Here is a 72,089-nt window from a genome sequence, read left to right as displayed (position 1 = left end):
TGATTTTTTATATGTACTTTTATATTATAAATATTTTTTATAGTTAAGTAATTTTCTGATTGATTTTTTGTTGTGGTTTCTATCAACCACATCTGAGCTTTTATTCGTTTGAATGGCATTTCAGTAGTTGAATGACGATTCAACAGGAAGTTTTCTAACTTCAATGCCGATATTTTCTTCTCTGTTTCTAAAGTCAGGAATCTTGACCAACTTCCACTCCCAAAGAGGGAGTCGAAGTGAGTCAAGGTTCAGTCAAGATATTTGCATTTTTTCAGTTTGTTTTTTATTGGAGCATAGGGCCCCATTGTAATTGCATTAGTGTTTTTTTCTGATTTTCCCGAGAAAGGTTGTCAGAGGAAGTTCCAGCTGTTGTCAACTGTGCCAAGTCGCTACTATCAAAGGGCCCAAGGGTACTTAAATCCTAAAACTGCTAAGCCTAAAGACTGAAGTATAGAAAAAAAATAAACCTGACAATCTTAAAAACATATAATCAGCCTTTCATGGAGTATATTCCTCCACAAATGGCACAAGTGAGAACCGACTCCAAAATGTCAGTGTCCCTACCCTACCCCATAGGGGATAGCACAACATGATTAGAGTGGCCCAAGTGTAAGCCAAACCTGCTTGCTAGGACTGAGAATATTACAAGAATAGACAGAATGCCAAGAGTCCTATCCCCAGAACCAAACTCCCTGAATCTGTGGTCAGCCCTAAAGACAGTTCCGCCTTGAGCTATCAATCTGATAACTCAGGCCAACATTATCAGGAAGTTGATGGTCCACTCATAGTTCCCACTCATTTAGCTTCGATATAAACTCAATCCCAGCAATGATATCTTTTCTCCTATTTAATATGGGCCACAAATTTTAGCAAAGTGGAAAATTCCACAAAAATTAATCCAAGCAAATATATAATCACATATGAGACTCTTTTTGGATCCAAACCTAGGAACAAATTCTGGGGTTCAAGAGCCCTCACTCACGTCGATATGGTCCTATTACTGAGAGGGGGGGATGAGAACCCGTCTCATGGACGAAATCCAGTTTTGGGATCGATTCACTAGCAACTGGGCGAACATGGGGTTGTCAGAGGTCACCGAGATTGGAAGGCTTAAACGAGGCCTTGTCACAGAAAACGGAGGTCACGACACATGTGACCGGTTCACCTTCTTGAACCCTGAGGGCAGATGCCAGCGCTCTTAACGCCATCTGAGAGGAGAGAAAAAATAAGCCACTGAGGTTATAAAAAGCAGGGCGCCAACAGCCTCGTTCTCAGAAACCCTAGACCCCTCTTGGAGCATATCCAACACACATTGCCCCTTGCTTGCTCTGTCTTGAGCTGACCCCCCATGTGGCCATCTTGTATTGCCCCCAGTAACTTAACTGCATCCCCATTAAACTCATCCTCTCCAATTCTGATGAATTTCGATGAGACTCTACATCACTCCTCTAAGGTAAAGTCCTGACCTGGAGGTTCTTTCAACAGCCAAGTATCTCGAGTCTTTGCTGAATTTTCATTTTCTTTTCCTATGTGATTGATAGCATCTGACTTATTATTTCCAGTGCAATTTTAACGTGAAGTGCATCTCGCATCAGAATCGTAATTATTCGGCACCTTATGTGAAACACTTGATTCGCCTCTAAAATCGCCAGATATTTCATGTAACCACTAGCATTCTCAACAGATGGTGTTACAACTATGGAAACAATTATTCAGGCTCCTTTAAGCCACTGTGTAAACAAATCTACAGTAGTCCCTCTTCTTGGGAGTGATAACCCCAGAAACACCAGCAGTTTGAGCAACTGATCACACGGCAGAACTGCTCTTATCTGCCTAGTTAGCTTATTTTTAGCTTATCTTTATGTGAATAAACTGTGATCAGAACAGTGTTAGGAAACAATAGGCTACGTGCATGCTGAGAGCATGTTCTTCAAACAATATGTTAACTACATTCACCTAAGAACCCATCACGCTCTTCTAGCTACTAATTACGTTCATCTAAGAGCATGTTCTTCGAACAATCTATTAATTACGTTCACCTAAGAACCCCTCACGCTCTTCGAGCTACTAGATACGTTCATCTAAGAGCACGTTCTTTGAACACCCTATTAATTACGTTCACCTAAAAAAACAAGCTCATTGAGTATTACTAGATACGTTCATTTGGCAGCAAGTCCTCCGAACAACTTGGATAAAGACCGTCTTTGAACTCAAGCACTATGTTCGTCCAGACACATGGCCCCTCTTTCTGTAATAAACTTCTTCAACACCTCAGCAACATGGCTTCCTTTACAGATGAAACTAAACCCTGCTGCTGGGATATCCCTGGGGCTCAAGGGACAAAAGTTGCTAGATTGGGCCGTTGAAGAATGAAGGGAGAACGAGTGAAAGGACACGGAGGAAAGAGAAGCCAGAAACGAAAGAGAGAGAAAGGACAGAGGCCAGGGAGGCAAGAGAAAGTAAAGGCAGAAAAGCCAAGGAAGAAAGTGAGAAAAAGGAAAGAGAAGACAAGGAGGAACGAGACAGGCAAGAAAGCTAGCTAGGGAGGGGCGAGAGAGGAAGGAAAGAGTAGATAAGGAGGAGAAAGATTGCGCCCATGACTCACCATGGCCGCCCAAGGGGTCCACAACCCTGCAACCACACCTCCCCAGGCCTCTATCACGGCCGCCAGCTCTAAGGATACCTAGAAACTGAATGACCCAGAGCCTGACACTGGCTGAACTATGGGAAGAGGTCTTCAGGAACTTCAAGCCCCAGCCAGCAGAGATCTCTATGCTCCTGCCAAAATGCCTGGAGGGAAAGGGCCTTGTTGCTTTCTGCTCTGTCCCATTACTAGACCATGGAAGCCTTGCAGAGGTCTGAAAGGCTATAATTAAGGCCTATGAGCTTACCCCCGAAAGATGGAGAAAACGTTGGAGTAGAGGACAATTCAAGGGGGTGGTCAAATGGTCAACTGGGCATGCCATAAGTCCCGAGCTCTCTAGGAGGAGGTTAGATTCTGCAATGCCACCTCTGCCAAAGAAATAACAGAAACTTTCCAGCTCAAGGACCTCCTACACTACACGGCCCCCAGCCCTCGCCACCTATCTCTGCGATAAGAGCCCTCTGACACTAAATGAGTGCCGCTGTTTGGCAGATCACTGGGACACTCATCATCTTGCAGCCATTTCCTAGGGGTGTGAGGTTTGGCCCTCTTCTCCTACCTCCGGTCACCTTCTGTCCAAGAAATGTGGGCAATTCTCAAAAGAAGCCCATGTGCGACTATTGTATAAGATCAGGGCACTCCATTGAACAGTGCCCGTTAGGTCCCCAAATGAGACCACTCCAAACAGAGCCACATCTGGCTCTGGGGTGAACAACAAAGGGCCTGCTAACTCCACTAGGACAGTGCAAAGCAAAGATCACTGCAAATATTATTGCACCGCATCTAAGGTTCAGGGGCTCTCCGCCCTATGGGCAAAATGCCCTAGTGAAACAAAATCACCCACCACTACTTTGGCAGTTACAAATCCTAAAACATCAGGTCCTCCAGCCAAAGGTCCCATATCTGTGGCATCTCCCCGAGGTAGCTACCCTGCCCGCCAGGTCACAGCATTTGATGACACTGGCATGCAAATCTCCATCATAAGAGAAGATACGGTCCTATATGGGGTCACCATTGACAGGCTTAAACTTATCACAATGGAGGGTACCAATCGAATGAAGATGACTCTCCCCACTATCAAAATTAAGGGTCACAAGACTCACATATCTAAAATCTGCACCCCAGTAGCTATTACCTTCCTGGAGGCTATGACTCCTCCTGGGACACAGGACCTCTGAACCCTTCCCACTTCATACAAAGCCCAGGGGTCCTAACCCTCCAAAACTTAACTGGAGCAATGAGAGTCCTCAAAGACTGCTTTAAACCTACTGCCAGTGCCAGTTGCATGCTCCTGAGCAGTGCAAGGCTCCCACTGCCCCAACCGCTGGAGCCCTGACTGTTCATTTCTGTGCCAGGTCTCGCCCTGAATACAGTGCCTGGGCACACCACAGATTTCCCTTCTGGAGATCCCGATCTTGCCTTAAATCCACTGCCAGTGCCACTTGCATGCCCTGAGGAGTGCCAAGTTCCATCCAACTCAAACTACGAGCCTTTAACACATCTCATTCCCGTGACAGGCCCTGCCCCAGTGCCAGTGCCAAGGCACACCCTGCATCTCCCTTCTGGAGATCCCAAACTTGACGCAAATTCTGTCAGTGCCACCTGAGTGTCCTGGACATTGTCACATTCTGCCCATCTTGGGCATCGAAGATATTCACAGTTTAATTCCTGTGCCTGGGCCTGCCTTACTACCAGTTCCAGAGCATGCTACAGATCTTCCTTCTGAGGACCTAGTCCGATTGCTCTTTGCCCTGTGGCTTCGGGTGCACTACCAGTGCCGGTGTGGGAGCCAATCCACAGTGCTTGGGTCCCGTCCTGATTCCTCTGACCACAGCGGAAGCTCATCCAAAGGTGCAGCCTCGCAACCCATGCCTGAGCTGGTCATGGTGACCTGCAAGCCTCTCACGCCCACCACGACCTCCTCCTCTCTTTCCCAGTCTCCTGCAGACACGACTATGAGTAAGGATTCTGCCAGTCTCAACTGGCCAATGAACTCAAGGAACTGCGACGACTAGTAGTACAGCTTGAAATGAATGTCCCTGCTTTGTCTATTAAAGATGCTGGTACAGGTGGCACTTCAAAGTCTTCCTTGGACTCGGTTCCATGAGTCCCCCCTACCAAGTCCAACCATCGACCTAAAAGAGGTCCACGGAGGGAGGATCATGGGCAAAAAGATTCCAGGTTACCCCAAAAAGAGAGCCATTGAGCCTCCTTGCACTAGTGCCTCTGGCACAGTGCCTCAAATCCCTATCTTATGAAGAACTCTTTTTGACACTTATCCAGAAGTGGGATGTCAGGTTCCTTCCACTGTTTATTTTCCTCATAACTTTGTGATTTAATTTTTTCTTGTAATATTTCCTGAATTTAATATTTGTATTTTCTGGTAACATTGCCCATTCATGAATCCCTAGGCAAAAGCTTTATAATGGCACCTCACTTTTACTTTGCGCCTCCTATCTCACAATGCAGAGTGCAATTGCCAGACCTCTTTGATACTCTGTCCTTTGCCTTCCTTTTATGCCCAGAAAGTTAGGATGGTACATTTTTAAAGGAATATAATAGAGTCACTAGGCTCTGACCACATGAGTGCCACTCTGGCACAGTGCCATTACCATCAACATTGGCAGATGCTCCTGCCAGAGGAGGTGCGCCCTCTGACTGCCATTTGATACCCTTTGGGGCTGAAGAACGAACCTAGCCATTTTACATAAGCCAAGGAATATAATTCTGGTACATTGATCATAACTTCCTTTAACAGCCATTACTTACCTTTGATCTGTCATTTATTTCCCTTGTACTGTAAATCCTGAGTCTCCAACTCACAAAATATGTGCATTATTGCACCTAGTTGTATATCATGCATTTAGCTATGTGTCCCAAGCAAATCTCGGCCCTGCGGTCGCAGTGCTATGTCTGGAGACAATGCCACCATGTAAAAGTATCATGGCATCACCTAACATAAGCCCACGAATCTTTCATTGTAATGCCTCCTCAAGGCACACTAATAGCATGACTTTGAACTGTCCAAGTAACCTTATTAATTAAGTGCATGACTAACCTTAGGTTTTAATGCCACATTAATTCAATTATTATTTTCCATGTTGTTACCTAGATTCATCTATGAGTTCACACATTACCTTAACTTTTGAATTTGCTATAATGCTGCTTTAAAGTAATAACATGAGAGGTATAAGAAACTTACTTGCAGCGTAATGTATCTACGTTAATGTAAAGCTTAAAGTTCAGTGAAATGTACTTTGTATCTGATGAACTTGCAGAATTGATGAATTTTCTAGAATGTAATATTACCACAAAAGGGAAGTATAGAAAAAGATTAGACTGTTCAGTTGAGTTAACTTAGTTTTGACATTTCCACCCAATCCAATGTGCAAAATTGTCAACTTTATGGGGGAGTTATAAATCGTGGTAAACCACTTAAGGTACTGAACTCACCTCCAAACTGTCCTATAAAGTGCAAAACTTAGTGTCATTGTTTATACTGATAACTAACTGAGGAAGGGCATAAGTAAATCAGCCCCTTCATAAATGCTCGCCATGCCTCCCTTTGATACACTATCCTAATCTTTCCTAGACCTAGTGACTGCTTGATAAACCTCCTTTCGAGTGAAGGCGAATGGAGACGAGAACCCTGCCTCATGGACGAACCAGCTCTGGGATGGATTCCAGGAGAAAAGCAAAGTCTCCCAGAACAACTGGCAAACATGGCTGCCAGAGGTCACCGAGATTGAAGGCCCACAAGGCCTTGACAGAAAACAGAGGGTCATGACATGTGAACGAGTCACCATCTGAACCCTGAGGGCAGATGCCAGTTCTCCTAGCGCCATCTGAGAGAAAAGAAAAATAAGCCAATGAGGTTATAAAAAGCAGGGTGCCAACAGCCTCGTTATCAGAAACCCTAGACCCCTCTCGGCAGTATATCCAATACACATTGCCCCTGTCAAGGTTCCGTCTTGAGCCGAGCCCACGTGGCCATCTTGCCGCCCCCATAACTTACTCTGCATTCCCATTAAACTCATCCTCCAATTCTGATGAATTTCAACAAGGCCCCTGCATCACTCCTTCTAAGGCAAAGTCCTGATCTTGAGGCCTCGACAGCCTAAGCATCTTGATCTTTTGCCGAATTTCATTTCCTTCCTAAGTGCGATTTCTCACAGATCTGACTTGGTTATTTCAGTGCGTGTACTCTAATCGCAAGCATCTTGCACCTGAATCGAGTTACCCTGGAGCCATACATGTGCAACACTCGATCTGCCCAAAATCGCGATATTTCCCCATGTAACCGCTTTCTTGCATTCTCACCGTGATGGTGTTGTCAGCTGTGAAAGAACTGTTTTGTCTTGTGCCCTTTTGCCACTGCAAACAACAAATCCACAGTGTCCTTCTTTCAAGAGGATAACCCTGAACTCCAGTGTTTGAGCAACTGATCACACGGCAGAACTTCGTTTTATCTACCTATCATTCCCCATTCTTCTGATTTAAGTGTTTTAATGTAAATATATTCCATTTAAAGTAACCTAAGTGTTTATCTGCAACATTCCCTTGTTGAAGTACGTCCCTCAGCCAACTGGTTTTCTTTATCAGTTATTACCTGACCTAGCAATTGAAGTCAGAACATATAATTTTTATGGTAATTTCCCTGTCCAGCAACTGGACCCTAGAAGAAGATCCCTAAGCCAGGAATAAAGTAAGTCGGTCAGAGCAACGACCTAAAAAAAAAAATATATATATATATAGATATATATATATATATATATATATATATATATATACATATACATTATATGTGTATATTAATATATATATATATATATATATATATATATATATATATATATATATATATATATATATATATATATATATATATATATATATATATATAATATCTTGATATTGTACTTAGTAACTATTTGGAACCTATAAAATAAGTGCTGATGCCAATTCTAAGCTCAGATAAATTATGCAAATTTGGCGCACAGTTAATAACGTCCATTTATATAAACACCAGACCTTCCGAGAAGTCGTATCGGGCCTGTGCACACTACTAGTCATGAGGCCGAAGGCCAACAAATAGTAAGTGCTTTACAGCTTGCGACGCCCACGCTGAAAATGATTAGAAGCGTAATTTGTATGAATTTGTCACTCTTTGTGAGGAGTAGGCGTCCAAAGTACAAGAAAATGTTCGCTTTCATAGTCACCATTGACTGACTGTCATTTGCGCTTCATACTGTGCTGAGGCTGTTACTAAGATTTATGACCCCAAATTGCTCTTTCATCACTTGTCCAAGTGAACTGGCGAAACCACATTATGCGTACGGGGTCACTCATCCCAGTGCTGATATAAAACCCAGTGTTCTCTTAAAGTTACACTACCATAAGATGAGGCCAGGCCTGATGTTGCTCAACTTTTACTTGCCCACGCCATCAGCCTTCATATATAAAATCAATAACCAGCAACACCACACGCAACCAATACTTTATCACTAATGTCACTGCACTGACTGCTCATCGTAGAGGCCACCAAGGTACTGAATGGTTGATTTACCTGCAATTCCCAAACCTGATAAAACCAATATTCAGTGAAGTTCCATATGATCCATGCATGCATTCATGTGCAAATGAACAAACACACAAATTACACATGCCAAGTAATCTTCCAAAAATAAGTCCTATACGAGAAAAGAGAAAATACAAGAATATATAAAATCCAACATTTATAATGATAAAAAGAAAAGAACAAAAAATACATAAACCATCCTCTCTCTCTCTCTCTCTCTCTCTCTCTCTCTCTCAGTAATCTTTCAGAAGAGTTAGCTTCCGTTCCTAAGTTACAAATAACCAAGAAAACAGTTGGGACATAAACAACGGAAATAATGCTGAGGAGCCCATCAGCATAATGACCTGCTCACCATTTAAGCACCATCCGTCGTGACCTCGTAAAAGCATTAACAGCACGACGCACACTAATCTCTTTTTCAACGGGAGTCTTCAATTAAGAACAGGAATTTGCAATCGATTGATTAACTTGACATTACTGGCTATACAAATGTCAGCCTAAGGCAAATTAACTTGTCTAAATTCTATTTGATCGCACAAATCCTTTTAAATAAGCCAAATGAATCGTATGATCGATTTGATTCATTACCGTTTTGTTTATATGGCTTCCATCAGTTTAATGTGATTTTTATTGTAATCATTCACACAAACACTTAACATAAACGCTTCACGCTGGTATTTCGCAATACCAACAAAAGTCGAAGTGTAGCGTAATGAAGCACCTGTATTTTCAACCTTCACTATCGTCTACAACACACGAAAGCATAACACAGCACTATTATTATTTTTATTTTTACCAGTGAAAACCAATCAGATTCACTCTACGTTTTGTTTTGGGTTACTGGTCGTTTTTCGATGATTGAAATCGTGACTTGCTTAACGGAATGGTTTTTGATACCATAAACTGGAGATGTGAAAGCCTACTGGGACGACATTGATGATTTGGGAACCGGTTACTTGCTTCATAGCAAATATTTTACATAAATTCATGGGAGGAACTAAGAAAATGCAAAATGAAACAGTAATGTTTCGGAAGACTCCAGTCAGCAGCCATTTTTGCACGAAAAACCACTTGGGTTTTCAAGCAAAAATGGCTAGGAAATGATAGGGCACTTGAAGAACCCAAAAATACAAAGCTAACTTAACCTTTTATATTATATAGGGGTGTTGACTGGTTACAATTTTGCCGTATTAGCTATGGGGGAGGCCGGGCGGGGGGTCGGTATTGTCTTACCTTATAAGTCGTAATCTGATTAATTTTCTCTGTTATTAAGCATTTGCGAAGGTTATGTATTAAGAAGAAAATTTTTGTTTTGATGTGTTTTACCCAAGAAAATATATATAAATTATAACGTGGGAGGTGGCCCCAGTCTTCCGAAAAATAACTAATGAAATTGGCAGCCATAGAGAGATTAGGAGCCGGCTCCATATTGCCATGAAAGTTAGGCTAGCCTCAATAAATGCCATAAATGACCTAATTACGGGTAATTAAACAATCCTAATTTCGAAATGACATAGAGGGGTCTATTGTAGCCATTTTATTTACCCAAACGTCAAAAGATTCTCCAAAATTTCACCGACCTTACCCGGTGTCTTTGGCAGAGACTGCCATAAAACAAGGTTACTTTTGTTCTATTCTCGCTTTTTGACAACGCCTAACCACAAATAACCGTAATTATGACTCAGTTACCGTAATCATGACCTACCTCGGGGAAAATGGAATCGGTCTTCAATATTAAATGAGGAAAAAACGTCAAAAGAAGCCACTTGGAAGAACGTCGGGACGTCAATAGTAGTGACTGACGAATTGTAAAAGATGGAAAAAGTTTCCAGTTGGGGATTTTCTTTTCTAATTTCATTTTATTTTTTAATCGTTTAGTCCATTTTTTTTACTATATTTTATAAAAGCGTGTACATATATTTGTTATTTTTTCGTCATTTTCTGCGCATTATTCATTAATTTTGATTTTCGCTTTGTTTGAATGATCGAGTTACAGTCGTCTTCTTTCGAAAATAATCGCGAGAATTTTCAAGAAGACGAAAAACCAGACCCTTTTCTTGTATGGGATTCTTGGTAGGCTATATTGGTAAAATCACACTTACAACCTTTAAACTACAGTCATACACAAAAGATAAAGGATTCTGAAGAGTATTTTTAACACACTATACCAACATTTACACGCAAGAAAGGGGTCTGATTTTATCCAAATCTCTTTAGGAAGGTGATTGTACTTCGTGTTATTCAATATCATTAACTAAAACAAGCGAGGATCACCAGAATAAAATTTACTAACATAATGAGAAGAGTTACTGTGCTTGAAGGGGAATGGCTTCACGTAGAAACACCTAACATAGCTCCCACTAATAATCATAATAACAATATATATATCTAAGACTCGAACGACTTGACTTTTAAGAAACAGTTCGTCCGAAAGTTTTCAACACCTCTCAAGCATCAGATTCCCTTACTATCATTTCGTCTTTACAGAATAAATAGCTGTTCAAATGAACTATAACAAAATGGACACAGAACAAATGCGCGGAAAAATAACGCTTCCACTTAAATAACGAAGGCTTTTACTGTAGAGTCAGAGTAGTGAAAGGAAACGCGCATAGAATTCTCCTGATAACGAAAGGGTTCAGAGCTTAGGCCGATGTGACGGAAACGCGTATATAATAATTCTCCTTTTGCGCTTCTTTTTCCATCTGAAATTCCCGACTCTTTTGCCTAAATGAAGAACTACGAATTTCACGTCTTCGTTTTCACTGAAATTTTTAAGAATTTGTTTATATCAAAGTAAAGTTTCTTCGAGTTGCACAGAATTTAGTCATATTACAAATGCGGATACGTACGTACGTGTCTGCAGTATGTGAGAGAGAGAGAGAGAGAGAGAGAGAGAGAGAGAGAGAGAGAGAGAGAGAGAGAGAGAGAGAGAGAGAGAGAGAGAGAGACTACGTAAATAGAAATATTTGACATTTCGATAATTCAAGACGTATTTCGGTCATATTTCGAAGGAAAACGGATATAAAATCGAAAGATATTCGAATATATATAAGAACATTAGTTAAAAGAGAATCCGTTCAGCCCGATATGAGATAAACAAAACGTGTAATAATAAGACGAAATAATTACTGGTTCGTCAACAATAAATATTGTAGCAGCAGTGAGGAATTAGGAGCATTTATTGATAATAAATTGTCGATGAAGAACCATATATTGCATATTACAAAAACCTGTAACTATCATATGAGAACCTTGGCATTTATTAGAAAAAACCTAAACGAAGATACTCTGATAACAGCAATTTGCACCCAAATACTTTCGAGGCTTGACTACTGCAACGTTATATACCACGGTCTCCCTAACTACCTACCAAGAAAATTGCAAGGAGTACAAAACAGAGCCCCCGGGTTAATAAAAGGACTACGTTCCCGTGACAGAATAACCCCAGCACTAATTGAGCAACATTGGCTCCCAGTAAAAGCTAGAATAGAATATAAAATACTACTTACAGTCTTCCGAGCATTAAAATCTGATGAACCAACATATCTGAGAAACCACCTAAGCTTCTTTAGACCAGAAATGAATATTGTAATCAGACATGCAAGTGAAGCACACAGGCTATTTGAACCTAGAACAAATTGTAAGTCAGGAGAGAGAGAGAGAGAGAGAGAGAGAGAGAGAGAGAGAGAGAGAGAGAGAGAGAGCATTTGTACACTGCGCACGGAGACTATACAACAAAATACCTCCAGAAGTGGAGAGCATAGAAGAAAGAAAGCAAATTTAAAAGGAACTAAAGACTCTCCTATTCTGCAGGAGCTACGAAACTGACGAGAGAACAATGAAGGACAATTACAAAATATAAGAAGCACTTCATTTTGAAAAGGTTCAAGGGCCCTGTGGGGGCTCTACATAAAACCAAACAAAGTGAACAAAGTGGAGGTGATTACACCAGTCAAGGACACAGCCAAAGCAACCTAACACGTTAATTTAACGACAGAGCAGAGGTAAATAAACATTCTAAATATCAGTTGATTAGACTCATGCCAATCAACTAGGCCTACATGATGAAAAACTGAACAGTCCATGAAGCAGATCGCATTCCTATGCAGAGTGACAATGCTAAAACTTCTATTTTCTATGGTTGCTGAAGGCCCTAAGCATCAGGTAATACACAAACTATTGGGAGCACCAATCTCCTCTGAATAGCTTGGTGAAATCACTGACATTTTCATACCAAGCCGGACATGGACCAACCAACCGTGAATATGTCAGTTAGAAAGGAGCAGGTTCCTTCTAATTAGAAATAGAAATGTGACGAGAGTCAGTCAAATAAATGAAAGAATATTGAAGATATGTATAAAGGTAACACAAGCATATCATTAGGTTGCCAGCAACCAGGTTGATTAGATGAGGTCGTGGATGGATGTTTTTAATGTTTCGATAATTTTCTGATTGGATTCTGGTTGTTGTTTCAACCAACCACTCCCTTCTTTTAATTTGTCTTATGCTCATCTCTTGTGATGGGCATTGGTTCAACAAGTAATTTTTCAATTTTAATAGGGATATTTCTTGGTCGACTTATAAATTAAAAAACCTTGACAAGCTTGATTCTCCAAAAAGGGAATCAAAGTGAACCAGGGTTGAGTCAGGTGTATATTTTCTTTTATTTATTCTTTTAGGCTCTAAACTGCCCATGGTTGAAAAGTTTTTTTGATAGGGACACAGGCACAGAACATCTGGCTCAAAGGAGTATGGTTCCATTGTAACAATGCCAGGTCCTTTTTTTACATGTATATCCTTTTTCTCGAATGGGTCATCAATATTTGGAGATCTTTCAATCTCCAAGGTGGGTGCAGAGGTCATCATCTGTGTCAAAACAGTATCATCAGAGGACCCAGGGTACTCAATTCTTCATTCTTACTATTCAGAAAGATCGAATAGAAAGGGAAAAAAAATAACAAACCTGAAAACTTTAAAAAGATATCATTAGCCTTTCATGGGGTTTATTCTTCCACAAATAGCACAAGTGAGAGCCGACTCCCAAATGTCTGCCCCTACCCTACCCCACAGGGGATGGTACAACATGATTAGAGTAGCCCAAGTGTAAGCCAAACCTGCTTGCTAGGTAGGAGAGTATTACAAGAATACAATCATCCCCACCCTAATCATCTTATAGGTAAACTGGGTAGAATGCCGAGAGTCCTATCCCCAGAACCAGGCCCCCTGGAATCCGTGGTGCAGCCCTAAGGAATAGTTCTGCCTTTGAGCTATCAATGTGATAACTCTCAGTTCCAACATTATCAGGCAGTTGATGGTCCTACCACAGTTCTCACTATTTAGCTTTGGATATAAACCCAATCCCAGCTATGATATCGTTTCCTATTTATCAGGTCCAACAAATTTTAGCAAGAGTGGAAAATTCCTCAAAAAAATTAACCCAAAGAAATTTATAATGGTATATTGGACTCAGAACCCGGGAACAAATTCCTGGGGTTCAAGAGCCCCCTCACCATGTCAAGGTGGTCCCACATTGAGGGGGGGCTCATCTTAGGAGAAGAAGGTGCAGAGGGACAGGGAGTAATATCCAAAATTGGGCTCACTGCTATCTGAATTGGAGGCTTAGCATTTATATCTGAAGAATATGTTTGCATTCATTGGCCTACCTGGCATATTTTGTTTATCTTGCTTGCTAATATTTGGTTCAAGGCCTTAGCATAATTCTTACCCTTACCTAGAATTCTGTCTTCTAGCATAACCCACACGTATATGCCCTGCATCTGATTAGTAGAGCAGCAGTTTCCATTTGAAAATGTGGGCATTTTCTATCACTGGACTTATAACCCAGATTACAATTAATGCACTGAGGGCCTAATGTGCATTCGCCATGTGCTGGTGCAGAACAGTTGTCACAGAACCTGTCATTTTTACAGACTCGAGAAGGATGACCATATCAGAAAAAATTGAAGCACTGTAATGGTTTTTTTTTTTTTTTTTGTATGTGTACCGACACCTTTTCATGTGATCCTCAAAAGTGATAAATGTCATCGCAGTTTTTGGAATTTTATGTACCTGCCAAACTTGTGGACACATATCTAATCTCTCCTCTTCTTTGAAGTCATATAAATCCCTTTTGAAGATTAACCCTCTTCCGTAACTAAAATTAACATGGGGTTTGATATCTACTAACATTTCACTGTCATCCAACCTAGTCACCCTTATGGGTGCAGGTCCCAAACCTGGATAAATAGGGAGGGTTGGTGTCAGGAAGGGCATCCGGCCGTAAAAATCTGTGCTAAAACCTGGAATGAGCCGAAATGCGGAAAGAGGTAATGCTAGGGCGCACTCCGTAAACAGCGCACAGAGACATCACCCTAACTCTGCGATTAGGCGAGGGCTACTGCATCAGGAGCGGGTGCAGCTAAAGAAGTGAGCTCACATTGGATTTAGAGTATGTCAGCTTAATGTTGGGTCCATGACTGGGAGAGGTAGAGAATTGGCTGACTTGATGAGGAAAAAGAAAGTAGATGTTTTGTGTGTGCAAGAAACGCGATGGAAAGGAAATAAAGCTAAAGAATTGGGTGATGGATATAAGCTGTACTATAGTGGAGCAAATAAACAAGGCAGAAATGGAGTTGGCATAGTACTGTCTGGTGAACTGAAGAATACAGTGATAGAAGCCCAAAGAAAGAATGACCGTATCATCAAACTGAAGATGTGTTTTGGAGGAGAGATTCCGAATATTATAAGTGCATACACACCACAAGTTGGTTGCACAGAAGAAGAGAAGGGAAATTTCTGGAGAGACATGGATGGAGTAATGCAAGAAGCTGAAGAACATGAGAGGGTGATAGTGGGGGCAGATTTGAATGGCCATGTTGGATGTGAAAATGAGGCGATACATGGAATTTGGGAGAGAAACCCAGAAGGAGAGAGTGTAGTGGACTTTGCTGTGGCACTCGACATGGCAATAGTAAACACATTCTTTAAGAAGAAAAGGGAACACCTAATAACATGTAGGAGAGGGACAAGATGCTCCCAGATAGACTAACTGCCTACATAAAAGGATAAAGCTGGGGGAGGTCAAGAACTGCAAAAGTTATCCCAGGCGACCATGTAGCCCCCAACACAGACTGCTAAGCATGCATGGATTTGAAGCTAAAAAGGGAAGGAAAAACCAAAGCTAAAGGGATAAGGAAAATTAAATGGTACAAATTAGTGAGGGAGGAGGATAAGAAGAGAGAGTTTAAGAGGAGGGTTTTGGAGGATATTGATACAGGAATTGAAGATGTTCAAGAATGGTGGGCACGAAATGCAGCAGTAATGAGAAGACATGGAAAGGGGATGCTGGGAGAGACATCTGGGATCGTATGGGAGGAAAGGGAGACTTGGTGGTGGGAGGAAGACATTGGGAAAGTATAAAAGATAAGAAGGAGGCAAAGAAGAGATGGGAGGAGTCACAGTCAGTGGAAGAAGACAGAGACTGGTTTAGAGAGAAAAACAAGGTGGTGAAAAAGGTGGTAGCCCAAGCTACAGCAAAGTCGTATGATGATGTGTATAATGAGCTGGGGACGAAGGAAGGATTAAATAAGATGATCAAGCTGTCAAAGGCTAGAATAAGAGCACCAAAGATATTACACATATCAAACAAATAAAAGATCAAGATGGGGTAGTACTTAGAAAGGAGGAAGACATTGTGAAGAGATGGAAAGAATATTTCGAACAGCAGTTAAATGAAGAAAAGAACAGACTAATAAGAGGGGATGGGCAGGTGAACATTGGCATGGTGATGAGGTTTTCTAAGCAAGAGGTGCTGGATGCACTGAAGAAGATGAAGAATGGGAAGGCAACTGGACCAAACATGATACCTGTGGAAGCATGGAAGGCATTAGGGGATGAAGGAGTGGATATACTTTACGATCTTATGATAAAGATCCTTGAGCAGGAAAAGATACCAAATGAGTGAGTGGCATGGGAGTATATATACTGATCCCAATCTTCCAAGGGAAAGGAGATGTCCAAGAGTGTGGTAATTATAGGGGTATTAAACTAATGTCCCACACTTTGAAGATACTGGAAAGGGTGATAGATGACAGACTAAGAGAAGAAGTAGAAATAGGTAAAGAGCAGATGGGATTTATGAAGGGAAGGGGAACAACAGATGGTATATTTTGTCTGAGACAACTAATGGAGAAATCCGGGGAAAAACAAAAGGACCTACATATGGTATTCATTGACCTTGAAAAGGCTTATGACCGGGTCCCGAGACAAGAGGTATGGAGGAGCCTGAGGGAGAGGGTGTAGCCAGAGAAGTAAGTGGGATTGATCAGATGTACCGGAATGTATTTACCAGAGTAAGGAGCAGTGTTGGGGAGACGGAGGGTTTTGAGGTGAGAGTAGGATTACACCAGGGGTCGGCTCTTAGCCCATTCATCTTTAACATAGTGATGGATGTTGTCATAGAGGAAGTAAGGGAGGCAGTACCGTGGAACATATTGTATGTGGATGATATTGTCCTGTGCCCAGAGAGCAGGGAAGATCTGGAAATGAAATTGGAAAGATGGAGACAAGTACTGGAGGACAGAGGAATGAGAATAAGTAGATCTAAGACAGAATATGTGTACCACCAATGTGGGGGGTGACAGGGAAAGTATTCAGCTTGGGGGAGAACCAATAAAGAGAGTTGATAATTTTAAGTATTTGGGATCCTTTGTTAATGCCAGAGGAAGTATGGAAGAAGAAGTAAAACATCAGGTACAGGCAGGCTGGAACAACTGGAGAGCGGCTTCTGGACTTCGTGACAAAAGAGTACCGCTGAGGTTAAAAGGAAAATTTCATAAGACAGTGGTAAGAACAGCAATGATGTATGGCACAGAAACAGCAAGCTTGAGAAGGACAGAGGAGAAGAAGATGGATGTGGCAGAAATGAGAATGCTTAGGTGGATGGCTGGGGTGATGAGAGACGATAGGATCCGAAATGATTACATTAAGGGGTCGACCAAGGTGGTGGAAATATCAAAGAAAGTGCAGGATGGGGGGCTGAGATTGTATGGACACCTGTTGAGGAGAGATGAGGACCACGCTGGTAGACATACTATGGGGATGGAGGTCCAGGGAAGAAGAAGAAGAGGGAGACCAAGAAAGAGATGGAAGGACTGTGTGAGGCGAGACCTGCGTGAGAAGGGAATTGATGAGGCAGAACGCAGGATAGAAATAGATGGAAACGGCTCATCCAAAACGGCGACCCCATATAAAAATGGGATCAAGCTGAGAAGAAGAACATTTCACTGTCATCTACTTTTAAACTACAAAGCATAAGTGATTGTGTCTTGGATCTCAACGAATAAGAACAGATTTTTTACCAAATCTAGAAATGTCATAGTGCCTAACTTTCTTTTGCAAACATTTACTGAATTTAAAACAATTATAATTCTCCCCTTGTGCAGTTGCTATATGCCATTGGGAGAGTTTAGGTCCTCTCTGCAGATTATTTTCAGGAGTTGGAGATTCATTTTCATTCCAGTCAGCTGGGCAATAAACATCTAAATTTCTAGGGAATTTGTCACAAAGTGCTCCCTTTATATGACAATTATGAATTACAATACTTTCATGTTACATGTGGCACTAAAGGCATCTTCGTGTTTCTCAAGAGAGATCCAAGCCCCATTTCTCATCAGCTTCATTGTAGTTCATACCTATCTCTAAAATTTTCCCATATTGTTCAAATGATACAAAAATAGACTCATAATGGCATTCAAGGGGTGTTTCATATGCACGCAGAACTATCAATTTTCTGTGGTGACTTTCATCACTCTTAGAATCTTTCTTTGTGGAGTTCCTTGTGGAGAGGCTGCATCAACCTTAGTTTCTTCTTTCTGAGGTGGAATCTGTAAGTTAATACCAATATCCTTTTCCATGCCAGAAGCCGTTGCCAGTGCTGGTGAGTCATAGGATCAAGGGAAGGGAAAACTAGCTGCCAAATCCATAAATTTTAGGCAAAGCCAGTCCACACGCAGAAGTCCAAAAAGTGCACACCTGACACCCAAGAGACCCCAAGCACAACCCCAGCAGCACATCAGAAAGGGAAAACCAGTCAGCTTCGACTGCCTAGCCTCCCACCCCAACACATCGTCAAAGCATGCAGAGAGACCCCAAGATGCCAAGCATGCACACACCAGACCACCACACACAAACTAGCTCACCCACCCACCCAAAACTGCTTCGTTATATCAAGAAAGTACTGTGGATCAGTCAGGTATTGGCACAAGTGTGAGTTGACTCCCAATAGCCTACCCCATACCCTACCCTTTTGGGATAGCGCTAATACGCTTGCAGTGGCCCAGGTATAAGCCAGTCCTCCTGCTGGGAGTTCTGCCCCCACTAATGGGGACCGGCTCCCCACTCCAAATGTATTGGCAGGCTTCCAGACAAAAGCTAGAGTCCCACCTCCAAAAATCAGCCTCAATATAGCAATGGGAAAATCCTATCACTATCTCTTAGGTCCAAACCATATCGGGTGGTGACTCAACCACCACAACTCCCACAATTAGCTTCAAATGCGAACTCCTTCCCAAATGCGATCCCTTCTCAGATTCACTTAAGCAGTAAAATTCTGCAAAAGTGGAAATGTCCACGCCATTTCAACCAAAGACTTCGTGGGATGATTGGTCAGGACACGGGCCCAAAGGCCAGGGTCCCTTAGCTCCTCACTTTGTCAAGGCATCCTACTCAAGGGGACATGTTGTAAACATAACATCATCGGTTCATATTCTTTTAGTAATTGTGTTTCTCCTAGATGTAAACTGGTCAGTTCACCACTGACATTCCATTGTATAATATAACTATTGAAAATATCATGTTATAGCGGTCGAGTTTTGCTTTCTTTTTTTTTTTTTTGCATTATCAACTTGTGTTTTTTCTTATAATTTACTCACGACATTTATCTGTTTTTTTTTTTTTTTTTTTTTATAATATACTAGCTGACAAACACAGTGCTGCCCAGGAAAACTCTGAATGATAACCAATAACCTCTCTCTCTTTCTCCTTCCTAACACCCCCTCTCTCTCTCTCTCCAACTCTCCCTCACTCTTTCTCCTCCTAACATGCCCTCTACTCTCTCTCTCACACTTCCTCTGTTTTTTTCTCCAGCTCTCTCTCAATCTTTCCCTCTTTCTTCTCCCTAACACCCACTGTTCTCTCTCTTTCCTGTTAAGAAAGTTGCTTCAATTACATTGCCCAGCATTTTTGACATTTTATATTTCACCCCTTCTCATCCCCCATTCCTACTGGGCTGAACTTAGACTTAAAGGGCTTTGGGATTGTCACCATTTATCTCAGCGACCTCGAAAACTATGGATTAGACACTAATATCTGTCATTTTTGACATTTTGTTTTTCACCCTTTCTCACTCCCCCTTCCTATCAGGGCTGAACCTGGACTTAAGGGCATTGGGGTTGATTGATTGATTTACAAATTTTAGGCATACTTGCCAAGCACTGGGGCAACTATGGCCATTCAGCTCTGAAAATCAAGAGTATCACTACTCATCTCAGCGATCTTGAAAATTACAGATCAGACACTAATGTATGTAGTTTTCAATCTTTCTTACATCACCCCCTTCCCACCCCCAGCCCTATGATGCTAATGATGTCTTACGCCCCACAGTATTCTTTTCCAGATAGTAAGTCGTGTGTATACCCAAATGAGGTATGATAAACCTGTAGAGTTTATTTAGTTAACTAAGTCTATGGGCAGAACTAGCCCGTTGCAGGGAAGCCCTTTCCACCCCCACCCCCTTTTGTGTTAGTGATGTCTTAACCCCAGAGTATTCTTTTCTAGATATTGAGTCATGTCTGTACCAAATTTGGATGAAATTGCTCAATGAGTTTCAGAGTTATCCTGGAATATAAACAAACACACACTTACCTATATCCATTTTTATACATAAAGATCAATTGTGCAATGCACATGCAGCCTTTTTCATGGGTGCCCAAGTCAGTGGTTTCTTTTTCTCTATATTTCATAAAATTTCTTGTAATGTTTGTTAAACCATCTTTTGTTATGTTTTTGTTATTATTGCACAATTCGAGGGAACAATCATTACATTCAAGTGTGATTCCAACTACATTTCCTGTTTCATTTCGTCTTGTACCAATTATTGGTGATGAAGTCATCTCTTCTCCCTTGACATAATCATCGTCATCTATGGTGTGGTTCTCTTCCACTTTTGGATATCTGCTTCCATAGGTTTAACAATTATTTGAGGAGATAAAGGTATATTCTTAGCTTGCTTTTCTTTGTTCTTTCTTCATATCCTTTGTCTTTGGTTAACTGCTGTTTCTCTAATAATGTTTGGTTTCTCGTTTTGGGTTGTGTTCTCCCCAAAGGCCTCTTTTTGTCTTTAATTTCCAGTTCATCACAACTTTCCTCTACTATTTATGTAGCAGTAGCTTCTTGTCCTCCTATTTGCATTTGCATTAATATTTCTTAATATGATAAAATTTTATCCAAATCATTTGTACTTGTTTCTTTATTCTTTACCATTCTAGTTTTTTCTGTAAAACATTAATTTCTTCTTGAGATTTATTTTTCTGTGTTCCATTACTTTTATCTGTGTTTTTGTTTCATTATTGGTTCTTGTTATTAAAGAGTATTTAAGTTTCTTAGCTGCATCTTAAATCCCTCTCCTTTTAATTCTAATTTACCCTTTTATAGATATTCTTGTTCTTTCTTGTAACACTTTCAATTCCGTATTGTATATATAACACAGGCATTCTTTGGATCTTGCATGATGATTCTGCCCGCAGTTTACACTTTGGTTCACTGCGCTTCCACTGTGTGGTATGTCCGGCAGATCCACAATTAGTGCATACCGGTCCATTTCGACAATTTTTCTTTGTATGCCCATACTTGCTGCAATTTAGCACTGTAGTGGCTTTGGGACATGGGGTCTTAACTTTCTGTTTTGGCCTAAAATTTTCATTTTTTGAGGTATATCTTCACCCTCAAATTTTATGTTTGCTGTTTTTAATATTTATCACTTTTTTTTTTTACTTGGTACAACATATACCTCACAACCCTGGACCTTTGGGTATCTCTTTTCGAGAAAGTCTAATAGCATTTTCTTTTTGATTGGTTCGTTGTTGTTTTCAGGAAGTACAATGGTACCCTGAATGCTGTTCATAGTATCATGTTTTTTCACTTTTAATTTAATAATGTCTATATTTTTTAAAAACAAATAGTCTTCGGACTGACTTTTTTTATGGCTTCTATAAGCCAAGTCTTCTCTTTTATTTGTCTGAACGACATTTCTGCTGTTGGATGCCTATTTAATAAATAATTTTCTAACTTTAAAGATGAAATATTTTGGTCAGTTTCCATAGTTAGAGACCTTGACCAACTTCCACTCCCAAAGAGGGAGTCGAAGTGAGTCAATAGTGGGTATGACGTTACTTAGGCTTTTTGAGTTTAGTAAATGGTATTAACATTTTAATACCACTTTGACTTTTGTAATTTGGGCTCTCTTTAGAACAGTCCATATCCATGCCAGAAGTCGTAAGGAGGTTTGATGTGTTTTCCATACGACAAAAAATATAAATTTCGTTCAGTATGAGGTCCTCTCACCAGGGAGGACCAACTGGGGGAGGAGCAATACTGTTACCTACAGTGGTAACTGTCCTGAGATCCTCAACTGTATAAACACCACACCCACAGTGCCTCAAGGGTCGTCAGTCCGTCGAGATCGGACCCAGCACTGGGCCCATGGCTTGACATCAAAATATCCCCTCGCTCAACTGTGTCGGGTACTCTACAGTAGTTTTATGAGTGGGGTGGAATGCCATCTAACTCCACCCTCCAAGTTAAAAGAGCAGTGAATTCCGTAATCCAATACCACGCCAAGGTCGTCAACGAAAGAGGAAGAAGGACACGCCAGGGTCATCAACGAAAGAGGAAGAGGGCTAGGGTAAAATTTATAGGAGGAGGAGGAGGAGTAAAGGATTGACAGTTCTGACTGTTCAGTTGAATCCACAGCAGAGAGAGTAGGCATAAAGGAGTACACACTCCTGCAGTGGATCCCTAAGCCCCCAACTCGTCAAGGGGTCGGAATCAGGTGAAAATGACTAACAAAGTTCACCAAACTACTCGGGGAGTACTAAGTACCAATTTCTTAAGAAACAACCTCAATCAAAAAATAAAACACTCAACTCTTTGGATTAAACATTATTATTACAGTGCCACAAAACGCAATAAATGTAATTCTGGAGTAAACTGTGCACAAGTTTTTACATTAATAATTCTAAATAAGCACTAGTTATTAGAAGAAAAAACACGTAACCATGAGATAACATCAAATAATCAATGCAGTAATGGTGCATATCCACATTTCCATAACTTCATAGTTTTTAACCTCTAAATTAATAAACACTGAAAATATGTCTGGCAATCTAGTTTTTTGGGAAAAATAGCAACTTCTGCCTCAATAAATCATCAAATTTTAGCTTCAATAAATCATAAAATTTTATCCTTCGAAGAACAACTCATCCACATGAAACATTATTAAAAGTCTCTTTCACTTCAACCAGAGTAATTAGAAAACAATCATTAAGTATATGAGAAAAATTAAAAGGACTTTCAAGTTCACTGTAGAATATAAAAAAACTAGGTAACTATTTGACATACTAGCCTCATTCTTTCAAAATTTACATATATACTTTATGTATGTACCATTTTAGAATAAATCAATTCATAAATAAATTTTCTTGAATGATTTAGACATACAATTTTTATGGATTAAGTAACTTTTTAAGTGGAATTAACTATTAACATAAAATACAAGAACTGTAAAATAATAAAAAAATTCACTTTAAAAAAATCCTTATCAGTGGGAATACAGAGAAAATATGACTAAAAATACATCATAAAACTAAAAATTAAAGATACAATCAAAAGAATAACAGAGTAGAAAATTTTAGTAATAAACTACATAGTATGATTAAAGCAAACTAATAGTGAAGAATTAAAATAAACTGCAACCATTTTGAATAAATCAATTTATAAAAAATTTTCTTGAATGATTTAGACAAATACAATTTTTATAGAATAAATAATTTTTTCAGTGGAATAACTGTTGTTAAAGATAACATAAAATACAAGAACTGTAAAATAATAAAAATAAACACCACTTTAAAAAAATCCTTATCAGTGGGAATACAGAGAAAATATGACTAAAATACATCTTAAAACTAAATATTAAAGATACAATCAAAAGAACAACAGAGTACAAAAATTTTCAGTAACAAACTACATAGTATGATCAAAGCAAACTAATAGTGAAGAATTAAAATAAACTTTGCAACCATTTTAGAATAAATCAATTTATAAATAAATTTTCTTCAATGATTTAGACATACAATTTTTATAGATTAAATAATTTTTTCAGTGGAATAACTGTTAACATAAAATACAAGAACTGCAAAATAATAAAAAAATTCACCACTTTAAAAAAATCCTTATCAGTGGGAATACAGAGAAAATATGACTAAAATACATCTTAAAACTAAATATTAAAGATACAATCAAAAGAATAACAGAGTACAAAAATTTTTTAAGTAACAAACTACATAGTATGATCAAAGCAAACTAACAGTGAAGAATCAAAATAAACTTTGCAACCAACAAAAGAGGTTTATAAGATAAGCCACTCACAAAATTTTACTTTTCATAATGTCATGTAACACATCACGATCTAAGGTGCTAAATTCAGCACTACCTTTGCTACAGTCATCAACAAGAAATCCTTCATCATCACACTCCTCTATTTCTGCAAGCAATGTAAATGGGTTCATAAGTGCAGATGATGCATTAGTATTAAGTCCAGCAAGACTGCAATCATTATTGGATGATTTATTGATGGGAATATCCCGTAACTGTTTGGTATTATTGTTTGCATAATTCTGAAAATAACTCAGTTCATTGTGTAACCTCTCAGTATTGCTATAAGCATCACTGAACTCATTCTGCCACGAAGCAGGATTCACAGAGTTACATGAAGTATCACCATCTTCATACGATTCATATGTATTGTCATTATATCGTAATAATGTACTACTTCTAACCCGATCCTTAATTCCTGTATCTTTTACTCTCTCTCTTGGAGAGCTATTAAATGTATGGTGCTTTGCATCCCGACCTACTACTTTTTCAGCTGGATATATTTGACAAAGAACCTCTTTCTCTGGTGAACATTCCTGAAGTGACGTCGATACTACAGTTTCAGCATTTTCCATTGCTTCAAATTCTTCACGACTGATAGTGTATGAGTGGAGGTGAGGTTCAATACCAGAATCATCTGAATACCTAAAATTATTAGGTAGGGACTTTCCAGAAATATCTGGTGCACTACAACTCTGAGCGTTTGGGGAAGGTACTTCTGAAAGAGCTTTTGGAGAGGCCACACATTCATCTTCCTTTGCAAGGACTTTTTTCATAATCTTTGTCGTTGTCCTTTTCCCACAATCAGTCACTACAATCTCTATCTGTTCAGGATGTGTCTCCACTCCAACAAGCGCTTCACCTACATTACAATAATGCTGACCAACTGCATTCTGAAATGAAGTGGGAGGATGTTGCAGGCCATCACGTGGGTTATGTGTATGTAAAGTCTTAGTGTGGCGAGGGGCTACTGAATCTTGCACACTGTCTTGGAAAATAGTGGTAGCCCCAATTGGCAAATGACCTACACCGATATAAGGCGACTTCAACGCTTCTGTGGAAGTTGAACAAATATTATCATGATGTACATCAGAACTATCAGGGGTATTTTCAGTCTGAATGCTCGGATCAGGTAATCCTTCAAAAAAGTCTGGAAGAGGAACTGAATATCCAGAAAAGCCAGAAAAATTCAAAGGCAGATGGTAAGGATTGTACTTCTGCTGTTGTGCTTGTGGTGCCGTCTTGTAAAGGTTTGTCTTGGACAAACCAGTGGATCTTCTGGGCCTAAGGTTGTTTGAGAAAACAGCTCTAGACCTAAAAGAAAATATAGAAAAAAGGAAATGGTCATGAAGACTACATTACCAAAATAAGTTTTTGGGGAAATGGCTTTCGACCCTAAAAACGAAAAAAAAAAAAATTCCTAAAGTCTACATTATTAGAACAAGAGAAGTGCACGAAAAAAGTATGGTACAATTGAGGGTTCGTTCCAGAATCCATATCATAACTTAAAGACTTACAGGATATTCTATCATTTTTTTTATATAGCGTTCTTAAATTATTTAAATGACCTCCTGGAAAATAACTAAAATTTTATGGCATTCTAAAGAAGGATTTTCATAACTGTACTTGATCAAGTTCAGTCATCTAGGAATTTTTAAGAATAAAAAATGATAGTAAAATTTACATATGTAGTAATAAATTATCTATTATTATTTGGGAAAATTATTCAGCAATCTTCTACATGCATTCCAGGCTTATAACTTCAAGTGTCTTCAACCTTACAAGTTCCTCCATCTGAGTCACGAATAACATTTCCACAACAGTTTTTAACTTTAGAGTATGAACTTGGCATTATGCATAAAAATCTACCTAAAAACTGTTTATTATTATTATTATTATTATTATTATTATTATTATTATTATTGTTGTTGTTGTTGTTGTTGCTGTTGTAGTTTAACCAGACCACTGAACTGACTTTCAGCTCTCATAGGGATGGCCTGAAGGACTTCGATGAAATGCCAGGTCTAGGCCAAATAGGTCATTCGGTATGATGATGAATGAATGAAAATGAAATTAAAAACTGCACAAACTCATACGCTCTCCTATTGGAACACACTCAAACAATAAATACATTTATACTTATGTTTCCATACATACTCACTAAAAAGGTCTATTAAAATTCAGAATAAGTTAAGCAATATTTTAAAATGTAGCTGTTTTAAAATTCATTAGACGCCCTACGAGGTTTCATATTTTTATTATTTATTTATCTTTATATTTTATTAAATAACTCACAGTTCCTAATATCATTATTATTAATAAGATAGTTTAATCCAGACCACTGAGCTGACTATCAGCTCTCATAGGGCTGGCCCAAAGGATTAGGATGAAATACCAGGTCTAGGTCATAAGCCTAGAACTGGGACCAAATAGGTCATTCGCTTGATGAAATAAATGAAAATGAAGTTTAAAAGAAAAACTGTATAATAAACATGCTTTTACACTGAAACACATGCATACGGTAAATACACTTGCTCGTTTCCATACATACCAAAAAAAACATTAAAGATTGAAAACAATAAAATAAAATTTCAAAAAAATTTAAATTTAAAATTCAGAATAAATTACATATTTTTTTAATTCATTAAACGCCCTACGGACTTCTGTATTTTTATTATTTCCTTGGTTTTATATTTTTTTCTATTAAGTTACATTTCTTCATGAATGTTAAAATTGGAATGACTGAAAATGTATAAGATTCCAACAAAATTTCCCCCATCAATTTCTTTCCAAAAGTTGATACTCGCTGTTGATTATATTTTGACAGTCACACAACACATGTTTGACTGTTGTCAACACTTTGCATTCTGGGCATTCGGGAGGAGGACCATGTGAACTGCTCATCAAGTGTCCATGTGTCAGACGAGTGTGGCCTATTTGCAGACGCGTCAGAATTACTTGTGTGCGTCTCACTCTCTCACATGATGACCTCCATTTTCCAACACTGGATTTTATCTGTTTCAATTTATTATTTATAGGTTCCTCGTTCCATACATTTTGCCATTTATTTACAATGATTGTTTTTATATCTCTTATGTAATCACTAATTGGGATTTTTACATTTGCTCTTGCCATTTGGACTGCTTCTTTAGCTGCTTTATCAGCTTCTTCATTTCCTTTAATCCCTACATGGGCAGGGATCCAGCATATTTCAATATTTTTTCCAGTATTATACAATTTATGGAGTTCATATTTAATTTCCTGTACAATATTATTTTTTGAGTAGTAACCTTGAACGGCTTCTATAGCCCTTCTTGAGTCACTGAAAATAACAAAATTATTGAATGATATTCGATTTACAATTTTGATGGCAACTGCAATTGCAAACAACTCTGCTGTGAAGACTGAGGCATTATTAGGCAAAGATAACTGATGTGACTTGTTCTGGGCTATAGCTGCATATCCTAACCCATGTTGTGATTTAGACCCATCCATATCAATCATGTAATGTGAACGTTTTCGTCTTATATGATCTATGGTTTTTTGTCTATGGTGTTCTGGGGTATATGAGGAACTTTTTGATACATATTTCAACTGTGTGCAAGTCCTTACTTTATTCATGGTCCAATGGGGTGGTAACTTCACTGTTGAAGGTACTTGTATATCTATGTTCAGTGACTCAAACAATCTATTAGCTCTAATTGGGAAAGGAGGTGGATGATTGTTTATAAATATGTCCCTTAGATCAAATAGATTGTTTGTTGGTGAATCACTTGTCATGATTCTTAATGCACTTTTTATTGTTATGAACTCTCTATGGAGGAACAGTGGCAGTTCGCTACATTCGACTTGTACTGAGGAGACTGGTGAGGATCTAAATGCTCCTGTGCATATTCTTCATTGTAAATTGAATCTAATATTTTCAGTGCTGCTTCTGCCGCTGAACCATATATTTCACTTCCATAGTCAATTATTGATACCACTGTTGCTTTAAACAAAATGGTAAGAGTATGTCTATCAGCGCCCCAATTTGTGTGATGTTTTTTAATTAGACTTAACGGCCCTTTGCATTTTGATAAGTACGTTATAATATTATGGGCTTTCAAATTCAGGTGTGCATCAAATATTAATCCTAAAAATTTTGCAATTTGGCTATTGGTATATTATGGTTTCTGATATTTAATTCTATTTCTTCACCTTTTGTCCAATTTTTATTTTTATAAAAACATGACAGCTTGAGTTTTTTCTATGAAAAACCTAAAGCTTACAGATGAGGTCCATTCATTTATTTTTATTATGGTTTTATTGATCATTCATTCTGCATGCTATAGGCATGACGCTGTATATATGGCAAAATCATCCATATACAGGTTACTTTTAATTCCGACCGGCAGCATGTTACTGCTATCATTAATTGCTAATGTAAACAGAGTACCACTAAGGACACTCCCTTGTGGAACTCCATTTTCAAGTGGAAATGTTTCGGAATAAACATTATCTATTCTCACCTGGAAAGTGCGACCAGTCATAAAGTTTTTAATACAATTAGGAAGATGGCCGCGTATGTTATCATTATGTAGTGATTTTACTATTATTATTATTATTATTAAAAAACTTTAACCAGACCACTGAGCTGACTATCAGCTCTCATAGGGCTGGCCCGAAGGATTTGGATGAAATGACAGGTCTAGGCTAGAAGCCTAGCACTGGGACCAAACTGGTTATTCGATATGGTGATGAATGAATGAAAATGAAATTAAAAATTGCACAAAGGCATATGCTCTTATACTGGTACACATTCATACAATGAGTACATTTATACCCATGTTTCCATATATACTCACTAAAAATGATATTTTCATAATAAAATAAATTTTTGAACATACTTACCTGGTAGTTATATATATAGCTTAAGTCCCTGACGTCACGGCAGCTCATTAATTGGTTGTGATCACATTAGTTGATTGAAGAGCCCCACCCAGCATGTGTTTTATATACACACATACACACATAGACACATACATACATACATATATATATATATATATATATATATATATATATATATATATATATATATATATATATATATATATTATTGAATATCTCTTCTTTCAGGATTGAGTAAATATAAGAATGTCGCGACATTTTCATATTTTAACTGTTGAAATATTGATTTACTTCTGTGCAGTAAAACATTCACAAACATGTCATCAATATATCTAAAGTTCTCTGGATACGAGTCTTTTCCATTAGTCGTCTTCGTCCGGCCTTTCTAGACTTTCAGCACAGCCTGCACCGTTCACTATTAACTGTTCTTTCATTACGATAAAATCACTTTCAAAACATTACATCTTGGTTAGTCTTCATTTTTTTTTGTCACTTCAATGTATTTAGTAGCCTTCCACCCTTCTTTTGCCAACATTTACATTATACAACAATTAATCTTCACTTCAGTCTTCTTCTTTCATCTCAGCCACTTCAGGCTAGGGATGTTCAACATCTGTCACTGAATTATCTCTTCAATTACACAATATTCATCGTTTCAGTACTGCACCTTTCTCCTGCCTTGTTATTTTGCTCCAAATAGCTACAATGGTAATGCTTCCATTTTCGGTCAATTATTATAATTATTTCTTCATAGCTGTTGAGCCTGCTTCATAGTCTTTTTTGCCTTCTTCATACAAACACACTTTCTTTATTGCCATTATCTTCAGATTACTGCGTATTCTTCCTTCAAAAAAAAAAAAATATTGGACAACCACAGAAGAAAATATGCCTCAGTCCTGCCAGAGTCAAACTGTTGTCACTTTCATTTACAACAATGCAGCCGCATTCGCATACTTATCCTCTGCACCTGCACTTGGTGTCTCCAATGTTGCCCATTGCCGACAGCACAGCACGCTGACGCTCTTCAACTTCCTCACAGCAGCAGTTGCACAACAAGTAGCATGATACACGGCCTTCTTCCCAGCAATCACGTTACTGGTCAGCTCAGGTTGCCGGCGCCGTTCCAAATTCATGATTCACGGTTCCCAGTTCAACACTGGCAGCGTTTTCAATCTACCATAGCTTTTTCACTTAAGACATAGTATTATCTAAAAATTAAAATACCATTTTCACGAAAGCCAAGACGTTTTCATTATATTCACTGATTTTTCTTTCACTGCATGCAGTTGTAGAATTCAATAAATACGTTCACTTCACTTTTGCAATCTTTATTCGTTCCAAGTTCGCTTGCTACCAGGTTTCAAATTATCAATATGCGGGTCTTTTCTTTTCTACCATATTCACTCTCAAGGCTAGAGCATGATCATTTTCAATAACATGACATGAAAAATCTTCCTTTTTTTCTTTTTCGCTAGTCCTCATCATTTGCCGATTTATTCACGTCCCACTCCTCTCATAGTTCATAAACATTTCGCCGTGTTAAAGTTTCAAGTTTCACTATTGTAGAGTTTTTCCGACTCATTTCGGTCTGTTAAAGTTCGCTTTTCACTTAAATGCCTCTTTTCACTTACTTCACTAATCTAGTCTAATATTTACAAGTCATCCTCTTCTTCAACACTGTTCTATTTTGTTATTTGCTTCAAATAAAGACGATCATGTCTGGTCTTAACCATGGTCTGTCTCATCATTTTGTCATCGCTTTTCATCTAGTTTCGTGTCAATTTAACATAACAAACTTTTTTTTTTTTTTTTTTGATCTTCTCAAAGGTTGTTTATAGTTCTTAAATCATAATTTCTAACATTCGTCCATTTAAATGCTCTTCCATTCTCATTTAATCAAGTGAGCTCATATTCAGCTCTTTCTTCAAATACCTGGCTCTTGAATCTCGTCAGCCTACAGTCTATTACATACATACATATATATGTATTGTTATTGTTGTTATTATTACATACATATACATGTTATTACACATACATACATATACATATACATATATATATATAATATATAGTGTGGTTTGTTAGCAATGTTAATGTGCTATCTTCTTAAATTTTTCGACTTTCACGTTAATTCCTCTGAATACATTATCTCGAACAGAGAATGTGTTCGGGCACCATGCCACAAAAGACAGCTATAAGTCAGTTAATAAAGTGTCTGTTATAGGCACAGTGAGCTTATGTTATTTTGGCTGTAGTCCAAATAAACTCACATTGTGTCGTTCATCACACCAGCTTAGTGAACATTGTTATTGCTAGCATAAGCAATTTGTTTCTAAACTTCGAATCTTGAGTGTTTTAGATTACTTGAAGATATTTCATAGGTAGCGCAACAGTTGTTCATGGATTTTATGAAGCCAGATGGCCAATATTGCAGCCAGCTCTGGTCTGTTGCTTAGTGGATGCAGCAAAGGAAGATGGCCAGAAAACAGATTACCAGCTGCTGTTGATGCAATATTTGTGGGTGTGGTGGTTCAATGCACATGCGACAGTGGTCGGTGAAGAAGTTGCAGGCTGGCTGGACTGGGTAAAACGAAAACATTGTTGATTTCGCAGATACGCTAATATTTTTCCATCCACTCTTTCGCGCAGATGGAACTCTGCCGAATAAAAGTTCGGTGCTTGATATTGTTACTGATTTACTTTTTGACCATATTTTACTTATGAGAAACATCTAATGAAAGTAATAATGATGCATGGTTGGGTATACACAGTTCACAGCAAAAATCAGCGCAAATCTCCGATTTAGTCATCTGTCCAGAATACGCCGGTGTGGATAAACAGCCTTGGGTGATTTGTCTTTAGATAGTGTTGTGGTAGTTTCGGTGTTCAAGATTAGCAGTTGCGACTGGGACTTCACGTCTTCTGTTTCAGTCATTTTTCAGGTTGTCAGCTGTTAACGATCTCTCACCCTTTTCCAGAGAGCGATCAGATCATAGCACAGTCGCCGCCGCGGATTTTCAGCTCGAGAGGCCTTCAGTTCATGTCAAATACTTCGAGAGTTGTGCACATCACCTCGTGTTCAACTGAAGATGCACGATTGATTACCCTAAATCGTTTTCGTTTTAATACCATTTATATTATTGTTCGCATGTTCAGTTACTCTGTTCAATTGTTTTCCGAATAAGTGAGCATTTTTCTTGTTTCTATTGCCTTCTATTATTAATGAACACCATATTTTGATGTACCTGTACTGTTCGTTTGCATCAGGTTTCGCCTTATATACACACACAATAATACACACACACACACACACAATAATAATAATAGCTCGTAATATGTAAGAAGATTTTTCTTTATCACTATATCACAGACTTGAATTGAAATTATCTATAATCGATTAATGTGTGATTTTGATAATCTCGAATAAAATGTCTTCTCTGTTACCTTCATCTTCCGAATAAAAATACAGTTCGGATTTTCCAAACACTAAATCTTTACTTCTACAGCAATTACATAGCAGAATACTCACAGCTCAGCTTATGTTAGTTCATTAACATGATATACACATTATTGACACATTGCTTCTAGAGCAGTTTCTTTCTTTGTCTTTTCTCTCTCTACTTATACCTGTTGCTGATAAATACACAGACACACACACACACACACACACACACACACATATATATATATATATATATATATATATATATATATATATATATATATATATATATATATATATATATATATATACATATATATATATATTCTCAAGAATTGTGTCAAAGCTTCATTTAAAAGCTGAAAAATAACAGTATTTAAGATCAATGATATGAAGGGCGAGTAGTCATATAGTAAAGCCCCTCCTTTGGCTCACACCACACTGTTGCACTTTCAACTTTCTTCAACATGTGACGCCGTGAAGATCAGCTTTCAAACGAAGCCAGCCGGAGCCAATATGCCGGGGAGGCAGATACAGTAGACAGCACCTGACTGGTCACAGGCGATGCTCGCCGCAAACATAGGGAATGACACAACCCGTCTTCTGCGGAGCGACTCGACTTCGACCGAAGTCACAGCAGTGAACCACCGAAAGGAACAAAGAGAGACACGTTGGCCAGTCAGCGATCATCGCGCCTCTTCCGAGAGTCATGCCTCAACACGTGGTCCCAGGCCCAGGCGACCTTTATTGGTACTCTCTGCCGCTGAAAGTCACCTTCATTAAAGCAAGATCTGTTGCAAGCAGCCTCTTCCAAATACACACATTGTTTGACTTCTGAGCTAAATTTCTTATTACGCAGTGCAGTTTACGTCATCTACCAGCCAGGGGACAGCAGCCGCAATGATCAAGTGCTAGTCAATACATAGGCCCATGTGGCAGCTCTTTCTTTCGTGCTTCACCATGCAGCATACACGCACTTACTGGCTTTTTACTCGTAACTGTTTACAGAGGTTTGTGCCATGTGATTTGCACAGCATCAAACACCATTGTGCTTTCTTGTGTTATAATTGTTTTCAAAGCCTTGCCTGCCTGACAAACATTTTCTGACATAGCCATTCATGTAAATACACATACTTTAACTTAGCCTTGAGCAAATGATATACCTTGTGAGTAGAGTTTCGCTTCGATAATTTTCTTTCCTTGTTTCATTTAGAATCAACATCAGATTTTACATAAAGAGGTAAACGAAATCATTCGAGAGTCTATAACTACATACATATATATATATATAATATATATATATATATATATATATATATATATATATATATTATATATATATATATATATATATACATATATATATATATATATATATACATATATATATATATATGTATATATATATATATATATATATGTTAAGTTACTATATATACATACATATGCATATTGTTATAGATATAGTATGTATATATATAGTTATTGTTATATATATACATACATATATATATATATATATATATACATACATACATACACATATAAGAGTAGAAAGTATATCAAATGGTTATAGCAGTAGTTTGTGACTTGTAGAATGGCGCGGAAACAATTCACGGGTTTGCACGATCAGGTTATCCGTAGACACCAATATGTATGTAACGACTGTGCCTGCTTCAAAGTAAGTGTTACAGACTAAACACAAATGAAAGCTACTCAACATCTTCGTTATACATACAATAATACACTTCCTATTTCATTGCCATTGCCAAGGGGGCGTTAGTCTGGTATACATGTTTGCGATGTCAGTGTGGAATTTTCGACGAGACATGTTCAGCCTTAAAATGCCAAAGAAGTATTGTGTTGTTTCATACAGTTGAAAAAGCACGTTAAAAGAAGATATATATATATATATATATATATACATATATATATATATATATATATGTATACATATACAGTTATATATAGTATGTGAGCACTGAATTCACGAAAATATGTAACGAATATATATGTCACATGTCACTGGAAGGCTAAGTATTGAGCATGTCATCATTTAGCAGAATGAAGAAGAGTGGTGCAAGTTTGTTAAAGAGCTTCAGATACAGATGGGAAAGGAAACATAGTGTACTGAAATTAACAATTAAAGAATAGTAATCTGCCAAAACAGGCCAATATTAATATGTTTACAGTGATTAGGGACAACAAAGTTCAGCAGGGACACAACAAAAAGAAGTCGTGATCACTCAAAAATAGCAGTATAACAGGCATTAGTTCTTCTTTTTTGTAAATAATATTACTTTTTTGCAAGAGAACATTCAGACAAAAATTGATATTGAATATGGATATTACAGAAAATAGTATCAGTGTTCAACTTGTAATAATATGACTTATCTAGGAACAGTTTCGAATTACTTTTCTAACATATATGTCAGGCAAGCTGGATAATAGCGCTTTGAAGAGAAATTCGGATTCGGCAATCACGAATTAACAGTTCACTTAATTGTGAGAGTTTTCAAAATGTCGATGAATATTGATGCGCTGTTGTTTTTGATCGAATACTTTCGTGTTGCTTAATATCTAAAGACAAATATCGGGTCAATAGCAAAGAGGGCAACATACCCAGCATATTAGTGTTGTTAGCTTAGGCTATTTTTTTATTTTCAACATTCTTGAGTGTACACATAAGAAAAACGAGGCCGACATTAAAAGTGTTTTACAGTTTCAAAACCGTTGTAATAAGCGTGTTAATAGTCGCTTAGGTTTTCTTTTCTTCATGTTATTACTTTATAAAGTCTGTGGGCTTATTATAACAAATTTTGTGGCTTCTATTATAACAAATATCTAGTATGGGCGACAACATAAATTCGTCCTCATTTTTCATGTATTCACTTGACCAATACCGGGACGAAAACAGAGGGACTGATACCTTGATATTAAGGTGATGGCTCAGGTCGGACATAAGTTAGTTGTTGGTTGGTTTTATAAATAGCTGACTCTGTAGCTTGAATGGTCAAAAACAGCCTACAAAGGAGAATACTTGAGACTCCTAACGAACTTAATGCATGGTACCTGTCATTCAGAGTAATCACTACATCAGCAAATGCTGTCAACACATTTGCTGCAACACTAAGGAGCATAAATGACATTAAATAAAGAACTCCATGTGCAGTTTCAGGCAACATACCAAATAGCAGCTGACGATGTTTAGTTGTTTTTTGCTCGTTATTGATGTAATGATTTACCTTCATTTGCTGGTACTGATCCACAGTTTGTTTGTGCTGATTAGAAAAGATACTGTTCTCTCTTTTGATGTTTAATACATAGAAAACCATTCAATGTAAATTGCGCTTATAGGAAACCACCAACAACTTAGCCTACGTCCATTTTTTACTGTATGCCATCACTTCAATATCAAAATATCAATTCTTCATGCATGAGCTGTATTGTTAAACTCTCAGTAGCTTGGGATCACTAGGCCTGAATACATAGTAGGACAGATTTACAAAGACCCTTACAGCATGCTCAGACAGCTTGTTATAAAAATTAATAACACCAAAGTAAAAGTAGTAACATAGTTGAAAGAGTCTCCCAAGAACACTTAGCTTGCCTTATTTTATGCAGTTTCAAAAACATAAATCATTTACAGTCCTTAATAGTCAACAACCTGCCTTTTCTTATATTAAACACACCAGTTATCACAAAAAGGTCCTAAAGAAAACAACAACATAATATATAAATTACGGCTGCCCTCTTATATTGGTTACCCAGCAAAAGATATTAGCTGATAAGCAACATAGTATTCAGTCAAAGTCTGTCATATCCAATGCCATATTCACACAATTTGGCAAAATTTCTGTATAAATTGGGACCGAAAGTCAGATTGCCAGATCGAGCTTTCAAGAAATTATTGGAGTTCGTTACGTCCAGCTTCAGCTTCCAGCCGTAATTTTGATTCCAGTCCCGGCATGCAGTTATTTGGACCCTCAGAAAATAAAAATTACTGAACGACCCAAAGATAAATCATCGACTTAATTACAGTTGTTATTTGGATATATATTTATGTATCCATATGTGTTTAATATACTCTTTATTTGTAAAATGTTTGTCTTGCAAATATTATTGTTTACAAAAGAGAATTATTTTATTGTACTAACATTGTCGTCGACTCAGTATACTCCATTGAACTAATTTTCTTCGTTGAACTGAGCATTCTAACTTGTAAAACCTTCTTAGTTAGTTTGGCAGTGCTTCATTAAGTTTTACTGTGTTAAGCTCCAGGTACATATGTTTTCCCTTAGGTCTTCATCTGCTTATACGAAAGTTTTCTTTGTAAACTTATTTTTATTTCTCTCAGTCTGCTTATACATGTCCTTTACTAGCAGACTGAAGAACATAAAAGCAAGTTACAAAAGAAAAACTCGTATAAATGATACAGATGGGATTGTAAAGGAAAACATATGTACCTGAGCCCAACACAATTAAAGGTTTAGTAGAAACCAAGTTAAAACAGGGTTAAATATTTAAGAGGTTTTACAAAGGATTGTGATCAACCGTTCAGAAGCAGGACAGACAATTAAAAGATTATAAGGTGTCGTGACTGACCACCTAAAAATATTAGTACAACAAAATAATTCTCTTTTTTGTAAACAATAATAATTTTTGCAAGATGAACATTTTTACAAATAAAAATTATATTAAACATATGGATACATAGAAAATATATATCAAGTAACTAACTTGTAATTAAGTCAGTGATTTTATCTTTTAGGTCATTCGGAACATTTTTCACACAGGGGTCCAAATAATACATGCCAGGGCTATAAAATTACACAGTAAGCTGGATAATAAAGAGACTCCAATAGATTTTGAAGAGAAATCTTTCATCTGGCAATCACTGAACTTTCAGTCCAATTTATCCTGTGAGAGTTTTACTAAATTAATGAATATAGCATTGGATGCTTGACCAGTTTGACTGAATACTTATGTTGCTTAATACGTACATGTAAATTCCATAGATTGGCCAATATAAAAAGAGGGGCAGCTCCAATGATGGAATTTTATATATTATGTTGTTGTTTTTAGGACTATTTTTTTATTGACATTCTTTGAGTGTTTTAATATAAGAAAAACGAGGCTGACATTAAAAGGTTTTAACAATGATTTATGTTTTCAAAACCGCTAAAATAAGGCAAGCCAAGAAACGTTCTTAGGGTTTCTTTCATGTTACTTTCACTTTAAAACTTGTTGTGGGTTTTGTTATAACAAATATCTAGTATATGTAAAGGATAACATAATCATATTTTTCTTATGTATTCAATTTCTGATCCAAACACTGGGACTGACAATGCACAGAGCTCATAAAAGACAGAGGAAAAAATTGATATTTGATGTTAAGGTGATGGCCTGGAATAAACAATAGTTGGTTGTTATTGGTTTCCTATAAATACTGAATTTGCATTGAAAATGGTTTTCGTGTATTAAAAACATCTAAGAAAGGGAGGCAATTGTCTTTTCACCTCAACGTAAACTTAATGGATGGTACCTGGTTAAATTAGAGAAAATCATTTACATCAATACCACAGCAGGCAAAACAGCTAAAATATCGTCAACAACTATTTGGTATGGCAATGGGCAACCCTTTATCCCCACTCCTCTCAAACTTGCACATGGAATTCTTTGAAAAACGATATATACCTAATATCATTTATACTCCTTTAAAGTGGTATAGGTATGTTGACGATATTTTAGCTGTTTTGCCTGCTGGTATTGATGTAAATGATTTTACTCTTCTAATTTGAATAAATCAGGTACCATCCATTAAGTTTACATTAGAATTAGGAAAAGACAATTGCCTCCTTTCTTAGATGTTTTATACATAGAGAAACATTTCAATGCAAATTCAGTATTTAGAAACAAATCCAACAACTTAACTTATGTCCATTTATTCAGGCCATCACCTAACATCAAAATATCAGTTCTTTTCCCTGTTTTACGAGCTTTATGCATTGTCAGTCCCTGTATTTGACCAAGAAATTGAATACATAAGAAAAATAGGGACAGATTTATGTTATCCTTTTCATACATACTAGATATTTGTTATAACAAAGCCTACAAAAGTTTTGTTATAACAAAGCCTACAAAAAGTTTATAGTGAAAGTAAATATGAAGAAAGAAACCCCTAAGAACATTCTTTTAGTTTGCCTTATTTCTTATGGTTTTGAAAAATATAAAATCATTGTTAAAACCTTTAATGTCAACTCATGCTTATAATAACACACTCCAAAAGAATGCATAAAAATAGCCCTAAAATGACAACAACATAATATATATAAAATTCCATGTTTGACTGCCCTCTTTTTATATTGGCCAGTTCAGCAAATATTTAGATGTGGTTAAGCAACACAAGTATTCAGTCAAACTGGACAAGCATCCAATGCTATATTCATTTATTTAAGTGAAACTCACAGGATAAATTGGACTGAAAGTTCAGTGATTGTTGATCGAAAGATTTCTCTTCGTAAGAAATCTATTGGAGTCTGCTATTATCCGCTTACTCTCAGCTGTAATTTTAACTATACCTGGCATGTATTATTTGGACCCTGTATTAGAAAAATGTTCAAGAATTGACCAAAGATAAAATCACTGACTTAATTACAAGTTAGTTACTTGATATATATTTTCTATGTATCCGTATATTTAATATAATTTTTTATCTGAATGTTCATCTTGCAAAAATTATTATTGTTTACAAAAAAGAGAATTATTTTGTTATACTAATATTTTTTGGGTGGTCAGTCACGACCCTGTATAATCTTTAATTGTCCTGTCCTCTGCTTCTGGAACTGTTGATCCTAACTTTGTAGCCTAAATATTTAACCCTGTTTTGGCAGTTCTACTAATTCTTTAATTGTGTTGGGTTCCAGGTACATATGTTTCCTTTATAATCCCCATCTGTCATTTATACGAGCTTTCTTTGTAAACTTACTTTTATATTTCTTCATTCTGCTAAGTAAATGACGTAAGCATCGAAAGGCCTCGCAGCACTCCAGTGTTTCCATTTTCTTCGTGATTTATCTTTTATTTATATATTCATCACGTTCCATATTTTTGTGATTCAGTTATACATATATATATATATATATATATATATATATATATATATATATATATATATATATATATATATATATATATATATATCTTCTTTAACGGTTTTTTCCTATTTCTGTGTATGGGGTAAGTACAATGCCTTCTTGTGTTGGACTTTGATTTGCTTTAGTAATCAGAAGTCTCAATGGATGCCTGCCTGACATCGCTAGACTCGTAGCGTATGGTAACATGTATCATACCAGACCCAACGCCTCTTTCTCCCAGCAATAGAAGTTGCTGCGAGGTAGGTCGAGAGTTCGAGACGCAGAGATGTTGGTATGTATGTAGAAGATGTTGGAGTGGCTTTGTTTTGTGTGTGTATTTAGTCTGTAACACCCATTTACTTTGTTGAAACCTATCCGCTGATTACATACATAATCCCTGGTGTCTACACGGAGGGCAAAGTGTCCGCCTCTGATCAGTCGGCTGTGGATTTGAACCCGCGCCACAGACTTCTTACAAAGTCCAGCTGCTGTGGCTGTAAACTGACTGTGCCATCATGTTCTGGTATATATATATAAGAGCAGAGTATATATATATATATATAGTATATATATATATGGTATATATATATATATATATAGTTATATATATATATATATATAGTTACATATGAGCAGGTATAGAGAGAAAGGTTATTATATATATATATATATATATATATATATATATATATATATATACATATATATATATATATATATATATATATATATATATATATAAGAGTATAGTATATATATATATATATATATAATATATATATATATATATATATATATATATATATATATATATATATATATATATATATATATATATATAGTTATAGACTCTAAAATGAATGATTTCTGTTACTTACCTCTTTTGTATAAAAATCTGACTGCTGTTTATCCAGAAATCGTGAAAAAAAAACAAGGAAAAGGGAAATTTATCTGGAGCTGAGGGCCACTCACAGGTATCGTAAGTAAACATGTTAGGGTAAGTTTAAAATTATGTGTATTTACATGAATGAAATGCTGTAGAAGATGAAATGACTAATCAGGCAGGCAAGGCCTGAGAGGGTAATTATAACTGGGAAAACTTGAAAGTATATCTGTCAGGGTGACGATGCTGGTACAAGACACAGTCAAGAGAGATTCCCACGCTAACAAACCCTCTGTAAACAGAGAGATTCACGAATTAAAAGCCAGTAAGGATGCAGTAAAATATACATAGGACAAAGAGCAACAGAAGGTGCAAGCCTTGAACACATGATTTTATAATTATTTAAACGCAGTCATTTACGTAATACTGTCCTAACAAGGTGGCATTGACATGGAAACACTGGTAATTAGAAATGAAATAGAAGTTTAGTACTGAATTAAAACAGTGTAGGCTGATCAAAGAACTTGCAACACAGATCACTTTACTTTGTAGAAGAGGTGGCTTCAGCGAGGGTAATGATGGTGGCAGAGGGTACCAATACTAAAGGTCCTTACAAGATAGGACCACATGGTAGGGCATGGCTCTCGGAAGGAGGCGGGAATGGAAGGGGGGGATGTGTCTCGCTTGTGTCCAGCAGTGTCTCTCTCTCTTGTTCCTTCGGTGAGACCCTTATATGACTTCGGTCAGGGGTCAGGAGGTTATCCACAGGGAGATTGGGGTTGGTGTCATTTCCCTATGCGCGGGCATCATCTGTGACTCAAGTCCAGGTGTTCATGCCAGCTGTCCTCTCTTAATCTGCCTCCCCGGCGCTATTCCTGGCTCCGGCTAGGCTTAGGTTCTGAAAACAGTCTCCCACAGCGTCACATGTTCGAGAAGAGAAAGTTGAAAGGGATATAATGAGTGTGGTTAACAGATTAAGGGAGGGGCATACTGTATATTCCTTTCGCCCTTCCTTGTCAGGCAGTGCCCAAATGCACTGTTGTATTTTCCAGCTTTAAATGAAGCATTTTGTGGCTGGGATTCTTGGGAATATATATATATATATATATATAGTATATGAGAGATATATATATATATATATATATATATATATATATATATATATATATATATATATATATATATATGTCAGTGTGTGTGTATGTGTGTGTGTGTGTCTGTGTGTGTTTGTCAGAAGAAGAGACTAATTGAGCAGGGAACCAGAGAAGGGAAAGATGGGCGGGGTGTCTGGAATGTGTCTGTGTGTGTGTGTGTGTATGTATTTGTATAGTGTGTTTAAAGTTTCGTTTGAAACGAGAAGCAGTTATTCTGCTTGTGAAATACAGGGGAAATTTAAAGTTTGAGAAAGTGAGAACAGGAAGAGAAATCCGAGGCTTGCTGTTTTTATTCGGAAGATCAGAATTAACAGAAGACGAATATACATTTGGAGAGAGCGTACTGGTCAGTTGTATCAAAAGTCACACATTTGTCAGTTATTGTGGTCATTTCAATTCATGCAAGTCTGGTAATAGTGGTCAGAAGAGTCTGCTTACACACTATTGCGGGCTATTATTATTATTATTATTATTATTATTATTATTATTATTATTATTATTATTATTATTATTATTATTATTATTCAGAAGACGAACCCTGTTCATATTGAACGAGCCCACAGGGCATCCAAAAAATATGATGTTCATTTGACGAAATAATAGAAGGCAATAGGAAATAAAGAAAGAAGTACTCACTTGGTTCGCTGGAGAAAATAATTGAACAAATTAATGAATATGCAGATATTAATATAAATGAATTATTAAAGAGCAAAGAAGAATTGATGAGGTAAATGCATTGTATCTTCAGTTGAACTTTTTGAGGTTCTAATTGAACAACCTCAGGGAGACTGTTCAACAGTCCAACGGTTTTGAGGGATAAAAGACCTCTCGAGCTATGAAGATCCAGCGAGGCACACATAAACTGCATATTGTGCTGCTGTTTAGCAAATCTAGTCGCTCTCTTGTAGGAAAAGGATTAGGATCAGTTGTAAAGCGAAATTTTTCTGGTAAAATACAACTTATGAAAAATGACAAACAATTATCTCGATGAACCTGTCATAACTGCTTAATCTTAGGACACCGAAACCTACCACCACGAACCACCCTATCTAAAAGAGAAAAAGACAAACCCTTGCAGAAGCAGACATCCACACCGGAGAACAGTATTCTAGCAAAGAAAGGGATTATGGATTTGACCTAAACTAGCCGCTTAAATTGATTTTATATATGAGGCCTAATGCAATAATACCTAATCCTCCATGCATCATTTGCTGACACTTCATTAGATGTTTCATAAGTAAATGTGAGTCAAAAGTTAAATCGTTATAGCATCAAAGCTTCAGACTTATTCAGCAGAGTTCCATCTACTTGAAAGGGAGCATGGATGGAAAAAATATTATGATATCTACTAATCAATAGTGTTTTCGTTTTACCCGAATCCAGCCATATACCCCAACTTCTTCACCATTCACTAATCCACTCCATGTCACGATTGAGACTACACCCATAAGTGTTGCATCAACAGCATACGGAGCAATCTTGTTTTCTGGGCTATCAGCCATACCACTTGCATTCCACTAAAAAAATAACAGTGGACCAAGAACATTACCATGTGGACTCCAGATACTACGTCTTGTCGCTAAAGATCCCATGAACAACTGTTGCTGCCTACCTGTGGTAAGAAATCTTCAAGAATCCAAAACATATCCACTCCAAGATTCTGAAGTTTAGAAATAAGTGCCTATGCTAGCAATAGCAATAACCACTAAAACAGTGTGATGAGACAGTACAATGGGTTTTATTTAGTTCTAGTAAAATGTATAAAAAATCACATATATATGCCGATACGCTGTGCTTGACTTATAGCTGTCTTTGTAGCATAGTGCAGATGCACATTCTCACTGGAACCACTGTTCAGGATAAGTGTATTCAGAAGTGAGGAAGTCGAAAGTTTAGAGGTCTTTAGTGTACTGAAATAAAACTACACATTAATTATATTATATATATATATATATATATATATATATATATATGAGTATATATATATATATATATATATATATATATATATACATATATATGTATGTATGTATGGATATGATGACAGATTCAAAGGTAGGTGACAAGAGGAAGGTAGATATGGAGCTCCTTGATTAAATGAGAATGGAGAGTCTTGTGGAAGCGTGTTTAAAATGAGACTTGAATGTTAGAAATTCATGGTTGCAAAAAAGAAAATTTATAAATGTAGCTAGGAAAGAGAAAAATAGAGTCAAAGAGTTTGTTGTTAAATTGCGCTTTGCAGAATAGATAGAAAAGCGATGTGATAGATAAAATGATGAGACAAGACATGGATTAAGATAGACAAGGATCAGATGGTAGAAGCAAATGCTAAAGTAAATTAGTGTTGGAAAGGAAGGGGATGAAAATGTGTGGCTGCAATGTACTAAGATAGATTAGTGATAAGGAGGAAAGGAGCATTTAAGGTGAAAAGTGATGAATCAGGGCCAGGGTTGAAAACTTCTGAGTCGGAAGGAGCTCTGCAATAGTGAGAGCTGGGCTTTGGCACAGCAGGAGTGTGTTTATGGATGATAGGAAGGTAGGATGGTGGATTAAATCAGTAAATGGTGGGAAGAATAAAAATAGGTTTAGCTGAAAGAAAAGGAGAAGCTAGAGGTGCAGTATCATGGTATTAGAGATGATCATGCACAAGCATACAAAGGAGTGGATAATGAAATCAAGAAGAAAAAAAGATTGCATATTATAGAAATGGAGCAGGAATAGGTTAGCAAGAAGTTTATGAACTTAAGACGAATTAAAAGTTACTTTAAAGTGAAGTGGATACTGAGAGGAAGGTTAATGAACAAATGGATCTCACAATAAAGCATGCAGATGAAGAGGTAGTGGATATAGAAAGCAGTCTTGACTCGTGAAATGAGTATTATGATTTTAGATGCAGAATAGAAGAGTAGAGCTTTATGATGCTAAAGTGGAAAGTTAGAAGATTGAAATGCCAGGAGGAATGTTATAATCAGAGCGGTTAAGATCAGATTTGGAACAACGCCAGCAACTGAATGGCTGACCAGCGTTTGTAAGGTATGTGTGGCAGAGGGGCTGTAAGAATTAAGACATGGAGGAAGGTACGTGTATCATATACTCTGTTGTGCAAACTGCTATGAGGAGTTTGGAAAGGAAGAGAAAAATCTGCATGCAGATGTAATCAGTAATGGGCGCAATATTGGGGGACAATTAAGGGTGCAAGAGATATAGAGGATAAGTCACTGAATGCAACAAAAATTTGATTATGGAAATGAAGCCTGTTTTAGAATATGTTGATGGGAGAGTAACTAGTTTGATGCAAATGTTCATCTGGGACAAGGACATGTTATACTTCTGTAGTTGTCCAATATTTTTTTTTTTGGGAGAGGGCTGTGTTGCAAGAAGTCAAAGAAAGAGAGTAGGTACATTGTTGTAATATAAATGAATGTAGAATTGTTGAGTTTTGCATATGATACAATGCTAAATGAGGACATTAAAAAGAAATGGCAGCAACTAGTAAAAGTATGAAAGTGTTTGTATGAGGAGAAAGTTGAAAGTAATTATGAACAAAAGAAAAGATATGAGAGTAGATAGCAGCTAGGAAAATGGAGAAATGAATTATAATATGGGTGGCAGAAGAATGGAAGCCGTTGATTAGACTTAATTTGGGAGCAGGCGTAATAGATAATAGAAGAATGAGAGAAAAAGATTTACAGTGCAGGCAAAGCAAGAAAGGTGATGGATGTGAGTATGAGATTGGGAAGAGACTAATTTCCTGTGGAAGCCCATGTGGTGATGGGATTGTTGAACTAACGCTCCTGTATGGAAGTGAAGCAAGGATGCTTAATGCGAATGAAAGGAGGAAGACTGAAGCTGTAGAGGTTAATTTATTTGCAGGTGGCAACAGTCATGAAAAAGAATTGATAGGTGAGAATCCATAAATCACATAAAGAAGCGCCAAAAGGCAATATTGATGACAGGATTGGTGAGAGTGTTTGAGGTGGTTTGAAGTCATGTGGAAAGAGGATAATGATAGACTGGTGTAAGACAGTATGATTCACAAGGAGAAGAGGAAGTCCTAGAAAAGTTGGACAGAGACGACTATTGGAATGAAAGGTTTCAGTATCCAGTAGACTATGTGTGTGGAAGTGGTTTATGCTGTGGATGCTTTACTGCACAGGGAATCTATCCATATATTTCAACAGTTAAAGTAAGGAAATGTCAGCTATACTTATTTTATATTTAATTTTAATCCACCTACTGTCAGAGAAGAGGAGATCATGTATATGAGTATATATATATATATATATATATATATATATATATATATATATATATATATATATATATGCATGTATGTATCTATGTATGCATGTGCGTATATAAAACACAGCCACTGGGTGGAATAAGCCAGTCCAACCTAGTGCGGGTCCCAAGCCCAGACAAATGGGAGGGCAGGCGTCAGGAAGGGCATCCGACCATAAAATTCAGCCAAAACCAAATGTGACAGTGGACTTTCACTTGAAATCGGATAGTGCTAGGGCATCCCCCATAGGTGATGCGAAGGGGCCTTGCCTTCCCCCTGTGATAAATGGGCAAGGGCTGCTGGGTAGTGGGTGCCCCCGGTTAAAGAAGCTTTGAACATGGGGCAATGGCTGGAAAGGGAAGATCTCATGGAGAGAAGAAGGGTAAGCATTTTGTTTGTGTAGGAGACTAGATGGAGGGGAGATAAAGCGAGAGAGCTGGGTTGTGGATATAAATTGCTGTATGGAATGCAGGAAGTAAGGAGGGTAGAACAACAGAATAGTTCCACAAAAAGTAAAAAGACAGAATATGGAGAGTGACAAGTAATGCAAAGTGAAGAATTAGAACTAAAATGGGATTAGAAAATGGGATGAACTGGGAGGTTTGAGCCCTCGAGCAGGAAGAAGATCATTTTGGGAGAAATAGGACGACAATTGGAGTGAAATATCGCAGAAGAGAGATCAGTTATTGGTGGTGACATGAATGGACATGTATGAAGGAGCAGAGAGGGGATTGAGAGGGTGCATGGCAGCTGGGGAGTTGGGGAGATGTGATGAAGGAAAGTTGTGAACTGCTCATTGTCATTTGATTTTGCTGTTGTCAACACCTGGTTTGAAAAGAAAGTAACCAGAAGACATGTATTAAGAATGGAAACAAGAGAAAGTCAGGTTGACTTCATGTGGCAAAGATCACATCTGAGAGAGGTGACAAATTAAAGTTAAATTGAGGTGGCAGCACATCATGAGATGGTGTAATGGACTTGAAGTAAAGAATATACAGTGGGTAGGGCCTGCACAAGTCCCTCCAAAATCAAGTGGTCAAAGCTGACACAAGAGGAGGAAGTGAGGGCCCAATGAAATTCCAGCAGAATTGTGGAAAAGCCTGGGAGAAGACGAAATAGACATGCTGTGGAACCTAGCAAGGAAAGAAAATATACAGTCAGGAAAAGATAAAGTCAAAGGAATGGAGAAAGAGACAGCCATATCTATGTTAGAATGAGACATCCAGATTGCAAAATTACAAAGAGTAAAGTTAACGTCGTCAGAAAATCTGTAAGAATAATGGATCAAAGGAGGGAAGAAACATCCGTAGGTGAAGAACAGTTTAGTTTCATGCCAGGTAGAGGAACGACAGATGCAGTGTTTAAGCACAGATGTGATGATAAGCACCAGGAAAAGTGAAAGGACTGCAATATGCTATCTATATCTGAAAAGGTATATGATAGAACTTCCATGCCAAAGTTGTCGGAAGGTGTATGTTGAGCAAGTGGAACACCCAGAGTATGTGGGTCGGTCCAGATATGTATGAAGGAGCAAAACGCAAAGTTAGAAGTAGCGCTAAGTTAGCTTAATGGATACCAGCAAGATATGTTTACATCAGGATCAGCTTCTAAGTCCATCTTTGACCTGATTGCGGATGCTATCTCAAGGGATAAGAGATCAGTTCCCCAGGTGCGTGCTATTCGCTGATGACATCGTGATATGCAGCACCAACAGAAGGATGATACTGGACTAAAAATAAGAGCAACGGAGGAAGGTACTGGAAGGCAGAGGATTTAAAGATCAGTAGAAAGTAGTCTGAATGCCTGATGTTCAGTGAAGATCAAGACTCTGAGATTCGTACAGAAGGGACAAGACTGAACAGGGTAGAAAACATATCTTAGTTCAGCAGTAGCTTGCGATGGAAATTTGATGCAGAAATAACACAGAGTCCAGACTGTATGGAAAGATTGGATAAGATGCATGTCTGTGTGACTAAAGAATCATGAACATAGCATGAAGAAGAGTGTAAGACTGGAAGAGACCAGCATTGATATGTTGAGCTGAAACAATATTATTGTTATTAGAAGATTAACCTAGTCATGGTGGACAAGATTTAACAGGCCAGCTGACTTGGAAATTCAAGCTAATAAAGAATATGGCATCACTTATAGCGAAACATGCAATAGAAAATATGCAGAAATAAGAGATCAAGCATACAGTAAGAAAAAGAACAACAAACCAGTAAATAAATACTAAAAAATGTAAGTTATTTAAATACAGGGAGAATTGTTTTAAGGTAGTATTGCATGGAGTCTTTGCTTGAACTTTGAGGTTCCAATTGCATAACATCCTCAGGGAGACTGTTCCACAGTCCAGTGATGTGAGGACTAAAGGACCTCTGTAACTAAAAAGTTTGACAGCAAGTCACATTTAGTATAATATGCTGCTGCTCAGCAACCTGATTGCTCACAGAAAGGGAATCAGGATCACCTGCAAATGTGAAAGGTCTCGTATAAATGTACTCATTGTATGAATGTGTACCAGTATAAGAGCGTATGCCTTTGTGCAACATTTAATTTCATTTTCATTCACTCATCACCATATCGAATAACCTGTTTGGTCCCAGTGCTAGGCTTCTAGCCTAGACCTGTCATTTCATCCAAATCCTTCAGGCCAGCCCTATGAGAGCTGATAGTCAGCTCAGTGGTCTAGTTAAACTTTTTAAATAATAATAATAATAGTAAAATCATTACGTAATGATGACATACGTGGCCATCTTCCTAATTGTATTAAAAACTTTATGACTGGTCGCACTTTCCAGGTGAGAATAGATGTGTATTCCGAGACATTTCCACTTGAAAATGGAGTTCCACAAGGGAGTGTCTTTAGTGGTACTCAGTTTACATTAGCAATTAATTATATCAGTAACATGCTGCCGGTCGGAATTAAAAGTAACCTGTATATGGATGATTTTGCCATATATACAGCGTCATGCCTAAAGCATGCAGAATGAATGATCAATAAAACCATAATAAAAATAAATGAATGGACCTCATCTGTAAGCTTTAGGTTTTCCATAGAAAAAACTCAAGCTGTCATGTTATAAAAATAAAAATGGAAAAAGAAAAATAGAATTAAACATCAGAAACCATAATATACCAATAGCCAAATTGCAAAATTTTTAGGATTAATATTTGATGCACACCTGAATTTGAAAGCCCATAATAATAACGTACATATCAAAATGCAAAGGGCCGTTAAGTCTAATTAAAAACATCACACACAAATTGGGGCGCTGATAGACATACTCTTACCATTTTGTTTAAAGCAACAGTGGTATCAATAATTGACTATGGAAGTGAAATATATGGTTCAGCGTCAGAAGCAGCACTGAAAATATTAGATTCAATTTACAATGAAGAATATGCACAGGAGCATTTAGATCCTCACCAGTCTCCTCAGTACAAGTCGAATGTAGCGAACTGCCACTGTTCCTCCATAGAGAGTTCATAACAATAAAAGTGCATTAAGAATCATGACAAGTGATTCACCAACAAACAATCTATTTGATCTAAGGGACATATTTATAAACAATCATCCACCTCCTTTCCCAATTAGAGCTAATAGATTGTTTGAGTCACTGAACATAGATATACAAGTACCTTCAACATTGAAGTTACCACCCCATTGGACCATGAATAAAGTAAGGACTTGCACACAGTTGAAATATGTATCAAAAAGTTCCTCATATACCCCAGAACACCATAGACAAAAAACCATAGATCATATAAGACGAAAACGTTCACATTACACGATTGATACGGATGGGTCTAAATCACAACATGGGTTAGGATATGCAGCTATAGCCCAGAACAAGTCATATCAGTTATCTTTGCCTGATAATGCCTCAGTCTTCACAGCAGAGTTGTTTGCAATTGCAGTTGCCATCAAAATTGTAAATCGAATATCATTCAATAATTTTGTTATTTTCAGCGACTCAAGAAGGGCTATAGAAGCCGTTCAAGGTTACTACTCAAAAAATAATATTGTACAGGAAATTAAATATGAACTCCGTAAATTGTATAATAATGGAAAAATATTGAAATATGTAGGATCCCTGCCCATGTAGGGATTAAAGGAAATGAAGTAGCTGATAAAGCAGCTAAAGAAGCAGTCCACATGGCAAGAGCAAATGTAAAATGTAGTGATTACATAAGAGATATAAAAACAGTCATTGTAAATAAATGGCAAAATGTATGGAACGAGGAACCTATAAATAATGAATTGAAACAGATAAAATCCAGTGTTGGAAAATGGAGGTCATCATGTGAGAGAGAGAGACGCACACAAGTAATTCTGACGCGTCTGCAAATAGGCCACACTCGTCTGACACATGGACACTTGATGAGCAGTTCACATGGTCCTCCTCCCGAATGCCCAGAATGCAAAGTGTTGACAACAGTCAAACATGTGTTGTGTGACTGTCCAAAATATAATCAACAGCGAGTATCAACTTTTGGAAAGAAATTGATGGGGGAAATTTTGTTGGAATCTTATACATTTTCAGTCATTCCAATTTTAACATTCATGAAGAAATGTAACTTAATAGAAAAAATATAAAACCAAGGAAATAATAAAAATACAGAAGTCCGTAGGGCGTTTAATGAATTAAAAAAATATGTAATTTATTCTGAATTTTAAATTTAAATTTTTTTGAAATTTTATTTTATTCTTTTCAATCTTTAATGTTTTTTTTTGGTATGTATGGAAACGAGCAAGTGTATTTACCGTATGCATGTGTTTCAGTGTAAAAGCATGTTTATTATACAGTTTTTTCTTTTAAACTTCATTTTCATTTATTCATCATCAAGTGAATGACCTATTTGGTCCCAGTTCTAGGCTTATGACCTAGACCTGGTATTTCATCCTAATCCTTTGGGCCAGCCCTATGAGAGCTGATAGTCAGCTCAGTGGTCTGGTTAAACTATCTTATTAATAATAATGATATTAGGAACTGTGAGTTATTTAATAAAATATAAAGATAAATAAATAATAAAAATATGAAACCTCGTAGGGCGTCTAATGAATTTTAAAACAGCTACATTTTAAAATATTGCTTAACTTATTCTGAATTTTAGTAGACCTTTTTAGTGAGTATGTATGGAAACATAAGTATAAATGTATTTATTGTTTGAGTGTGTTCCAATAGGAGAGCGTATGAGTTTGTGCAGTTTTTAATTTCATTTTCATTCATTCATCATCATACCGAATGACCTATTTGGCCTAGACCTGGCATTTCATCGAAGTCCTTCAGGCCATCCCTATGAGAGCTGAAAGTCAGTACAGTGGTCTGGTTAAACTACAACAGCAACAACAACAACAACAACAATAATAATAATAATAATAATAATAATAATAATAATAATAATAATAATAATAATAATAATAAACAGTTTTTAGGTAGATTTTTATGCATAATGCCAAGTTCATACTCTAAAGTTAAAAACTGTTGTGGAAATGTTATTCGTGACTCAGATGGAGGAACTTGTAAGGTTGAAGACACTTGAAGTTATAAGCCTGGAATGCATGTAGAAGATTGCTGAATAATTTTCCCAAATAATAATAGATAATTTATTACTACATATGTAAATTTTACTATCATTTTTTATTCTTTAAAATTCCTAGATGACTGAACTTCATCAAGTACAGTTATGAAAATCCTTCTTTAGAATGCCATAAAATTTTAGTTATTTTCCAGGAGGTCATTTAAATAATTTAAGAACGCTATATAAAAAAAATGATAGAATATCCTGTAAGTCTTTAAGTTATGATATGGATTCTGGAACGAACCCTCAATTGTACCATACTTTTTTCGTGCACTTCTCTTGTTCTAATAATGTAGACTTTAGGAATTTTTTTTTTTTTTTTTTTTTTAGGGTCTAAAGCCATTTCCCCAAAAACTTATTTTGGTAATGTAGTCTTCATGACCATTTCCTTTTTCTATATTTTCTTTTAGGTCTAGAGCTGTTTTCTCAAACAACCTTAGGCCCAGAAGATCCACTGGTTTGTCCAAGACAAACCTTTACAAGACGGCACCACAAGCACAGCAGAAGTACAATCCTTACCATCTGCCTTTGAATTTTTCTGGCTTTTCTGGATATTCAGTTCCTCTTCCAGACTTTTTTGAAGGATTACCTGATCCGAGCATTCAGACTGAAAATACCCCTGATAGTTCTGATGTACATCATGATAATATTTGTTCAACTTCCACAGAAGCAATGAAGTCGCCTTATATCGGTGTAGGTCATTTGCCAATTGGGGCTACCACTATTTTCCAAGACAGTGTGCAAGATTCAGTAGCCCCTCGCCACACTAAGACTTTACATACACATAACCCACGTGATGGCCTGCAACATCCTCCCACTTCATTTCAGAATGCAGTTGGTCAGCATTATTGTAATGTAGGTGAAGCGCTTGTTGGAGTGGAGACACATCCTGAACAGATAGAGATTTTAGTGACTGATTGTGGGAAAAGGACAACGACAAAGATTATGAAAAAAGTCCTTGCAAAGGAAGATGAATGTGTGGCCTCTCCAAAAGCTCTTTCAGAAGTACCTTCCCCAAACGCTCAGAGTTGTAGTGCACCAGATATTTCTGGAAAGTCCCTACCTAATAATTTTAGGTATTCAGATGATTCTGGTATTGAACCTCACCTCCACTCATACACTATCAGTCGTGAAGAATTTGAAGCAATGGAAAATGCTGAAACTGTAGTATCGACGTCACTTCAGGAATGTTCACCAGAGAAAGAGGTTCTTTGTCAAATATATCCAGCTGAAAAAATAGTAGGTCGGGATGCAAAGCACCATACATTTAATAGCTCTCCAAGAGAGAGAGTAAAAGATGCAGGAATTAAGGATCGGGTTAGAAGTAGTACATTATTACGATATAGTGACAGTACATATGAATCGTATGAAGATGGTGATACTTCATGTAACTCTGTGAATCCTGCTTCGTGCCAGAATGAGTTCAGTGATGCTTATAGCAATACTGAGAGGTTACACAATGAACTGAGTTATTTTCAGAATTATGCAAACAATAATACCAAACAGTTACTGGATATTCCCATCAATAAATCATCCAATAATGATTGCAGTCTTGCTGGACTTAATACTAATGCATCATCTGTACTTATGAACCCATTTACATTGCTTGCAGAAATAGAGGAGTGTGATGATGAAGGATTTCTTGTTGATGACTGTAGCAAAGGTAGTGCTGAATTTAGCACCTTAGATCGTGATGTGTTACATGACATTATGAAAAGTAAAATTTTGTGAGTGGCTTATCTTATAAACCTCTTTTGTTGGTTGCAAAGTTTATTTTGATTCTTCACTGTTAGTTTTCTTTGATCATACTATGTAGTTTGTTACTGAAAATTTTTGTACTCTGTTATTCTTTTGATTGTATCTTTAATATTTAGTTTTAAGATGTATTTTAGTCATATTTTCTCTGTATTCCCACTGATAAGGATTTTTTTAAAGTGGTGAATTTTTTTATTATTTTGCAGTTTTTGTATTTTATGTTAACAGTTATTCCACTGAAAAAATTATTTAATCTATAAAAATTGTATGTCTAAATCATTCAAGAAAATTTATTTATAAATTGATTTATTCTAAAATGGTTGCAAAGTTTATTTTAATTCTTCACTATTAGTTTGCTTTAATCATACTATGTAGTTTGTTACTGAAAATTTTTGTACTCTGTTATTCTTTTGATTGTATCTTTAATTTTTAGTTTTAAGATGTATTTTAGTCATATTTTCTCTGTATTCCCACTGATAAGGATTTTTTTAAAGTGGTGAATTTTTTATTATTTTACAGTTCTTGTATTTTATGTTAACAGTTAATTCCACTTAAAAAATTATTTATTCTATAAAAATTGTATGTCTAAATCATTCAAGAAAATTTTTTTATAAATTGATTTATTCAAAATGGTTGCAGTTTATTTTAATTCTTCACTATTAGTTTGCTTTAATCATACTATGTAGTTTATTACTAAAATTTTGTACTCTGTTATTCTTTTGATTGTATCTTTAATTTTTAGTTTTATGATGTATTTTTAGTCATATTTTCTCTGTATTCCCACTGATAAGGATTTTTTTAAAGTGAATTTTTTTATTATTTTACAGTTCTTGTATTTTATGTTAATAGTTAATTCCACTTAAAAAATTACTTAATCCATAAAAATTGTATGTCTAAATCATTCAAGAAAATTTATTTATGAATTGATTTATTCTAAAATGGTACATACATAAAGTATATATGTAAATTTTGAAAGAATGAGGCTAGTATGTCAAATAGTTACCTAGTTTTTTATATTCTACAGTGAACTTGAAAGTCCTTTTAATTTTTCTCATATACTTAATGATTGTTTTCTAATTACTCTGGTTGAAGTGAAAGAGACTTTTAATTATGTTTCATGTGGATGAGTTGTTCTTTGAAGGATAAAATTTTATGATTTATTGAAGCTAAAATTTGATGATTTATTGAGGCAGAAGTTGCTATTTTTCCCAAAAAACTAGATTGCCAGACATATTTTCAGTGTTTATTAATTTAGAGGTTAAAAACTATGAAGTTATGGAAATGTGGATATGCACCATTACTGCATTGATTATTTGATGTTATCTCATGTTTAAGTGTTTTTTCTTCTAATAACTAGTGTTCTTCCAATTTCTTTATTTAGAATTATTAATGTAAAAACTTGTGCACAGTTTACTCCAGAATTACATTTATTGCGTTTTGTGGCACTGTAATAATAATGTTTAATCTAAAGAGTTGAGTGTTTTATTTTTTGATTGAGGTTGTTTCTTAAGAAATTGGTACTTAGTACTCCCCAAGTAGTTTGGTGAACTTTGTTAGTCATTTTCACCTGATTCCGACCCCTTGACGAGTTGGGGGCTTAGGGATCCACTGCAGGAGTGTGTACTCCTTTACGCCTACTCTCTCTGCTGTGGATTCAACTGAACAGTCAGAACTGTCAATCCCTTACTCCTCCTCCTCCTCCTATAAATTTTACCCTAGCCCTCTTCCTCTTTCGTTGACGACCCTGGCGTGTCCTTCTTCCTCTTTCGTTGACGACCTCGGCGTGGTATTGGATTACGGAATTCACTGCTCTTTTAACTTGGAGGGTGGAGTTAGATGGCATTCCACCCCACTCATAAAACTACTGTAGAGTACCCGACACAGTTGAGCGAGGGGATATTTTGATGTCAAGCCATGGCCCCAGTGCTGGGTCCGATCTCGACGGACTGACGACCCTTGAGGCACTGTGGGTGTGGTGTTTATACAGTTGAGGATCTCAGGACAGTTACCACTGTAGGTAACAGTATTGCTCCTCCCCCAGTTGGTCCTCCCTGGTGAGAGGACCTCATACTGAACGAAATTTATATTTTTTGTCGTATGGAAAACGCATCAAACCTCCTTACGATTTCTGGCATGGATATGGACTGTTCTAAAGAGAGCCCAAATTACAAAAGTCAAAGTGGTATTAAAATGTTAATACCATTTACTAAACTCAAAAAGCCTAAGTAACGTCATACCCACTATTGACTCACTTCGACTCCTCTTTTGGGAGTGGAAGTTGGTCAAGGTCTCTAACTATGGAAACTGAAAAATATTTCATCTTTAAAGTTAGAAAATTATTTATTAAATAGGCATCCAACAGCAGAAATGTCGTTCAGACAAATAAAAGAGAAGACTTGGCTTATAGAAGCCATAAAAAAAGTCAGTCCGAAGACTATTTGTCTTTAAAAAATATAGACATTATTAAATTAAAAGTGAAAAAACATGATACTATGAACAGCATTCAGGGTACCATTGTACTTCCTGAAAACAACAACGAACCAATCGAAAAGAAAATGCTATTAGACTTTCTCGAAAAGAGATACCCAAAGGTCCAGGGTTGTGAGGTATATGTTGTACCAAGTAAAAAAAAAAGTGATAAACAAATATTAAAAACAGCAAACATAAAATTTGAGGGTGAAGATATACCTCAAAAAATGAAAATTTTAGGCCAAAACAGAAAGTTAAGACCCCATGTCCCAAAGCCACTACAGTGCTAAATTGCAGCAAGTATGGGCAAACAAAGAAAAATTGTCGAAATGGACCGGTATGCGCTATTTGTGGATCTGCCGAACATACCACACAGTGGAAGCGCAGTGAACCAAAGTGTAAACTGCGGGCAGAATCATCATGCAAGATCCAAAGAATGCCTGTGTTATATATACAATACGGAATTGAAAGTGTTACAAGAAAGAACAAGAATATCTATAAAAGAGGGTAAATTAGAATTAAAAGTGAGAGGGATTTAAGATGCAGCTAAGAAACTTAAATACTCTTTAATAACAAGAACCAATAATGAAACAAAAACACAGATAAAAGTAATGGAACACAGAAAAATAAATCTCAAGAAGAAATTAATGTTTTACAGAAAAAACTAGAATGATAAAGAATAAAGAAACAAGTACAAATGATTTGGATAAAATTTTATCATATTAAGAAATATTAATGCAAATGCAAATAGGAGGACAAGAAGCTACTGCTACATAAATAGTAGAGGAAAGTTGTGATGAACTGGAAATTAAAGACAAAAAGAGGCCTTTGGGGAGAACACAACCCAAAACGAGAAACCAAACATTATTAGAGAAACGGCGGTTAACCGAAGACAAAGGATATGAAGAAAGAACAAAGAAAAACAAGCTAAGAATATACCTTTATCTCCTCAAATAATTGTTAAACCTATGGAAGCAGATATCCAAAACATCGAAGAAGTGGAAGAGAACCATACCATAGATGACGATGATTATGTCAAGGGAGAAGAGATGACTTCATCACCAATAATTGGTACAAGACGAAATGAAACAGGAAATGTAGTTGGAATCACACTGAATGTAATGATTGTTCCCTCAAATTGTGCAATAATAACAAAAACATAACAAAAGATGGTTTAACAAACATTATAAGAAATTCTATGAAATATAGAGAAAAGGAAACCACTGACTTGGGCACCCATGAAAAAGGCTGCATGTGCATTGCACAATTGATCTTTATGTATAAAAATGGATATATGTAAGTGTGTGTTTGTTTATATTCCAGGATAACTCTGAAACTCATTGAGCAATTTCATCCAAATTTGGTACAGACATGACTCAATATCTAGAAAAGAATACTCTGGGGTTAAGACATCACTAACACAAAAGGGGGTGGGGGTGGAAAGGGCTTCCCTGCAACGGGCTAGTTCTGCCCATAGACTTAGTTAACTAAATAAACTCTACGGGTTTATCATACCTCATTTGGGTATACACACGACTTACTATCTGGAAAAGAATACTGTGGGGCGTAAGACATCATTAGCATCATAGGGGTGGGGTGGGAAGGGGGTGATGTAAGAAAGATTGAAAACTACATACATTAGTGTCTGATCTGTAATTTTCAAGATCGCTGAGATGAGTAGTGATACTCTTGATTTTCAGAGCTGAATGGCCATAGTTGCCCCAGTGCTTGGCAAGTATGCCTAAAATTTGTAAATCAATCAATCAATCAACCCCAATGCCCTTAAGTCCAGGTTCAGCCCTGATAGGAAGGGGGAGTAAGAAAGGGTGAAAAACAAAATGTCAAAAATGACAGATATTAGTGTCTAATCCATAGTTTTCGAGGTCGCTGAGATAAATGGTGACAATCCCAAAGCCATTTAAGTCTAAGTTCAGCCCAGTAGGAATGGGGATGAGAAGGGTGAAATATAAAATGTCAAAAATGCTGGGCAATGTAATTGAAGCAACTTTCTTAACAGGAAAGAGAGAGAACAGTGGGTGTTAGGGAGAAGAAAGAGGGAAAGATTGAGAGAGAGCTGGAGAAAAAAACAGAGGAAGTGTGAGAGAGAGAGTAGAGGGCATGTTAGGAGGAGAAAGAGTGAGGGAGAGTTGGAGAGAGAGAGAGAGGGGGTGTTAGGAAGGAGAAAGAGAGAGAGGTTATTGGTTATCATTCAGAGTTTTCCTGGGCAGCACCGTGTTTGTCAGCTAGTATATTATAAAAAAAAAAAAAAAACAGATAAATGTCGTGAGTAAATTATAAGAAAAAACACAAGTTGATAATGCAAAAAAAAAAAAAGAAAGCAAAACTCGACCGCTATAACATGATATTTTCAATAGTTATATTATACAATGGAATGTCAGTGGTGAACTGACCAGTTTACATCTAGGAGAAACACAATTACTAAAAGAATATGAACCGATGATGTTATGTTTACAACATGTCCCCTTGAGTAGGATGCCTTGACAAAGTGAGGAGCTAAGGGACCCTGGCCTTTGGGCCCGTGTCCTGACCAATCATCCCACAAAGTCTTTGGTTGAAATGGCGTGGACATTTCCACTTTTGCAGAATTTTACTGCTTAAGTGAATCTGAGAAGGGATCGCATTTGGGAAGGAGTTCGCATTTGAAGCTAATTGTGGGAGTTGTGGTGGTTGAGTCACCACCCGATATGGTTTGGACCTAAGAGATAGTGATAGGATTTTCCCATTGCTATATTGAGGGCTGATTTTTGGAGGTGGGACTCCTAGCTTTTGTCTGGAAGCCTGCCAATACATTTGGAGTGGGGAGCCGGTCCCCATTAGTGGGGGCAGAACTCCCAGCAGGAGGACTGGCTTATACCTGGGCCACTGCAAGCGTATTGGCGCTATCCCAAAAGGGTAGGGTATGGGGTAGGCTATTGGGAGTCAACTCACACTTGTGCCAATACCTGACTGATCCACAGTACTTTCTTGATATAACGAAGCAGTTTTGGGTGGGTGGGTGAGCTAGTTTGTGTGTGGTGGTCTGGTGTGTGCATGCTTGGCATCTTGGGGTCTCTCTGCATGCTTTGACGATGTGTTGGGGTGGGGAGGCTAGGCAGTCGAAGCTGACTGGTTTTCCCTTTCTGATGTGCTGCTGGGGTTGTGCGGGGTCTCTTGGGTGTCAGGTGTGCACTTTTTGGACTTCTGCATGTGGACTGGCTTGCCTAAAATTTATGGATTTGGCAGCTAGTTTTCCCTTCCCTTGATCCTATGACTCACCAGCACTGGCAACGGCTTCTGGCATGGAAAAGGATATTGGTATTAACTTACAGATTCCACCTCAGAAAGAAGAAACTAAGGTTGATGCAGCCTCTCCACAAGGAACTCCACAAAAGAAAGATTCTAAGAGTGATGAAAGTCACCACAGAAAATTGATAGTTCTGCGTGCATATGAAACACCCCTTGAATGCCATTATGAGTCTATTTTTGTATCATTTGAACAATATGGGAAAATTTTAGAGATATGTATGAACTACAATGAAGCTGATGAGAAATGGGGGCTTGGATCTCTCTTGAGAAACACGAAGATGCCTTTAGTGCCACATGTAACATGAAAGTATTGTAATTCATAATTGTCATATAAAGGGAGCACTTTGTGACAAATTCCCTAGAAATTTAGATGTTTATTGCCCAGCTGACTGGAATGAAAATGAATCTCCAACTCCTGAAAATAATCTGCAGAGAGGACCTAAACTCTCCCAATGGCATATAGCAACTGCACAAGGGGAGAATTATAATTGTTTTAAATTCAGTAAATGTTTGCAAAAGAAAGTAGGCACTATGACATTTCTAGATTTGGTAAAAAATCTGTTCTTATTCGTTGAGATCCAAGACACAATCACTTATGCTTTGCAGTTTAAAAGTAGATGACAGTGAAATGTTCTTCTTCTCAGCTTGATCCCATTTTTATATGGGGTCGCCGTTTTGGATGAGCCGTTTCCATCTATTTCTATCCTGCGCTTCTGCCTCATCAATTCCCTTCTCACGCAGGTCTCGCCTCACACAGTCCTTCCATCTCTTTCTTGGTCTCCCTCTTCTTCTTCTTCCCTGGACCTCCATCCCCATAGTATGTCTACCAGTGTGGTCCTCATCTCTCCTCAACAGGTGTCCATACAATCTCAGTCCCCCATCCTGCACTTTCTTTGATATTTCCACCACCTTGGTCGACCCCTTAATGTAATCATTTCGGATCCTATCGTCTCTCATCACCCCAGCCATCCACCTAAGCATTCTCATTTCTGCCACATCCATCTTCTTCTCCTCTGTCCTTCTCAAGCTTGCTGTTTCTGTGCCATACATCATTGCTGTTCTTACCACTGTCTTATGAAATTTTCCTTTTAACCTCAGCGGTACTCTTTTGTCATGAAGTCCAGAAGCTGCTCTCCAGTTGTTCCAGCCTGCCTGTACCTGATGTTTTACTTCTTCTTCCATACTTCCTCCGGCATTAACAAAGGATCCCAAATACTTAAAATTATCAACTGTCTTTATTGGTTCTCCCCCAAGCTGAATACTTTCCCTGTCACCCCCCACATTGGTGGTACACATATTCTGTCTTAGATCTACTTATTCTCATTCCTCTGTCCTCCAGTACTTGTCTCCATCTTTCCAATTTCATTTCCAGATCTTCCCTGCTCTCTGGGCACAGGACAATATCATCCACATACAATATGTTCCACGGTACTGCCTCCCTTACTTCCTCTATGACAACATCCATCACTATGTTAAAGATGAATGGGCTAAGAGCCGACCCCTGGTGTAATCCTACTCTCACCTCAAAACCCTCCGTCTCCCCAACACTGCTCCTTACTCTGGTAAATACATTCCGGTACATCTGATCAATCCCACTTACTTCTCTGGCTACACCCTCTCCCTCAGGCTCCTCCATACCTCTTGTCTCGGGACCCGGTCATAAGCCTTTTCAAGGTCAATGAATACCATATGTAGGTCCTTTTGTTTTTCCCCTGATTTCTCCATTAGTTGTCTCAGACAAAATATACCATCTGTTGTTCCCCTTCCCTTCATAAATCCCATCTGCTCTTTACCTATTTCTACTTCTTCTCTTAGTCTGTCATCTATCACCCTTTCCAGTATCTTCAAAGTGTGGGACATTAGTTTAATACCCTATAATTACCACACTCTTGGACATCTCCTTTCCTTGGAAGATTGGGATCAGTATATATACTCCCATGCCACTCACTCATTTGGTATCTTTTCCTGCTCAAGGATCTTTATCATAAGATCGTAAAGTATATCCACTCCTTCATCCCCTAATGCCTTCCATGCTTCCGCAGGTATCATGATTGGTCCAGTTGCCTTCCCATTCTTCATCTTCTTCAGTGCATCCAGCACCTCTTGCTTAGAAAACCTCATCACCATGCCAATGTTCACCTGCCCATCCCCTCTTATTAGTCTGTTCTTTTCTTCATTTAACTGCTGTTCGAAATATTCTTTCCATCTCTTCACAATGTCTTCCTCCTTTCTAAGTACTACCCCATCTTGATCTTTTATTTGTTTGATATGTGTAATATCTTTGGTGCTCTTATTCTAGCCTTTGACAGCTTGATCATCTTATTTAATCCTTCCTTCGTCCCCAGCTCATTATACACATCATCATACGACTTGCTGTAGCTTGGGCTACCACCTTTTTCACCACCTTGTTTTTCTCTCTAAACCAGTCTCTGTCTTCTTCCACTGACTGTGACTCCTCCCATCTCTTCTTTGCCTCCTTCTTATCTTTTATACTTTCCCAATGTCTTCCTCCCACCACCAACTCTCCCTTTCCTCCCATACGATCCCAGATGTCTCTCCCAGCACCCCCTTTCCATGTCTTCTCATTACTGCTGCATTTCGTGCCCACCATTCTTGAACATCTTCAATTCCTGTATCAATATCCTCCAAAACCCTCCTCTTAAACTCTCTCTTCTTATCCTCCTCCCTCACTAATTTGTACCATTTAATTTTCCTTATCCCTTTAGCTTTGGTTTTTCCTTCCCTTTTTAGCTTCAAATCCATGCATGCTTAGCAGTCTGTGTTGGGGGCTACATGGTCGCCTGGGATAACTTTTGCAGTTCTTGACCTCCCCCAGCTTTATCCTTTTATGTAGGCAGTAGTCTATCTGGGAGCATCTTGTCCCTCTCCTACATGTTATTAGGTGTTCCCTTTTCTTCTTAAAGAATGTGTTTACTATTGCCATGTCGAGTGCCACAGCAAAGTCCACTACACTCTCTCCTTCTGGGTTTCTCTCCCAAATTCCATGGCCCCCATGCACCTGACCAATCGCCTCATTTTCACATCCGACATGGCCATTCAAATCTGCCCCCACTATCACCCTCTCATGTTCTTCAGCTTCTTGCATTACTCCATCCATGTCTCTCCAGAAATTTCCCTTCTCTTCTTCTGTGCAACCAACTTGTGGTGTGTATGCACTTATAATATTCGGAATCTCTCCTCCAAAACACATCTTCAATTTGATGATACGGTCATTCTTTCTTTGCACTTCTATCACTGTATTCTTCAGTTCACCAGACAGTACTATGCCAACTCCATTTCTGCCTTGTTTATTTGCTCCACTATAGTACAGCTTATATCCATCACCCAATTCTTTAGCTTTATTTCCTTTCCATCGCGTTTCTTGCACACACAAAACATCTACTTTCTTTTTCCTCATCAAGTCAGCCAATTCTCTACCTCTCCCAGTCATGGACCCAACATTAAGCTGACATACTCTAAATCCAATGTGAGCTCACTTCTTTAGCTGCACCCGCTCCTGATGCAGTAGCCCTCGCCTGATCGCAGAGTTAGGGTGATGTCTCTGTGCGTCGTTTACGGAGTGCGCCCTAGCATTACCTCTTTCCGCATTTCGGCTCATTCCAGGTTTTGGCACAGATTTTTACGGCCGGATGTCCTTCCTGACACCAACCCTCCCTATTTATCCAGGCTTGGGACCTGCACCCATAAGGGTGACTAGGTTGGATGACAGTGAAATGTTAGTATATATCAAACCCCATGTTAATTTTAGTTATGGAAGAGGGTTAATCTTCAAAAGGGATTTATATGACTTCAAAGAAGAGGAGAGATTAGATATGTGTCCACAAGTTTGGCAGGTACATAAAATTCCAAAAACTGCGATGACATTTATCACTTTTGAGGATCACATGAAAAGGTGTCGGTACGCACATACAAAAAAAAAAAAACCATTACAGTGCTTCAATTTTTTCTGATATGGTCATCCTTCTCGAGTCTGTAAAAATGACAGGTTCTGTGACAACTGTTCTGCACCAGCACATGGCGAATGCACATTAGGCCCTCAGTGCATTAATTGTAATCTGGGTCATAAGTCCAGTGATAGAAAATGCCCACATTTTCAAATGGAAACTGCTGCTCTACTAATCAGATGCAGGGCATATACGTGTGGGTTATGCTAGAAGACAGAATTCTAGGTAAGGGTAAGAATTATGCTAAGGCCTTGAACCAGATATTAGCAAGCAAGATAAACAAAATATGCCAGGTAGGCCAATGAATGCAAACATATTCTTCAGATATAAATGCTAAGCCTCCAATTCAGATAGCAGTGAGCCCAATTTTGGATATTACTCCCTGTCCCTCTGCACCTCCTTCTCCTAAGATGAGCCCCCCCTCAATGTGGGACCACCTTGACATGGTGAGGGGGCTCTTGAACCCCAGGAATTTGTTCCCGGGTTCTGAGTCCAATATACCATTATAAATTTCTTTGGGTTAATTTTTTGGGGGAATTTTCCACTCCTGCTAAAATTTATTGGACCTGATAAATAGGAAACGATATCATAGCTGGGATTGGGTTTATATCCAAAGCTAAATAGTGAGAACTGTGGTAGGACCATCAACTGCCCGATAATGTTGGAACTGAGAGTTATCACATTGATAGCTCAAAGGCAGAACTATTCCTTAGGGCTGCACCACGGATTCCAGGGGGCCTGGTTCTGGGGATAGGACTCTCGGCATTCTACCCAGTTTGCCCATAAGATGATTAGGGTGGGGATGATTGTATTCTTGTAATACTCTCCTACCTAGCAAGCAGGTTTGGCTTACACTTGGGCTACTCTAATCATGTTGTACCATCCCCTGTGGGGTAGGGTAGGGGCAGACATTTGGGAGTCGGCTCTCACTTGTGCTATTTGTGGAAGAATAAACCCCATGAAAGGCTAATGATATCTTTTTAAAGTTTTCAGGTTTTTTATTTTTTTTTCCCTTTCTATTCGATCTTTCTGAATAGTAAGAATGAAGAATTGAGTACCCTGGGCCCTCTGATGATACTGTTTTGACACAGATGATGACCTCTGCACCCACCTTGGAGATTGAAAGATCTCCAAATATTGATGACCCATTCGAGAAAAAGGATATACATGTAAAAAAAGGACCTGGCATTGTTACAATGGAACCATACTCCTTTGAGCCAGATGTTCTGTGCTTGTGTCCCTATCAAAAAAACTTTTCAACCATGGGCAGTTTAGAGCCTAAAAGAATAAATAAAAGAAAATATACACCTGACTCAACCCTGGTTCACTTTGATTCCCTTTTTGGAGAATCAAGCTTGTCAAGGTTTTTTAATTTATAAGCCGACCAAGAAATATCTCTATTAAAATTGAAAAATTACTTGTTGAACCAATGCCCATCACAAGAGATGAGCATAAGACAAATTAAAAGAAGGGAGTGGTTGGTTGAAACAACAACCAGAATCCAATCAGAAAATTATCGAAACATTAAAAACATCCATCCACGACCTCATCTAATCAACCTGGTTGCTGGCAACCTAACGATATGCTTGTGTTACCTTTATACACATCTTCAATATTCTTTCATTTATTTGACTGACTCTCGTCACATTCGCTATTTCCAATTAGAAGGAACCTGCTCCTTTCTAACTGACATATTCACGGTTGGTTGGTCCATGTCCGGCTTGGTATGAAAATGTCAGTGATTTCACCAAGCTATTCAGAGGAGATTGGTGCTCCCAATAGTTTGTGTATTACCTGATGCTTAGGGCCTTCAGCAACCATAGAAAATAGAAGTTTTATCATTGTCACTCTGCATAGGAATGCGATCTGCTTCATGGACTGTTCAGTTTTTCATCATGTAGGCCTAGTTGATTGGCATGAGTCTAATCAACTGATATTTAGAATGTTTACTTACCTCTGCTCTGTCGTTAAATTAACGTGTTAGGTTGCTTTGGCTGTGTCCTTGACTGGTGTAATCACCTCCACTTTGTTCACTTTGTTTGGTTTTATGTAGAGCCCTCCACAGGGCCCTTGAACCTTTTCAAAATGAAGTGCTTCTTATATTTTGTAATTGTCCTTCATTGTTCTCTCGTCAGTTTCGTAGCTCCTGCAGAATAGGAGAGTCTTTAGTTCCTTTTTAAATTTGCTTTCTTCATCTATGCTCTTCACTTCTGGAGGTATTTTGTTGTATAGTCTCCGTGCACAGTGTACAAATGCTCTCTCTCTCTCTCTCTCTCTCTCTCTCTCTCTCTCTCTCTCTCTCTCTCTCTCTCTCTCTCTCTCTCTCTCTCTCCTGACTTACAATTTGTTCTAGGTTCAAATAGCCTGTGTGCTTCACTTGCATGTCTGATTACAATATTCATTTCTGGTCTAAAGAAGCTTAGGTGGTTTCTCAGATATGTTGGTTCATCAGATTTTAATGCTCGGAAGACTGTAAGTAGTATTTTATATTCCATTCTAGCTTTTACTGGGAGCCAATGTTGCTCAATTAGTGCTGGGGTTATTCTGTCACGGGAACGTTGTCCTTTTATTAACCCGGGCGCTCTGTTTTGTACTCCTTGCAATTTTCTTGGTAGGTAGTTAGGGAGACCGTAGTATATAACGTTGCAGTAGTCAAGCCTCGAAAGTATTTGGGTGCAAATTGCTGTTATCAGAGTATCTTCGTTTAGGTTTTTCTAATAAATGCCAAGGTTCTCATATGACAGTTACAGATTTTTGTAATATGCAGTATATGGTTCTTCATCGACAATTTATTATCAATAAATGCTCCTAATTCCTCACTGCTGCTACAATATTTATTGTTGACGAACCAGTAGTTATTTCGTCTTATTATTACACGTTTTGTTTATCTCATATCGGGCTGAACGGATTCTCTTTTAACTAATGTTCTTATATATATTCGAATATCTTTCGATTTTATATCCGTTTTCCTTCGAAATATGACCGAAATACGTCTTGAATTATCGAAATGTCAAATATTTCTATTTACGTTCTCTCTCTTTACTCTCTCTCTCTCTCTCTCTCTCTCTCTCTCTCTCTCTCTCTCTCTCACTCTCATACTGCAGACACGTACGTACGTATCCGCATTTGTAATATGACTAAATTCTGTGCAACTCGAAGAAACTTTACTTTGATATAAACAAATTCTTAAAAATTTCAGTGAAAACGAAGACGTGAAATTCGTAGTTCTTCATTTAGGCAAAAGAGTCGGGAATTTCAGATGGAAAAAGAAGCGCAAAAGGAGAATTATATACGCGTTTCCGTCACATCGGCCTAAGCTCTGAACCCTTTCGTTATCAGGAGAATTCTATGCGCGTTTCCTTACACTACTCTGACTCTACAGTAAAAGCCTTCGTTATTTAAGTGGAAGCGTTATTTTTCCGCACATTTGTTCTGTGTCCATTTTGTTATAGTTCATTTGAACAGCTATTTATTCTGTAAAGACGAAATGATAGTAAGGGAATCTGATGCTTGAGAGGTGTTGAAAACTTTCGGACGAACTGTTTCTTAAAAGTCAAGTCGTTCGAGTCTTAGATATATATATTGTTATTATGATTATTAGTGGGAGCTATGTTAGGTGTTTCTACGTGAAGCCATTCCCCTTCAAGCACAGTAACTCTTCTCATTATGTTAGTAAATTTTATTCTGGTGATCCTCGCTTGTTTTAGTTAATAATACTGAATAACGCGAAGTACAACCACCTTCCTAAAGAGATTTGGATAAAATCAGACCCCTTTCTTGCGTGTAAATGTTGGTATAGTGTGTTAAAAATACTCTTCAGAATCCTTTATCTTTTGTGTATGACTGTAGTTTAAAGGTTGTAAGTGTGATTTTACCAATATAGCCTACCAAGAATCCCATGCAACAAAAGGGTCTGGTTTTTCGTCTTCTTGAAAATTCTCGCGATTATTTTCGAAAGACGACTGTAACTCGATCATTCAAACAAAGCGAAAATCAAAATTAATGAATAATGCGCAGAAAATGACGAAAAAATAACAAATATATGTACACGCTTTTATAAAATATAGTAAAAAAATGGACTAAACGATTAAAAAATAAAATGAAATTAGAAAAGAAAATCCCCAACTGGAAACTTTTTCCATCTTTTACAATTCGTCAGTCACTTCTAAGACACCGTTCTTCCAAGTGGCTTCTTTTGACGTTTTTTCCTCATTTAATATTGAAGACCGATTCCGTTTTCCCCGAGGTAGGTCATGATTACGGTAACTGAGTCATAATTACGGTTATTTGTGGTTAGGCGTTGTCAAAAAGCGAGAATAGAACAAAAGTAACCTTGTTTTATGGCAGTCTCTGCCAAAGACACCGGGTAAGGTCGGTGAAATTTTGGAGAATCTTTTGACGTTTGGGTAAATAAAATGGCTACAATAGACCCCTCTATGTCATTTCGAAATGAGGATTGTCTAATTACCCGTAATTAGGTCATTTATGGCGTTTATTGAGGCTAGCCTAACTTTCATGGCAATATGGAGCCGGCTCCTAATCTCTCTATGGCTGCCAATTTCATTAGTTATTTTTCGGAAGACTGGGGCCACCTCCCACGTTATAATTTATATATATTTTCTTGGGTAAAACACATCAAAACAAAAATTTTCTTCTTAATACATAACCTTCGCAAATGCTTAATAACAGAGAAAATTAATCAGATTACGACTTATAAGGTAAGACAATACCAGCCCCCCTCCATAGCTAATACGGCAAAATTGTAACCAGTCATCACCCCTATATATGAAAGGTTATGTTAGCTTTGTATGTTTGGGTTCTTCAAGTGCCCTATCATTTCCTAGCCATTTTTGCTTGAAAACCCAAGTGGTTTTTCGTGCAAAAATGGCTGCTGACTGTAGTCTTCCGAAACATTACTGTTTCATTTTGCATTTTCTTAGTTCCTCCCATGAATTTATGTAAAATATTTGCTATGCTAATAATAAATATTCACGGGAAGGAGTAAGGCTGTGTGCTAAACACAAAGGTGGTTGTATGGAATCTGCATGCTAAATTTACATTAACCTGGTAGAGTTATTTTAATGAAAACTATTTACAGGTCCATAACTGCACTGCCGATATGGGCATATAGCCTCTATTCCCTGTTAGATTCTGGATGGAGGGGGGAACTCGAGTCAGAGAGATGGAGGAAAACATTTTGAATATTGCAGCTTAGCCACCAGACATATTTAAACCAGCTTCTTTTTCTAGGTTTTGGTACTACTTTTACTGTAGACAGCAGCAGAGAAGACTTTTTTTATGTTGATTGTTCATCTGCCTCTGGGAGAAATGGAAATATTAATGTAAAAAGTTTAAAAGAAACTGAGAAATGTCAAAATGAAAGTTTGACCTATACCTAGCATGCTGTTAGCCCAGCGTTCGACTCTCCGACCGGCCAATGAAGAATTAGAGGAATTTATTTCTGGTGATAGAAATTCATTTCTTGTCATAATGTGGTTCGGATTCCACAATAAGCTGTAGGTCCTGTTGCTAGGTAACCAGTTGGTTCTTAGCCACGTAAAATAAGTCTAATCCTTTGGGCCAGCCCTGGGAGAGCTGTTAATCAGCTCATTGGTCTGGTTAAACTAAGATATACTTTTTGACCTATACCTGAAGGTATTTTGAAGAGGCTGTTCATTCTTGAAGAAAAAAGGGTTACTTAGAGTTTAAAGTACTATTAAACTTGAAAAGTTAAAAGAATAATGAAACGAGAATTCATTCCTGTGTCCTTGACGTACCCAAAGATTTTAATGGAATTATCATTCCCTTAAACACCCTTGAGATTTCTCAGAATCAAAGAAAAGAAATATAGTGTAGTTGGTTACCTTTTTTTAATTTTGCTGTGGCAAAATGTTGCCCAAGGAAAATTTGTTTTGCCATAAGTGTTCATTGCCAAGGAATGTATTGAGCCCACTGTCCATCTTTGGAAGTGCCCCAGTGTTTTGCTTGACATCCTGAATTACATAAATCACAGTCATTGTAATGGTTAAGTTTTAGATAACAAACTGAACTAAACTTGGTATTTCTCTGTTTTTTTTTTTTTTTTTTTTTGAAGGGTACTCTGGTTTGCATTGCATTTGAAGGTGACTGAAAGTTTTTCTTATTTCAGGTCTACCCTCAAGTCATCACTCCATGGAGTTGATCCAAGCTTGCCTCCCCATGTAGGAGGTGCTGGAATTCTGCTTCCAGAGATTTCAAGATGTTATCACTGATATCAACCTTTATTTGTTAAAACCCTATGGTAAGGTTAGTTTTTCTTTATATTTCAAAGGAAAATGTATGTATGTGTTACAGATTACTAAGGAGTTGAAGAAGCCTGTAGAAGTAATTTTAAGAGGTAGACAGTGGAAAAAGACTCGGTAGTACAGTACTTGAAAGTTAATAGTATACTACTGGCATGTAGTTTTAATGTCGTATTTAGTTGAGAAGTTATATCCTTGTGAACTCAACTTAGAGGAGAATTCTGAATGCAGTATGCTGTCACATTCTTATGCAAGTGATAAATGGACCATGCAAGCAACTACATTTCCTTATCAGATAGAGTTCTGGTGGGAGACTCCCTTGATTTTAAAGGAGTGTTCCATGTTTTGTAGAAAACTGGACCCAAGAAGTGTTATGATTGTTGGGAAAAGTTGATGGCCCTGCAATACCTTTTGTATGTGTAGTTCTAGTTTGTCCTTTGGTAGTAATATGTTGAATGTAGGTATATGGCCTAGGTTGTTTCAGTGATCAGAGATGGGCTGGGCCAGACTGGTATAGGGGGTTGAAATGAGGGACTTCTGGTTTTTCAAGGTTTGATCATCAGAGCTCCTGGTTTTTCAAGATCTTTGACAAATTTATGTGAGAACACTAACACCACCAAAAACACTACCATCCGTTTGAGGTATTTTGTGAGATTAGTTAAGAGAGGGAATGCTGGTTTGGATAGGTTTTTGTGATTTGCGTATAATGTGTTTGCTACCAAACGGAACTTTCTTTGTAAAGAAACTTACAGTTTTGTGTTCGATGCCTCTTCTTTAGCATAGAATATTAATGTTGCGTTACCTACCCAACCAATATTTTCGTTTTTGAAAGGCATAACTGTAAATCTCAAACGTGTGACAGGAATTGAGACGTAGATGTGATGGTATTCTGTGTACTCCATCTTGGTCCGTAAAGGTTTACTTTCCTTTTCTGAGTAGTATAATAAACGTAACCTTGTATTCGCTCCGGACGGATTTTTTGAGAAGGAAATGCACCAGCGAGTCTCAAATAATGTTTGATGAGTATTGAGATATGTATGATAAAGGAATTGAGATATCTGTATAATGGTACTCTGTGTACTTCATAAATTTGTTCTTAAAAAATTAATTGAACATATCGCTACACTTTCCTTTGCAGAGAACTGAAAATTGTAAGGGCAGCAATACAGTGGGAGACAATTGTGCTCATTGTTTTGGTTACGACATGCTTTCGGAGGATGACAGCAATTGTGAAGAGTTAAACATTTTTTTAGCTCCTACGAGCTCCCAGTAGCTCTCTCCTACTCGAGCTACTGGCTCAACAGCCGCCAACTGCAGAACGTTCGGAGCCTACTCGAGCTACTGGCTCAGTGGCTGCCAACTGCAGAACGCTCGGAGCCTGCTCGACCTACTGGCTCGGCGGCCACAAACTGCAGAACGCTTGGTGCCTGCTCAAGCTACTGGCTCGATGGCCACCAACTGCAGAACGCTCTGCGCCAGCTTTTGGGCTCTTGGTGCCCACTATTGGGCATTAGGCACCTGCTTCAGGCGCTCGGGGCCCACTCTTTGGCGCCACGGTGTTCGCTCTTGGGCACTTGGCGCCAGTTACTGGTACCCTGGCGCCATCTAAGTCATCTCTCTCGCACTGCTAACCTTCCTGCCCATTTTATCCACTTGCTCCCTCGCTTCCTTCTCGTGCCATTGCCAGTCTTGTTTTAGGTTAACAGATGTTAACCTTGTGATAGTGAAGTATTGTGCAGTGGAGAAGGTGTCTACTCGTCCCTCGATTCTCCCAGACAAAGGTCCCTGTCATACTCCCATACACCGGGAGGAGACATATTGGAAGTCCAAGGGAGGTTGGGGGTTACACACGGGTATTCGCCCCCTCAGATGAGCCTTTTGCCGGTCCCAGGTATCAACAGACAGCCTGGAAAGGCATCTTTCTGGATGTGTAGTGGAGGGGGTGGCTGCTCGTCCCACTGATTCTCCTAGGCGCAGACCACTGCCATACTCCCCTCTACCTGGGAGGAGGCATACCAGTACCTCAAGGGAGGTCAGTGGAGTCTGCCACAGGCAGTCGTCTCCCCAGTCCAACCTGTTGCATCCCAGGTTGTGACTAGGGACAGCCACTGGAAAGGCATCTTGGAAGTGCATCAGCTTTCGTCAAGTTCTGAAGAGGCGTTGCCTCGTAGGAGCCGTCTTCATTGTTTCATGGAGGATTCTTGCCCGCTCAGAAACGCTTCTCGGGTAAAGATCAGTCCCCACATCTCCCTTACAGGAGAATGAGGGAGCCCTCCTTCAGTCCTCAACCATCGTGCAGCAAGTGGGACACTCCGGAGCGTTTTTTCTCCTCTCCTCAGTGCCAGGAGCGAGGTTCTAGCTCTCTAAACCTCTCGGGCGAGCAGCTCCAGATCTCGCTTCAGCGCCCTGTTTCCTTGGAACGTCCTGTTTCGGTGGGACATCGTGTTGAGCACCTTGAAGCAGACAAGCGTCCTGTAACAGCCAGGCGCCCTGTTGCAGCCCAGCACCCCGATGCGGCCCAGCGCCCTGATGCAGTCGAGCTCCCTGATGCAGCCGAGCGCCCTGATGTGGCCCAGCGCCCTGATGTGGCCAAGCGCCCTGACGCAGTCAGGCTCCCTGAGAGGGTCGGACGTTCTCTATTGTCGGAGTGCCCTGAAGCTGCCAAACTTCTGATAGCGCTCGAACCTCATCAAGTTTCCAAGCACCCTGCAGCTTCAGATAAGCCTTCTTCTGCTTTGGACCCAGCACTCGAACCTTTGCAACAAAAAACTGGATAATATCCTTCATCTTTTACAGGAACCTGCAGGGCAGACTACCCCTGGACCAGATTAGATGACATCTCCAATCTCTTCTGTTGAGGAAGAAGAAGAGCAGGATACGTCTTCTATGCAGTATGCGGCACTCCTTAAGTCCCTTCTTCAGCAGTTCCCAGATTTGTTCACTCCGTCCTCTCCTTCTCCAGGCTCATCTTACATGATGAGCTATCAGCCTGTGGATTCGAGTAGTC

General features: G+C 37.9%; 3 protein-coding genes and 2 pseudogenes across 3 annotated transcripts; 3 read left to right on the top strand and 2 right to left on the bottom strand.

Annotated features, from left to right (window-relative positions):
• Positions 1–14,697: 14,697 nt before the first annotated feature.
• On the top strand, positions 14,698–15,273 carry LOC136841118 (craniofacial development protein 2-like). Its single transcript, XM_067108164.1, has one exon. It carries the CDS (start codon positions 14,698–14,700, stop codon positions 15,271–15,273), a length of 576 nt encoding a protein of 191 aa, XP_066964265.1.
• A 247-nt stretch (positions 15,274–15,520) lies between these two features.
• Positions 15,521–15,877, top strand: LOC136841117 (uncharacterized). The gene has a single exon (XM_067108162.1). The coding sequence runs from the start codon at positions 15,521–15,523 to the stop codon at positions 15,875–15,877; it is 357 nt and encodes a 118-aa protein (XP_066964263.1).
• A 635-nt stretch (positions 15,878–16,512) lies between these two features.
• LOC136841116 (uncharacterized) lies at positions 16,513–17,476 on the top strand (annotated as a pseudogene).
• Positions 17,477–59,313: 41,837 nt separating this feature from the next.
• On the bottom strand, positions 59,314–62,978 carry LOC136841242 (uncharacterized; annotated as a pseudogene).
• LOC136841114 (craniofacial development protein 2-like) lies at positions 61,559–62,287 on the bottom strand. Its single transcript, XM_067108161.1, has one exon. The coding sequence runs from the start codon at positions 62,285–62,287 to the stop codon at positions 61,559–61,561; it is 729 nt and encodes a 242-aa protein (XP_066964262.1).
• Positions 62,979–72,089: the final 9,111 nt, after the last annotated feature.

This window comes from Macrobrachium rosenbergii, chromosome 8 (genome assembly GCF_040412425.1).
Source record: "Macrobrachium rosenbergii isolate ZJJX-2024 chromosome 8, ASM4041242v1, whole genome shotgun sequence".
Taxonomy (NCBI): domain Eukaryota; kingdom Metazoa; phylum Arthropoda; class Malacostraca; order Decapoda; family Palaemonidae; genus Macrobrachium; species Macrobrachium rosenbergii.
This window is presented reverse-complemented; position numbering and strand designations above follow the sequence as displayed.

What these genes read in the sequence shown, in the direction of transcription:
- LOC136841118 (XM_067108164.1), top strand. Translation starts at nt 14,698, where the DNA reads ATGACTGGGAGAGGTAGAGAATTGGCTGACTTGATGAGGAAAAAGAAA.
- LOC136841117 (XM_067108162.1), top strand. Translation starts at nt 15,521, where the DNA reads ATGGTGGGCACGAAATGCAGCAGTAATGAGAAGACATGGAAAGGGGAT.
- LOC136841114 (XM_067108161.1), bottom strand. Translation starts at nt 62,287, where the DNA reads ATGACTGGGAGAGGTAGAGAATTGGCTGACTTGATGAGGAAAAAGAAA.